Raw genomic sequence first — 61,974 nt, forward strand, 5'->3', positions numbered from 1 at the left:
ACCCACCCATAGCCAAATAAGAGTGAAAGAACTGGCCAATTGGCCGAAAAATACCGCCGAAGCTCGATGCCGCCGCAACCGCGGGGTGTTTCGAAAAACGCCTCCGACGAAGCCTTTTCGATTCCCGTTCGATGTGATTTTTTCACTGTTGTGATCATCATTTCCTTCTCTACAGGTTGACCGAAGCAAAACACCCAACCGCAATGTGAGCCGCCGGAGAGCCCCACCACCTGTGAGTTTCAATTTTTTACGTTTTTTTGGCCCACCGAGGATTTTAAGTGTATTTTCTCACAGGAACCGATGCAAATTTTGCTGAAGTCGGCCGAAAATGGCCAAAAATAGCCAACCCGAGGCGGATCGCCGCCGCAGGCGGCGACACCGTCGCTAGAGCACGTTGGGGCCACCATGCTGAATTTCCAAAATCGGCCGAGTAGGCCCTGGGACTAATTTTTGGGTTTATTTGGGACATTTGTAAGTACCGTAAGCGCGTATCAATTCCCGAAGAAAATTCAGGGAACCCAAGGACCGCCCGTAGGCACAGTAACCATTTAACTTTCGGCGTCGAATCAAGTAAGGACCCATCACCCTATTCCTTATCATAGAATTGAAGTTCAAATAAATAATAATATGCTCTTTTGTACAAATTAAATAGTTATGCATAATTAATTATGGACTGCTAATGGAGCCCGAACCGGACATTATTCTCTGTCGATTCCTGTTTAATTTATTTGACAGTTTAAATCCATTATGGTATCTGTTTTATCTATTTTATAGTTTTAAATGCATATATCACTGTTTACTTGACCACTGTGTGATCTTGAAATTTAACATATGATTGCATTACCGGGTACGTATTCATTGTTTATGTGATTGTGTTTGGTTTGGTAATGGAAACTAATGGAAAACAGAAAATGGGTGTGATCCAATAAACAGATAAGATGACAGTCTCACTAGATATCTTGAGAGATAGTAGACGGACCCGGTTCATAGAGAACCCTACCGTGAACGTTGGCTCATACCGGACGGAGTATTAAAGTTAAATGTCTTGACACTCATACCGAACGGGGTATGGGAACGGCTCTGTAATTAAAATTGTTAAGGAAAATGGTTCACGTGTAGCGGGGACACCCCTATGGATCCCTCTGAATACTAGTAGGCTGGTGAAACGAAAAACAATTATGATTTAGTTATTGTTAATGAATATGAATTTATGATATGTTATATGTTATTAACTGTGCGTAAAATTATGATATGTATGATGTTATTGTCTTTATAGGTTGTTTTCATAAATTCTCTGATGGTAAATAAAAGGATAAATGGTTTTATTGTTAATAAATATATTGGTTAAATATATTGATTCATTAGTGTGATGTTCTTACTGGAGTAGTGTAGTTCATTCCTTATTTAACTATTTCATATTAAGAGGATCTGATTTCCAAGTCCGATCCGCAAGAAGACTGCGAGTAGATGGTAGATACTTTATATTTTCTTTTACTTTTCTCATTTCTCGTGTTTCTTTCAAATAATTTATTTCGTGATGTTTGTTTAGTACTTTTAAGTTATTGTATAAGATATGTAAATCTTAATTTTTTATTTCGCTTCCGCACTTAAATTAGTATATATTTCATTTTGAATTTCTGGAGTCATTATGTACACCAATTTTAACTTAAGTACATAACCCATATACTTAAATTTAGCTTAATTTCCAGGGGCTCATTAATTAGTTTATTGCATACACCATAGAGAAATTATGTTTTTACCTCAAGGTTTTACTCAATTATATGTATATAACACAAAAGAAAAAGAAAAAAAAAACTATATCATAATGAATATTCTAACTATATTAATTGAGGTTCATGGAATTTAATCAGAGAAATTATATTTCTATGGATTCACAAAATGGGATCAAATATACTTCAATCATTTGATTCGTGAGAAACCCATATTGATTATACAGCATAAATTTTGTAATTATATATATATATATATAATGCAATTTTCCTAGGACAGCTACCTACTTTAATTGATAATAAGCAACAAAGGCACATGCTTGCAACAAATTATAATTTAAATAAGTCTTGCTACGATAATAGAGATGGTAAGAGATGCGTAGATCGCTTAGCTCATTTGGGTTATCAAAATATGTTGTGGCATATATCTCTATAAATATGTAAAATAATACAATGTACATATTCATGATTATAACTTTAAAAATATTAAATAAATTAAAGGATTACTAATTACAATATTATCGTGAAAATTTTTACGTACATTGAATATAAGATTAGTACTTATAAAATTTAGATACATATTATATTATATGAATGAATAATTATCACTCGGAGTAAAATAATATTACTCCCAATATATTGACATGATTCAACATGTTATCTATAAATTATAACTTTATTATATAAATAATTTTCAAAGACAACTATACAATACTAAAATTGATAATGAGCATCAAAGAAAGTGCACCACGGTAGTTACAAATCAAAATCTAAAATTAGGAACAAAATTAATGAGTGGTGCTTTCACCTAATTATTCCTAATTAAACCCACTAATTTGATTAAAAATTAAAGCATATAATTTATTATAAGATCAAAAAATCTGTTTAGTTCCCGGTAACAAAAGTTATAAAGTACTTTTTTTAAGGATTTGGAATCTTAATTAAAACTATAGATACATCCTATATACAAACACATATATATATATATATTAATTACTATAACTCTTTAATATTAAATTAAAACTTACCCAAAGAAGTACAATTAGCAAATTAATTGAGGTAATTAATAATTTGGTTGATCAAGAGGAAAATATTCGTGCAATTACAAACATGGTCGACAAAGATCCTTTGATATAATATATGATAATTATTAATCCTCAATTAAATGAAAATTAACTTTTAATCCACCTCAAATATTTTTGGGTTTGAACACCAGCTACCCTTTAAAAGGGGGAATATATACATATATAGTACAATATTCATTTAATTATGTGCTTAATTTTGACACATGATTAAAGATACCCCGTCCCCATGATCGTACATCTTGTATCCATTCACAATTTGATGAAAATTTTATTTTATATTATATTTATATATATATATGTATGAATAATTTGTTAAAATATGATATGAAAGTATATATATGTACGATTTTAGTGACAGCAAATCACTGCATAATAAATACATTAATGTACAATAAGTTAATAAAATTCAAATGTGAATTATGGTACAATATATATAAATTTCTTTTTTTTTATCATTAATAATCAATAAAGTATAATTTCTAATGTATGAAAAATATTCCAGTCATATAAATATATATATATAAACTTTATTGGTAGTTATTTAATTATTTTAAAAATAAAAAATTAAGAAACAATTGTTATTAATTAACATAATTCAGTGAAATTTTATTTTTCATTGTCACGAAACTACATAAAAATAATCATATCTTAAAAAGAAATAATTGTTATTAATTAACCAGAGAGAAACTTATACGTATATTCAAAAATATATAATTAAATTGATGTACCAAGGGATTAATTACCTATTTAATTACGTATTTTAAAATTCGCATATAACCCACGTGCGAAATTCACGTGAGGGATATAACATGCTTCTATACTATATAATTTATTTCCCCAAAAATGTGTATGTGTATATATATATATATATATGATATGAATACAAAGTCACTACCTAACAATATTTTGTAGGTATAGATGCCACCAAAAATCCATATTAATTTATCCTCTAAGCTATTGCTAATAAGAAATAAGTAATATTGAGAAATTTTTTAATCAACGGTGTTTTACATAATAATTATCTTACATTGATTTATATTAAAATTTAAAATTTAAAGTATCTCAAAATTTTGACATGATTTACGAAAATCGTAAATTAATCTATTCCCAAAGTTATTATTAATAAGAAATAAATAATATTGAGAAACTTTAACCAATTGATTTTAGCATAATGATTATCTGTACATCAATTTATATTATAAATAAATTTCTACTTGTAATGGCCTGCGAACTTAAAAGAAAATAAAATTATAAATTGCAAGCAGAAGTGAAATAATAGAGTTATAATTTACATTTTTTACACAATAATTTTAAATACCAAATAGGATTACGAAAATATCAATTCTAAAAAAACAAACGAAAATAAAAAAAATAAACGAAAAGTAGACAACTGGCATCCTATGACAACCTTCACTATCTTTTGAAGGAGTCAGGGTGGCGAACTATTTACAACCCCTTTGTTGATCAAGATCTGAGTCTTTGTACTCTTGATCTGAAATAATTAATGAAGAAGTGAGCTACACAACCCTAGTAAGAATATCACACTACTCACCGATACAGAAAATGACTGTTGGTAAAAATTATAAAAACAACCAATGGAGCTTTTAATTTAAGTAAATTCACTTATCATAAGTAAAACTATTTATTACATACTTACCGTTGCGAGATTTTCAAAACCGACCTATAAAAACAATAGCTTAACAATATCATAATTTTATATTCAAGTAAGTAAGAATAACAATTTTTCCTTTTTATTTGCCTACTGGTATCTATGGCGGTCTATAAGGATGTCCCACTACGCGTAAACTAACATCTAACATTGTCAACTAACTGGTTGTCTCCATACTCCTTCCAGTATGAGTGCCAAAAATATCATTCCTCAATACTCCATCTGCTATGAGGGTGAAATGGGTCATCCTCATAGTTCGTCCAGTATGAACACCAAAAATAGTAATTTTCGATACCATGTCTGGTATGAAGCGATGTTCACAGTAGGATTCCCTATGTACCCACTTCGTCCATCATCTCCCAGGATATTCAGTAAGGCTACTATTCATTCATTCACTTAATCAATCAATTTTCTATTTACATTTAATTTTCAGTTTTACAATTTAACCGTAAATCAACGCAAGACAAACAATATATACATTAAAGAAACACAACTGAATCATTTTACCAATTCCAGTATATTATCATGGATTTAAAGCTATAAAATCAAACAATCGGCTAAACAGGATAATAATAATAAATAACCAAATTTGTCTCCATTAGTAATATGTAATTAATTCTCGAAATTTTTTAAATTATGCAAAATACCGTATTATTGATAATTAAACTTCAATTCTATAACAGAAAATAAGATGAAGGATTCTTACCCGAATCGGTGTTTGAAACACCGAACTTTCAGTTGTACCTACTCGCGGTCCTCGGGTTTTCTGAATTTTCTAGCGGAGATTAAAACATGTTTCACGTACCTAAAAATATCTCAAAAAACCCCAAATCAATGTTAAAAACCCTTTTCAGCCAATTTCAGAATTCCACCACAGCGGCATCACGGTGCTCCGGCGACGGCACCGCCGCCCGTAGCAGCAATTTGTCTTGAAGTGGCCTTTTTTGTCAGTTTTTGGCCGATTTCAGTCGGTTTTGTATCCATCCATGCGAGAAAACATGTTAGGAGACTTCGGTTGGCGTAAAAAAGTCAAAAAATAAAAACTTACCGGCAGCGAAATTTTTCGATGCGGCATAGCCCTGGCTTTACCTGAATTTTCGGCTCATCCACTGTTCCTTTTGCTCTAATTTGACCATGAGGGTATTCAAAATCAAATTTCGAGCGAATATGAAAATTTTTACCTTTTTTGGCGGTCGGAGGTAGCTTCAGCGCGACGGCGGGCGGCGATCAGCTCCCTTCTCCAGCGGAGGGCTAGCGGCTAAGGTTTGGGTTCGGTGTGATGCGAGATATTTATATTCATCTCCCTTAAATCTGGATCGTTAATCGTGTTTGATCTCGACTGTCCGATCGCATTTAAAGAAGAAATGAATCTGAAACATTCATCGTGATTTGATCTCGATCGTACGATCGCGTTTAAAGATAAAACAAATCTGAACCGTTCATCGCATTTAATCGCTACCATCCGATTGTGCTTGAGGGAAGTACGGATCCGGACTGTCCACGCGCACGAGAACGCATTCGGACCGTCCAATCATAGGCATGTGGATTGTCAGCGTGGCCTCCCGTGGGCAGCGAGTCAGCGTGCCTTACCACGCAACGCGCTCCGGTTCGTCGGGGCTGCTGACTGGGCGATCCTACGTGGCGCATTTTTTCTTAATTATATTTTGACCCTTAATTTCTGATTTTTCTTTCAAAAATACCTCTCGAACCCAAATTTTCACTTCTTTTTTCCAAAATTATTTTTAATTTCATCTTCCACCTATTTTTTTCCTAATTTTACATTAAATAAAAATTTATAAATTTATAAATAATATATTTATATATTTTTTTAATTTTAAAATTAATCTCAAACCAAATTTCAGGACCAAATATTACATATTTTTTCCTATGCAAGACTAATATATATTACCTTATATTAAATAAATAAAAAAATTTGTATATAATAATAAAGAACTCTCAAAAGAAAATAGTTTTACATTACCTAAACTCAGTATTAAAAAAACTAACACTTATTGTAATCCACTTGGCAACCTTTTAAAAGGAAATGAAAGCCCTTATAGAGAGTATACATAAGGTAACATCATAATATATCAAAAGCAAAGTACATTAATTCAATATTCGTATAGACATGTTAATAAACTATATTAGTATTAAACCTAAATATCTTTATATGATAGAAAAATTATACATATCACAACAGAAAAATATTATTAATCAACATAACGTTGAAACAAAAAAAACGATAGTGAAAAAAGTTCGAGAAAGAGAATAACTTATAACAGTACGAAAAAAGATGTTATATGCCATAGAAACAAAATCATTTGTACCATCCGAAAAGACAAACAGCCTAAGCCTATCATAACAAAGGAACAGATAATCCACCAATTCTCTCAAGAGATTAAATAAATCACACATATTAGGAATATTAAGTTTATATCAGCATCTATGAAGAGTCTTGCCTTTAAAGACTTACCTAACAAAATTTCTCATACTAAGAGATAGTTTAAGACCTCAAACCCTATCTTCTAAATGAGAGACACTTAAGTTGGGAATAGACATCATAAATTTTCTGAAAATTTTGACAAAAAAGGATCCACATAGTGCTCTTCACCAAATTAACATATTCTTCCTACCTAACTTAAAAACACAACTCCTGATCTCAAATATAAACTCTGACCAAATCTCGAGTTTCCAATCAAAAAGATTTTTCTTTAAAGAAACATTCAAACTCTTTATCTCTTATTATAAAAACCAAACTCCCTAAGCACCCACCTTATTGTTCATGGCCTATAAATTATCCTAACACTAAGCCACCTAGAACTTTTACTAGACAAACAACCTTCTCATTAATACAATATATGTTTTTATTTCTACTGAATTTGTGTCACATCAATCTTATAAGAATCACTTTCATCCTATACATTATACGAACGAGTATCTCATAAGAGAAATACAATAAAGCAAGAAATGACAAAATCCAATCTGATAAATGTTGCCCTCACCTCAATTTTGAAAGAACTTTGCTTTTCACACAATTTATTCTCCCATCCTTCTATGGTGGAGGGCAAGTATGAACCGTTTATAAATTAAAAGTGGTCCTTATGTACTTATATGAACTAATTGATTTCACTTTGATTTAAAAAATGATTTATTATCTATCGATTTTTATAAACATAATTTTGATATAATATTTTAATTTCGGTGAAAAAAAAAACACAATAAATAATTATTTTAATCATATTTATTAATAAGAAAATATAATTCTTACCCGATAACAATTTTTGTAATTTCAATCTAGCTAGCGAGTTTTTCTCGTCAAATTTTTGATAAAATACCATTTAAAATATGGACTATGAACTATTTTATCACAATTTCAAAAGAAATTTAATATTAGGTTGTGTGTGTGTGTACATATATATATATATATATATAGATATTGGGAATATTGCAAAGAGATATTTTTTCTAGAAAAAGACATGAAAATAGAAATCTATTCAAAGTAGTTTGTTGGTATCATCAACTTTATAGAAGTAATGTCTTATCGGTTGGAAAAGGCAAAGGCATCGTAAGGGAGGAAGCATAGGCGGATGGAGAAGATGCAAAACTTATGAATAAAATTGAAAAGAAGCATTAAATACTCAAGGAGACGTCTCGTGGTGAATTGTTTTCAATAAAAAGATAAAAGGGTTGGTTTTATTTTTTGGGTATCATGTGCTTTGGTTGTTCACATTAAGCTTATAAAAGACATATATATATATATATACATACATGTATGTATACATGTATGTATATGGGTAAACTTCTTCCTTCCCAATTTGAATACACTCTCGTTGGTAGACTTTGTACATCACTCATTAAATGCGAGAACGTAGATCTAAAAAATTTAATCATGCTATATATATATATATATATTCATATTCAATTATACCAATTTCGTGTTTGAGTTGAATATATTTTATGCTCATTTAATCCTTAGATCTTAATTATTGATAAATAAAAATTAATCATAGTTTATTTATTATAGGCATATAATTTAATCAAATTCATTCATATATTTGGAACAACGAATTTGTATCTAACTTGCATTAGGTATAGGATTAACTTAGAATTAAAATCTTGTTTTTATTTAAATTTTATCATTCTATTTATATTATATTATATAAAAATATAACTTAATTTAAACTTAACCTAAAAATTTAAGGCCATACAAAATTTAATTTCTCATAGATACGAGAATATAGATCCATCAAAAAAATAGATTTTAATAAAAATATAAATTACAAAATTATGATATTTCAAGCATCCGTGAATATATATATATATATAATTGTTGAATTTTATATAAAAATTATAGTTATATATTACTAAAATTTAAATTTAATTAAGTTATCGACCTTGTGTTGGTGGGGTTATTATTAAGACGATAGAAAAAATTATTTAATTTATTATCTATATGTATATATATATATTATTACGTATATCAATATACTTTTTTTTATATATATTTATCAAATTAAAAAAAGATGGATTAGGCATATTCGTATTTTTTATTTAAACTTAAATTAATAAGATTAAAGCAATAATTAGGACTAGAAATCAAGATTTTCTAACCTTGAAACTCTACGTAGAACAACAATTAGATATGACTAATTAATTATATTAACAATTTGCTGCCTCTTTTTGGCAATAATTCTTTTATTTAAACTTGCTTGGAAAACGAGCCTTTTACTATTTCTTTTCAATTTATGAGTTGTCCAAACTCTTCTTATGCTCATATATTTAATAATAATAATAATAAAGTATATGCAGAGAGTATGACAAATTTGTGAACTAACTATTCTATACACATATAAACACACGTACTCTGTCCTTTTTCTTTACGTTCATCTACACATATATATATATATATATAAATATTTGATTATATATGAATATTTTATAAGTCTTTTAGTTAATACAGTAAACTATTATGGTTATCATAATTTGATGCACAAATATAACTGGTCCTCGAACGAATAGTGACATCCTGTTCTTTGTCTTTTCACGTATATGGTATACATATATATGTATATATATATGTATACACACACACACACACACACACACACACATATATATATATATATATATGCTGGTAGATGCATGATGATCAGACTACACATGGTCTTTAATGACGTGAAAATTAACACTGATCATAAGCTCATGTCCTATCTCCTACCTACAAAATAACAAAAATTCGATCTTCTTCGTGGCCATACAAAATAATGATTTAAGTTAAATTAGTATTTTTCGTATCTAAGCTATATGTATGTATATATAAGTTTGTTAAAGTTTGGGTGATATATATATATATATATATATTTTTTTTTATGATAGTAAAATATTTTTTTAATAATTTTATTCGTCTACGTAAATATATTATCGAATCACGTAAAATTTTATATTGTTTTTTTTTATCTGATTTTATTTTATTTATGATTGTGCATGATTTAAAGATTTACTTTTTAATTAAAATAAAATAATAATGAGATTAAAATAATTATAATTAGTGAGAATATTTTCTTATAATAATTCTAAGGAGAATATCACCGTTTATCACATCAAGAATTAATGCATATTATTTAAAGTTAATTGCTCCATTAAAAAAATAAACAGAACATTTTGATAAAAAAAGACAAACTGCGAATTCAAAAGTCAATCCTCTAATTAAACACATAAAATCTTGTCAATCCAAAAGAAAAATTGAGTGAATTTATAAATTAGCAGAACCCGGATAGTCGGGCATGACCCGACCCGACCCGCACCAGTACCCGATGTAGTAACAGTTCATGTGTTGCCCGTTACCATTAATAGTCAACCCGGATAACCCAAATGAGTCAGAAATCGGACGGTCAGGATACGATCATGCGATAAACGAATGCATTTGATGCGAAACTGTCAAATCTGTGGACCCCGCCGAGATTAAGTAGTACAGCAGTATCCAGCCTGATGGGTATGATTCTTAATTCATTTAATTAATACCTTTGCTTTTTCGTTAGAATGCTGCTACTGTTCTTTTTGATTGTCGGGATATAAACATTAAAAATTAAAGTAATTAATTTAAAAACGTAGAATATATTTTTTTATTTATTTTAAAAAATAAATAAATCGAGGGTGGGGCCAGGGACCGATCATCAGATGGCTGTGATTGATGGGGATTGAGGAACGAGCTGATTCAATTTTTTGTACCCAAAAAATATATTCAAGTGTGTATAGTAAATGTACAGCCGATTCCATAGTCTCCACCATACATTCTTATCAAAACTGTCCACCAATTAATAATCAACACGTGGGGCATATATATATATATATTATATGTATATACACACACGCACATGTACATTCGTGTACGTATATATATATATATATATATATATATGCTTGTGGTCGAGTAAATGACAATCTAGATTTCGTTACGTTGTGTTAATGATGTAGAGTTGTTTGTAGTTATTATTTTGTATTTGTTTATATGTTGTTTTCGTTTAATATTTATTTTAATTATTATTTATTATACTAATTTATTATTTATAATTTCTAAATTAGTTGTTATGTTATAATTAAGTTTTAAAATCTTTTCGCGATAATTTAGTATTTAAACTTACAATATTATTTCAATTCTCCGAAAAAATTTAGAAAGAAAATAACAACTAAAGATTAAAGTTTAAAAATAATAACAACTAAAGATTGACTTTAATAAACATAATAAAAACAATTAATTTGTTTTATTTAAATTACGGAAATAATAAAAACACTCAGGAAAAAAAATGTGATGTTACAATAATAATTTTTTTCAACTACTATTATTAAATAAATTAATATATTTTAAGTTATTTTTTACATTGCTAACGCAGGTTAGAAAATTTTTGTTACTTTTAGGGAAAAAAATTGTAAGAAAAATGACGTATACAAATAAATTTATAAGTTTAGTGACTAAGTTGTGACCTAAAATAGAATTGGGATTATGATGCGTTCAGATGGATTATTCGATCAATCAGTTAATCTAATTTTTATCATAAAGAAATTGTAATTTATGGAATTATTTTAACTTTACTTCTACAATTGCCTAATCAAAAAGTTCTAACCAACTATGAGCCCTATTACCATGGAATCAAGATTTGAGTTTACATGATAGTGATGGCGATTTAATGGGCATGATGTATTTTTCTAGCATTTAGTGTTTAAAGAGGCCAATAAACTGCATTTCTTTTTATAACGTGAAATTTTATGCATGTTAGGTGGATGATCGTTGTATGAAGTATTTTGCAACCAAATCTCTACAGTCATGAATGAGGGTAAAGGTTTGTGGTACTTATTTGATTGAATTATCGTTCGTGTACAAATTATGGACAACATGGAGCATATGTATATTGGAAAATGATATTTATCTTTATTAACAGGAACAAATTGTGATGATTGAGTCTTATCTCTTTAGCAATGACAAGAAGCTTGTATCTTGAACGGTTCCATAGGAGTCGAAATATTACTACTCTTTGTTTTTACCATGTTAACTCCAATTATGGATGCCACCACGATCGAGTGGGTCATTTAACTTCTATTAGTAACCTTGTCTAAGTTGTATCATTTATATTTTTACTATTATGATGTTTAAGTCTATATTGACTATTTGAAAAAGGATTATGCATTCATTTGCTTTCAAAAAGGACCCTTTTATGTTTAAAAAAAAAAACTAATTGTATATATCTTATAATTGAAAGACTAAATAAATCATGTATCTTATTTATTATTAATTTAACTAGCTAGTTATGATAATTTATTCATGTTGTTTAAATCTTGTTAAGATGTAAAAAGATAATTTATTATATTAAAAAAATTTGTTACACAACCAATGTCATACCATTCAATACATACCACTGAAAACATGAAGTGAAGACACATACCCATTCATGCTTAATACTTCTATCACTAAAGTAGAAGCATGTGATGCACTGATGAAGATAATAACACATCTTTAAAGCTATTTATATCCATATAACATCATTATAAGGGGGCATCATAGCAACACTCCATATACTAATCCTAGAAAAACTTTAACCCCTCACCATAGTAACTTGGCTTGGACACACACTTCAACAATCCCAAGCTTGTGAGTTAAGAGCAAGCGTCATAATTATATACTAGGCATGCAACACATTTAAAAGTGTCATAGTAAAAAATTATTTAATTCGTTAAATGTCTTATTCTCATCTAAACCCAAAATATAAGTCATACAACACATCAAAACAAAAATTATCTCCTTATTCCCATGTGCTTTTCCATTGGTTTATCCTATTTGCAATTGAATTTTCTATTTGATCATAATATATCATGTCAAGTAATGCTCTTCCTGTGTCTTCCAACATAGGAGATGTCTTTTAATCCCCATCCATACTTATAAATAAATAAAACATCTAAAATTCCTATGATCCCTACCATGTATAACTCTAGTGAGTCCAATGAATAGAAGAAAGCAAAGCATACACAATTATGAAAGAGAAAGGGACACAATAAAGCTAGCCATCACTGAAAAGATCCTTATAATTTTCACTCCATCTAAGTGTATAGAGAAAGAAATATCACTCGAGCCATATGACACTCTTTTTATAGCATAGAAAAAAGTGGCAAATCGTGCTTAAATGCTGGGGCTTCTAACCGGATTGTCCCTTCTCTACTATCAGTATAATCAAACATTCGTGTTGTAAATCACACTTTAAGGCACTATATTAGGAAGACCAAGGCATCAAACATCACCAAAAAAGAAGAACAATTAACATCATGTTATCCAAATCCTAAGCATGGCTTCTCTTACCTTAATTATAACCCTATTAATAGTCTTTTGTTTTCTTCTCTAAATTTGAGATAGCAAGTCTTCATTCTTACGAGAGAGTTCGTCATCGAAATTTTCTCCTTATTAACTTTTAAAAATAATGTAAAATTTAATAACTTTATTATATTTACAATTAAGTTTTTGAATTATTTTTTGAAGTGTATAAATATAATCTAATCATTTTAAATTTTTTTATTAAAAAATGATAGAGAACTAAACGTTTGAAATAAATAAAAAATATTGAAGACTGAATTGTAATACAAAAGATTTGAGAATAAATTGTAAAAAAAAAAAAACCAACTTTTATTAATTAATTTAATAATTTACCTTAAAAATCATTACTAACTGAGATAACTAACATTCGTTCTTTTTGTTTAGTATTAAAAGTTAGGATCCTTTAAAAAGAATTGTCTAAATATTTTATTAATGGGTTACTCGTATTGATGGTGAGGCTTGAAGAAAGCCTAAAGAGAAATCATCACAAACACCAACATAATGGCTTCCATCTCCAATTAGGCTAAAATTCAATGTGGACACATAAAACTAGGGCATAAAATAAGTTAATTTTAAAAATAAATAAATAAAATCACATACTTAATTGCAATAACTGAAACCTCATGAGTCAAATTTAAAAATAAAAATTAAAAATGTAGGGATTTTTTAAAAAAAAAAATTAACCCTTTTCTACGTATAAAAGAATATATATAATAAACAACATATATATATATATATAATAACGTGCATGTTGAATTTTTTGGGAGTAAAAAAGAGAAACTAGTGCATTTACTTCACCCTAATCATGCATTTAATGCACCATCCAAACACCGCCTATGAATTAGTGCATCCTCTCTGGGTAACTTCTGTGAGAGGCACAGTTAAAAAAATTAATTAATTAATTAACCCTTCCATTCCATCAAGAAAATGACAGAAGCAAAAGGGTTTTGCTTGGAAAGACCAAGAAGTGTCAGCATTAAAAGGCAGAAGAGATTAGTTCCCAATAAAATGAGAGTTATGGATCCCATATATATTATATAAATCTATAATTGAAAATTACACTAATTAAGTAAGATTATCTCTTTGATTTAGCCTAGGGGTTTTGAATATGATCAGAATATTTATTTATATATGATCAGTTTAATTAAAGAATAAAAAAAATGACAAGAGAATCAAAAGATCATCAAGATGATTACATATACATGTGTGTGTATGCATATATGTACAGTGTGTGTGTGTGTGTATATATATATATATAGAGAGAGAGAGAGAGAAAATAGAAGAGGGTCATGTGAAGGAAGACACAATAAAACCCAGGATGGCAGACAAAGTTGTTGAAAGATTAGAAGAGAATATTTGGGAGAATGAAAGGGAATTAGAAGCAAATGTGGGTTTAGTGTTTACGATGTTTACATCCAAATCCAAACAAAAATCACTTTGTGCTTCTCTCTCTCTTCTCTCCCTTAGGTCAATGTGTCCCTTCCTCCCTAAACAATATATACATATAGATTCAGTATATTATAATTTATAAATAATTATAGCATTAATAATCTATGTCCCAATATAATCAAATTACTAAGTAATCTAATTGTATACTTAAGTATATGATGTATCCCCTAAGAATTTGAAATGGGTACCCTACTTAACATATATATTATGTATATCATATAATGTTATATCTCTTTTGTCCTTGACATTCAATTAACAATGTATTATACATAAAAATCAATTACCTCCCTACTTGTTATTATCAATTCATGTGTCGTGAAATATTTAAACAAATAGAATTTTTAAATAAACGGATTAATTTGGTAGAATATAATAGTAAAAATATTATCGAGGAAATTTTTGCGTCAAGAAAGTTTCTTCTCGAAAAATCTTAAAAATCATCTTTTTATATTAATCTAGAGCATTGAAAATTTTATGTTGATAAAATTGTAGATGAAAATTGAACCCACATAATAAAAATAGGAAACATAGAATGTTCATATTTGACACAAATTTTGAAAGTTTCTCAAATTTTTGAAGTACTATCTCTTTATATATAATAAATATAAATTAATTAAATAGATAATATATATATATATGGTGAGAAGAGAGAGGGGGGGGGGGGGGAGAGAGAGAGAGAGAGAGAGAGAAGGAGAGGGGGAAGGGGGGAGCGAAGAGAGTGGGGGAAAAAGAATCAAAGGAAGAGAAAGTCTTTCTCTCTCCAACATATTTTATCCCGTTCTCCCCGGGGAAAGAAAATCAAACTTCCCCAATTTTATTTTTTCTTAAATTTTTTTATAAATTTTTTAATAATTTTTTTTTATTTTTATAATCTTTTTGTTTTGACTATAGAGAGAGAGACCTTGTGCTCTTCTTCCCCTCTAGTACTGTCATTTTCCGATATATACTCTCGAGGAACACCACGCCCAATTCCCCCTTCCTCCTCTCCATATATCTATGCCTTTCTGGATTATCATTACTTCTTTTATCTGATTTTTTTTTTTAAATTTTATTTTCTCTCTCATTTTCCAATATACCAAACACACATACCCTCCTCCTCCTCCTCCTCCTCCTCCTCCTTCTCTCTATATCTCTCTCTTGAGCATATTTGTTTTCTTGAAGAAGATTTGCAGACTAGTACTGTCTCTTTTCTCAGTAATTCCCACTTATCCACTTTGGAGTTCTTTCCTTTCTTGCGCTTTAGTTCTTCAAAAGCTTATGTGGGTGCATACACACACACACACACACACACACACACATATAATCTTGATGTTGTTTCTTTATTTAAGTTTTAATTCTAGCAGGAGTATCAAATCTTTCATACCCACAAAGATAGAGGAGGAAAAGAGATGAAAAGACTTTAATTAGTATCCACTTACACTTTCCTTTTTTCTTCTTTCCTGTTTTCCAGTCTGCAAAAAAAAAGGGGATCATCACTGTTTTTGGTTAAAGGAAGCTCTCTGTGTGTGTTTGGGAAGAAAGAAAATAAACAATATGCCCTTAGAAAGTGTTTTTATTGAACCCAATACATCATCAAACCCTCTTCCTGATCTCTCTCTTCATATCAGTCTCCCAAACACTGCTTCTTCTTCTTCCTCTTCTTCTTCATGTAACGCCGCCATTAATGGAGCTGACACAAGCTTCAATAATTTCTTGGGTCGAAGACGAGAAGATGATAAATCGAGCAGCAGAACCTCCATTAGAACAAGCTCACAAGCTTATACTGAGCTCTCTTTAGCTCACCCGGCTAATTCCATGGACGACCAAGCTGATCTTCACACCCAATCTGTAAGAAATTTCAGAGGTGGAGCTCAAGAATTAGCATTTCCTTCATTACAAAATTACCCTTTTCATAATCATCATCATCTTCACCATTCTAATCATAATAACTCTCACTTGAATCACATCAACCATGGTGTTTCCCTCCTCGAAGTATCCGACGGTCTCCGGCCGATCAAAGGGATTCCGGTCTATCACAACCGTTCATTTCCTTTCATGCCGTTAGAGCAACACACCAGACAAAAAGATCAAACCAAGATGAGTTTCTACCAAATGCCGCCGCCTTATAATCCTTCTTCCTCTCCATCCTCGGTAATTAATTCTATGTCATCGTCTTCTTCTCCTTCTTCGCCTTACTATGGTCTAGATCCCATGTCGATCTTAAGCTCAGCAGGGCCTAATAACCAGTCGGGTTATCGGGTACCAACCTCGAGATTTAATGGAGTTTTTTCCGTGGATTCATCCAAATCCCAACACTTGCACCACCATAACCAGTACGCAGCTGGATCTTCCGATGCTTCTCATGGGATTATCAGATCGAGATTCTTACCTAAGTTGCCTGCAAAAAGAAGCATGAGAGCTCCGAGGATGCGGTGGACCAGCACTCTCCATGCTCGATTTGTTCATGCTGTTGAGCTTCTTGGCGGCCATGAAAGTAATTATAAACCTTCCCCCTCACGCTCTCTCATATGTATTGTTCTGTTGTTATATGATTACTATCTATATAACATCTAATTAATGAATGTATGAGTTTCTAATCAAAATAAAATTACTTAAGTTCTGAGAAAACTCTTCTCCTTCAACCCTCTTGGTTTCTCTTCATTTGTATGTATGCATATGTGTGTGTGTGTGTGTGTGTGTGAGGGAATATTTATATATTGACTAATGAACTATTTTTCCTTTGTTTGGGGACTGGAATTTTTTTCAGGAGCTACACCAAAGTCAGTTCTTGAGCTCATGGATGTTAAAGATCTTACATTAGCCCATGTCAAGAGTCATTTACAGGTAATATATACATACATACATACATACATACACATATATATAGTTATAAGAGAGAAGAAAGTAAAAGAGAAAGAAAAAAACAATCTTCTGTTTTTTTCCTTTTTCTCTTCTACATTCATATCAGTTTACCGGGCACGGTAGCCGAAGAATGCAGTAGTTGAACGAATTAAAAGGAAAAGAAAAGAGAAAGAGAAAGAGAGAGAAAGAGAAGTTAGAGCTCTGAAAACTTGTAAGGCAGCTTCTTGTTTGGAAGAGGAAAGAGAAAGAGACAAAAACAAGTCATCATTTCTCAATAATAAACTCCTCATTACTTACTACCTTATTCAAACATCATCCTCGTGATTAATAATCAATCCAACACAAACCCACTTATAAATACACCTATATATACCTATATATACCTATATTCTCACCTTACATCTTTTAGATTTACCCAGTTCTTCTTTTTTCTTTTATACTGAAATCATATTTTGGTTTTTTTTTTTTTTTTTTTCCTTTGTTTATTGAGAATATGTAGTATTTGATTAATTTTGTATATCAAGATTAAATTTTTTAACCAATCTTAAGACCCATTTTCTTAAAATTTATATATTTTATTAATTAGACATGAATAATAAAGTATTATTCAAGTACATTGAGTATTAATGCTATGCTTTCTCGGGTAAAAAAAACTTCTGTTTTATTTTATTTTCTCCCTTTTGATCTTATTTCTTATGTAATCTCTTTTCTGTTTCTGTTTTTCTTTGATGGGTTTTGAATGGTCTTTCTTTCTTTTGCAAATGCTTGTAGATGTATCGAACTGTGAAGACCACTGACAAGCCTGCAGCTTCTTCAGGTAATTCGTATTGCTTAGTCTCCACCCATTTTATTGTTTTCTCTTTATTCAATTTTTTTCTTTTTCTTCTTTATAATTCAATTTCTTCTTCCTGGGCAGCTTTTGTTTCATTTTCTGTAGCCTCCTCCTTCCTTTTTATCCTCCGGTTTTTACTCTCTATTTCGCATTTTTTCTACCCTTTTTATAAAACCCTATTATGGATAAAAGACAAATCAAATCATATCACACCATCCCATAAACCTACCCCCTACATATACATACATATACACATACATACATGTACATATTCCATCCATGCGTGGTCATCATACACATGCTTCTATACGTATACATGTATACTCGTGTGTGGAAAGTTTAAAGGAGTAGTACTTTGGGGTACCCACTTGCAGGCCAATCAGATGGATCTGGGGAAGAAGACATATCCACAATGGGAAGTGGAAGGCGATCAACAGATCATCAAAGAGGGCAACCAGATGGATCACTGCAACAAGAAATGGACTTCCCTTCTACTGCTACAACTCTCTGGAGCAACTCTTCAAGGTATATGCTTACACTGTGTATATATATACACAACTATATATACATATTCTATAGTAACTCTGTCTGCTTTAAGGCACCGGTTATATCTCCTCATCTTTTGCTGCTATTCATACTATCAATTTGATTATCATTTGATACTATTTTACTACATTTTGACCGTTGATTGTCATGTCAAAAACCAACTATAGCAAATGATCATAGTGACATATTAACACTATGATATACTTTTAGTATGAATTAATATAGCTTATATATTAACAAATTATAGTAGAAGGAATTAATATAGCTTATATACTTTTAGTATGAAGTATAATATTTTTTTCTTCATTCACCCATTAAACTTAATAAATTTATGCATAAGAAAAATCTTCAAACAAATGGGTTTGCTAGGAAAAATATAGATAAGCAAACATGTATAATATATTAAATAATTTCTCATGAACTTAAAGTTTTTGTAGTAGTTAGTTTTAATAAACTATTTATTAGAATATAAAACAATTTATTGAGCCTTTTTTTTATCAATTTAAGATCTTAACAAAATGGGTTCAAGTAATTATCTAATATTATTTAGATAACTATAAAACCATTTAGTGAGATACAGTAGCAATACAAATAAGGAGTCCCATATATATATATATATAGATATATACACACGTATATATAGATTAAGAATAGATATGTGGGTGTGACTTTTTTTTTTTCTTTAATGAAGTCCACGTACAGATACTAGTGTTGAGTAGTGGGAGAAGTGACATGGGAAGGGTTCCTTTTGCTTTTGCATGGTGTACGTTAATAGCTTGGAAATGCAAACCACGTCCGCCATTTATGAAGAACTTAAAAGACTTCTTGTTTGGCAGCTTTTTTTTTCTTTGCTTTTTCCTAATAATTTAATTTTCTCTTTCTTTCTTTTTTAAGTCTTTTTCTGGAAGATTTTCTCGGGAGATTGGGTTAGATTTATAGCTTTGATGGGCATTTAAATTTTCTTCAAAGAAAAAGTTGCATAAAACCTAATCATCAATCTGGCCTCTTAGCTAATTGAATTAGGGTGTTGTGTGTGTGTGTGTGTGCATATATATATAGAAAACTGAAAGTACCCACTGCTACAATACTTTTTTCTTTTTTCTTTAGAATTAATGCTGTGTCTTCGCTGATTAATTACTTCCACATGCATGTATTTATGTATGTATATATAATATTTAACTTTGACCTCCGGTTCTTATTCCTCCACGAGAACGCATTGCATACATATATATATACATATATGGGAAGAACTTAACATCAATTAAGTGCTTCCTTTTCAAAATTCAAAGTAACTTACATATGCATATACATCATGTGTGTGTATATATATATGTACTATATCTTTAGACCAGAAAAAGCTCTGTGTATATACATTTGACTTTGTTCTTTCTTGGGTACCTCCTTCGCTTAAATGTTCTCCATGTTTGCCCCTTCTTGTTTGCAGGAAATTATACTTCCTAATTGATGAAGATGCCTTATATGTTTAAGTGGATATGGGTCAAAATGAATCCTACACATATATATATATATAGAGAGAGAGATATATATATATATATATTCATCTTTAATATCTGTGCTAAAGAAAAACTATTCCTCATTATTATATATGCACCTCATGATACTAGCTAGTTAGAGATTATCATATAATACATATATATATGTGTGAGGAATATACTTATAGAGCTAATTTCCTCTTTTTGTGAATTACGAATTGGATTTAAAATCAATATATAAGACTAATCTTATATAATATGTCATTATATAATCATAATTTATTGTTTTCTTTGGTTAATTAGAATTCATATATGAGAAGATCATCCTAACAACAAAGATATCCATAAAAGCAGCAAATGTATTAGAGTTCTCCATATTATTATTATACTATTATTTTTAATTATACACATAATAGCAGCAGCCAGAGATTGTCTCTCCCACAGGCAGACAAGATTCAGGTCATGATTTGATTGACCTGTGTGTGTATATATATATATACATGTATGTATATGTATATATTGCATTCTTGAAATTTTCATTTCTTTCTTCTGTTAGTTCTCTGAGGAATTAATTTTTAAATCTAGTTTCTTTTTTGTTATCTTTCAAAAAAATCTGATTTTTGTCATTCTTTTAAGGGAAAAAAAAAACAGCTTTAGAAAAGGAAGAAATTTATGTATGTATGTATGTATGTATGTATGTATGTATATGTATATATATATATATATATATATATATACACTTGTATATTAGTATTACAATGCAACATGTATAGCCTCAGTACATCTTCTTTAACCTTTTGCTTTTTCTGAGTCTATATAGGTACTAGCTTGCTAGACACTCATAAATTCTAAAATTAGCCAAACAATTTTTGCCTAATCATGTTTTTTCAAAAAGTAATTGCCTAATTAATGAATTGATCTCAACATTAATGTTTTGTACATTGAATTTCAAATTTAGAATATTATAATGAGCAACAAAGGAATAAAATGAACATGTCAAACTTTCTCTTTTTGTGTGTGTGTGTATATATATATATATATATAAACATTTGTGGAAGATGTAAAACTTTTAGGGTTTTCTTTTTCCTTTTCGTACATTAAATTTCTATATATATGAGAATTTCAACATACTCTAATAATATATGGTCATGTATAGAGATAAATTTATTCATAAGGTGGTATTCTAATATAAATAACACCGTTGAGTTATTTTATATTAGCTTAAGTTTTTAAAATAAATTTTTTGTATTAATTACGTATTAATTATTAAGTTAAACGTATTAGTCAAGTAAAATTTATATAAATAAAAAAAAATTTACCTTGTATTGAAATTAGTTAATAAGTTAAGATTCAAACAAATAATTAATTACAATTCAAAAGAAAAGAAATTAATTAATAAAAGTATAGTAATAACCAAGATTCAAACACTAAGTCTCTTGTTTTAATATCATATTAGATATAAGTAAACTAATATTTTTCAAAAAATTAAAGTGATAAAAGAATATTCAACCTATTATATATACATTAACTCCTACATCATTATCATTTTCACGATTAAACTTTAACAAATATTTAACTTTTTAGCCGATGACTTCTCTTACTATTTACCAATTTAGTTGAGTTTGAATCATCAGTTTTCTATTTCTATACAAATTAATTCGCACCACATTTAGTGAGCATGTGTTTGATTCACACTTCTAGTTCAATGAACTTATATATGAGAAAACGTGTTAAAGTACAAATAATTGATTAGACAATTTTATATCAATTTAACTTTTTGAAATAATAGATTCAATCAATTATTTAAGTATTAGTGTGTATGTGCATTTGTAAATTTTTTATTGTATATATTATCACGTATGATATTTCATATACATGATCATGTGCACAATATCTTATTTACATTATTATTAGAAAATTTAACAATGTGATACTATATATATATATATATATTAATCTATTATGATTAGACTGTTAAATATATAATATATAGCTGTTGTCTAATCTATTTTTTATGAATATACATTTCAGTACTAGAGAGGCCTGGCAACAAACTAACTCAAGCACTGACATCGATGGGATAAGAGCAATTCCATTCCAAGCACAACAAAGATCAAACTACCAAACAGAGGTATATACATATACACAATATACATGAATACAAAATAGTCAATTAGATCATATTTCATTAATTGATTTTGTGCTTCTATCTCCAAGTTAAGTGAATAGAATAGATAAATAGAAAAGTATATCAATGACTTATTTTTTTCTCTAAGGAAAAGTAAACTAAAGATTTTATTTTTAATTTTAGTAAAAAGTATTATTGATTCCGTAAGATACTTATATACCATAATATGAGTGTACATAGTGTATAGACAAAATTATGCAACCAGTAGATGTCACACTATTAGTTTAACACAGACACATGCATAAATATCTATATCAACCACTCAATTGTACATTAAACTAAAATTATTTTATAAGAAAATATCTTGATGACAGAATAATTTATTTAGACTTAATCTAAATTTAACCACATTATCAACCTCTCGAGCCTGTTACCTGTGAAATTTGTATAATGGTTTAATTTCTAAGATAGGTTATCTAGTTTTATTTGAGATATTATGACTTGCCAGGACCATGATAACCTCATGTATAGTCACTAATTTTATTTTGTTCTAAGTCCCGAATGGCAATGTTTCCATGAGATTAAAAGTTTTGGCATGCTCTACATTCTCAAGTTAGTTTTATCCTCAGTCATCAACTTAGCCCTGCATATGTCAGTCGACATATTTGACTTATTCTTGTTGGATAAATACATTTAGTCTCTATAATATTATAGTTAAATTATTTAAAAACAAAAGTCTAAGTGTTGTTAGATAGTAAAGCTCATTCCCACGGCCTTCTGTCAAGTCTCACTTTTATGAGCTTGAACAAAGGTGGTGGGTTTGATCTCAAATATAAGAAATAGTGTAAAAGAATGGTTGGCTTGGTATGATTGCACGTAAGAGGTTGAAGAACCATTTGGTGAATATGTAAGTAGGGAAATACGAAGGGAATGAGGTAAATGACTCAATTTTTTTTAAAAAAATTAGAGATAATTTTATTAAGGAAGTGATAGAAGATCATTATTACACATAGATTACGTAATCATAATATAAAAAGAACGAAACCATCAATTTTAGAAAATAGAGAAAACAATCGCATAATAGATAATTATTAGAGCTAAAGTTTTCTAAAGATCATTAAAGATCTTATATAAGCAATTTCATCTCCGCACTTTTTTTACTACAGAATATATTTATGTTTTTGTTAAATTATGATTGCATGTGTTAGTGAAGTTAAGAACTTAAAAAATTAAACTTGATGTCTTGTTAAGAACATCTCAAAATTATAGAGAATTTTTTAAGTCGATGACATATACGAGAACATATTAGGATAGGAAGGACAAAACACCTCAAACTAAGAAGTATAATCTTGAGTTATCAAATAATAAAAAGAGGAATCATTTTAGATATTACGAGATAGTGTCATCAATAAAATCATGAACACTTCTTTAAGATATATACATATAGCTGTGATGAAATATATTAAAAATAGCTTATAAATTATGGATGTGATGTAAATTTTAATGATTTTAATCATGGTGATATTTTTGTAATTATTCTATATATTAATTTTATATGTATTTTGGGAATGTAAAAAATCCTAAGAGACTCCTTATATATAAATTTACTAACCTACGAGTTATATACTCTCTTTTGATCATAATGAGATATTTTTTTTTTACTGATCTTGTTCATAAATGTTGGTACATTATCGAAACACTTAATAAAATCTTGTGTTATTATTTTTCTGTTTTTACTTTATTTGTGATTGTACATGTTTTAGAAATCGTTTTCCCAACATAAATAAATTTTTTAAAGAAACAACAAATAATATGGAAATATGTATTTTCCTTAATATGTACACCAACTCAAGTTAGAGCATAAAAATTAAGTAAAGACAGGTTATGTGAGCCATGACAGTAGAAACTAATTAGTAAAATGAGACATGCAGGCATATATGTATGTATGTACATATAGATACATGGGTGTGTGTGTGGGTAGTTCTATGTATAATGACACGTCGACTTTCAATATGCATGCATAATATACAGTTTTTATTATTGAAACTGATGGAATTCCACAGAGTTTTGACATTAATTATTTCAGACATCAAAGGAATGCGATTCAAGCCATCAGATGATGATGAAGAGCTACATGGGGACGACTACTAATTTGGATTGCAAGAACCCCAGTTTGGAATTCACGTTAGGCAGACCAGATTGGCATGTCAAAGAACATAACTAAAAATTGATTTATATCACATATCATTTATGTCTTGTTCTTCTTCTTTTTGACATTAATGTATTGTTCGAGTATATTTCGATCTCTTCGTGAATCTTGAGAAGAGATGGATGATATATATATAGAGAAGTGCTACTGAGGGAAGAAGAAAGTATATACATATTGCTTCTACACTTCCCTGCAAAACCCTCCTTTTTTTCTTTTTTTTTTTTTTTTTACACCTTTTGAGATGAATGCAACACAGGTATACATATATATCTATTTATATTATTGATGAGTTATTTAAAATTGCATATGTATAAAATTAGGTATAGCATGGAGTAGAAAAACTGCCATAGTACCAATAATTATATGAACAAGAGAAGCCAAATAGACAAAAATTAGCTATAATACCAATAAGCCATTTGAAATCTATTGAAGTCAAAACCATATCTATTTACATCAACCATTTAAATTCTTCATACTTGATCATACAATACTTTCACAAATGACTTGAAGTTTTAGCAACTTAAAAAAACCCAATAAAAAACAAAATATCATGCATTGCACAGATCAAATGCATTAATCTTCCTACAAGACTTTTGAACAAAGTTATAATTTACCAGTCAGATCTTTTATCAAATCGGAGAGGAAGCATTACAACTGTGGGAATCTCGTTTCAATTTAGGCCTATGTGAGCTTTTATGGTGCGTCTAACCTGTATTTACCCACCTGTAGCTTACCATTTATTCCAAACTAACATGAAAACTAGGGAACACCATTAAGGCAGAGAGACTACATATCGAGCCAAACAATGCGATACAAAGACCGTTTAAGTATGTTTTCAGACCTGCAATATTAAGGCAACTTCTATGCTTCCAAACTATATCCCAGGTGTCATATCTAACAACAAATATTTGGAGGAGTTATCTTGCAACCCAAGGTCCTGATAAGCAAACATGTACAACAAAACCTACAAATTTCACAAAGATGGACTTTTAATTTATAGTGCCATCTCAATCAACTGCAACCTTCTCTGGTTGGTGGCGGTGAGCATGCCAGGCAGAAGAGTAAGCTGAAAGTGCTGATCCAGTAATGGAAAACGAGTTCTTAGCAAGGCCTGCACTTTTCTTTGTGGCCAGCCATATGATCCAAAAGAATCCGACCCAACCTGATGATTCAAAGGAAACTCTCAATTCGCAGGCAGTAATATTGGGAAAAAACTAAAATAGGTTTGAACAAGTTTAAAATTCAGTACTGCAATTCATTATAACTAGCCATTAGTTAGATATAGAAGCATTTGTTGAGTATTTATGATAGTATGAGCCATCATCTGCAGACAGTTACTGACTACATGGTGACTAATAAAAATTATTTGGAAACAATGATAAAATGAATGGAAAAGGAAGAGTGGCCAGACTTCTGTCTCTGCATGTGAAGAAGCACCATCTGTCTTCCTATTTCTAACGAATAATTAACAGAGAACAAGAGACTCAGTTTGAGCACTTTTTAAAAAAAAAATAATAAAAAGTATAAAACCATTAAGCACCAAGGAGGTTCAACCCATTTACAAAAAAATTACATGCTCCTTAGGCAATTAATCATATAACCAAAATCTTCCACCCGGTACATGTCATGACCCAACATTAATGCACCAAACAAATGAAACATCTATCTCTAATTCTAAACATGTCATTTTCGACCCTATCAAAAGCCCTCTTATTCGTTTCTATCCAAATAATTCAAAAAAAGTCAACAAAATTATACCAAAGAATTTGCCCTTCCTTCCCAATCCCTTCCACACCCCAATTTCCCCTCTGACCTCCCCAGCCTTCACCCATTGAACCCCCAATAGCCCATAGATCATAAACCAAATATGTTGGATATCTGGGCAATGCAGTAGTAGGTGACTACACATCTCAGCTTGGCTTTTACACATGTAACAACAGTAAACCATAACCTGACCTCTTTTCCTCAGGCTATCAATAGTTAAAATGGCATTTCTGCTGGCTTCCCATGCGAAGAAAGCAATCTTAGGTGGAGTATGACTCAGTTTGAGCATTCTTATTCAACCAGCAAGGATATTTTCGTAAAATCAAAAGGTACAATTAATTTCAACCCAAATTAATTCATTATAGTTCATAATCTGCCAAGCTTAAACAAATTTCATAAAAGCCATGTAGATCTAACATCACCTTAAAGTAAAAACTCAGCATTAAGGAATTTGTACAAGCTCCCTGACTTAAAAGCCAAAGGTTTAAGACAAAAGAAAGAACAATCTAAAAATCCTGACAATTGAATTAAATATAAATTTCAAATTTCAATACCTAATATCATAGACATTTCTGAAATTCGAAAACAGCAAGTGATAAGGAGAAGCCCGACAGTAAAACCAACATTATGAAAGAGAGGCAAGAAGAATTCAAGGAGATCTACCTGTCGTTATAAGAACAGCAATAATTGCCGAAATTGTTGCAGTAGAAATAACAAACACAGCAACTGATAATGCTACAATGTAGATAGCAGTCACACAAGCGAAGAAAAAGGCCAAGAAACCCCCTGCTGCAGCTAAAGACATTAGCAGGGAGATAACAATGGCATTGATGGTAGCAGCTAGAAAGAAAAGGAAAAATACAAGCAATCCTGTCATAGCAAGAAGAGCAATAGTCCCAACCTGCACAGAAAATTTTAGATATAATGAGAATTTTGCATGGCATAATGCCCAGCTACCCTCCTAATCACCCAGCAATCACTCTAATCACCAGATTATCAAAAAGAAAATGAAGTAAAACAATCTTATACAAAGAAACGAATAATCAGCTTGGACAAAAAAGAAAGAGATCAGTAAGGCCACTGAGTTCTAGATTTGCTCAACAGCATTCTGGTATTAGTCCTTTATAATATTTGGGACTTGAAACGTCTTTAGGTATCCGTATTCAGGGTTGACATTAAATCCAAAAATATGTAACCAGTAATTTCTTTATACTCAAAAAACTAACCCCACAACAATTTACATAACTAATCAATTCTAAAACAATCAAGCAGGCTAACCTCATTAATATTTGACTAGAAAATTCTTTTAGCACATCATCAACTCGAGTCACAGACTACAACAAATTTCTATACATCACCTATGCAGCATCATTTTCAAAACCATGTCTGTTTCTTCTGCTTTTGGTGCTTTGAGATGGGCAGTCAGTTAAAATTCTACTCCCTCTATCCCACAAATTTTTGCCATCTTTCTGAAAATGGATATCAAAATGTTATTTTGTGGAGAAAAACAATTATCAGAGACGAAAGCACAATATCGGAAGAGTAGCTATCCTCTCTAAAGAAAGAGAACAAGAAAAAGAAAATAAAAGAAAAGGATAACAATTGAATACAATTGATAAGATGATGGTGAGCCAATCTATGACAAGTAGATAATAAATAATCTTAAAAAACCTGTGTGCCTTTACCCAATGCAGCACCAAAAGAGACACCTTATCTCAAAGAAGAGAAAAACATATACAGGATCTTTAAAATTCCTGAAGTTTCTCTCCTACCAGATCACCCACACCCTCGCAAAAATAGCCCCATGAAGTAAAATCTGAACTGCCTTCTCCAACCAATCTTATGGAAATAAGAGAACAGAAACCCCTCAAGATGAAAAAGAGTAACCCGCAAAATACCAAAAAATTATCAAATACAAGGGACTAAATTCTCCAAGCAATATCACAGTGCAGGAAAAGATGAATATGAGATTCAGCTCTAAAGCACATCACAGGCATCCCCGAGGAAGAAGCATGATTCAGTCTTTGAGCTGAGATAAAATCATTAATATTCAACCTATGCATAATTATAGTTTGTATAAAGGACCTAAACCTTGCAAGGGACAAGAAACCTCCCAAACCCACTTATCAAAAGAATCATGGCAAATAGAGGGATTATGAGTTGAGACATCGAAAAGAACTTGCAGGTAACATACTAGAAGAGTCTAAAAACCAAACTCTACGATCAAGACCCTGCGGAAAGACAAACAAATTGAGAAGCACTTTTAACAAAGTCGTATCAAGAGCTTCACGATGTCAGGACCCACGTGAGATGTAAGGCCTGAGTGTCAATAGAGAAGTTGTTGGGTTGTTTCTTTACTATTGTCTATTTTTTGTCCTTTCTGTATTTCCTTCCCACTTTCTTGGGCAGAATAACATAAAAGGTAGAGTTGGGAATTGATTTATGTCAAAAAAATGTTTATGAGATTTAAAACTTCTCTCTGCAGCAAGTCATCTTTTCTCTTCATCTTTCTTACTCTTTCTTCCCTCTAAAATACTAATTCTGCTCTCATCTTCTACATTCTTTTTTGTTTCTTCTGCAATTCTTCTTCTTCCTTTATATCTTCGTAAATCAGGACAGGTTCTTGATAAATTGGTACCAGAGCCGAACCTCCACTATTATAATTTCTTCTTCTGTGCCTTCCTTCTCTTTGCTCTTCTTTCCTCTCCATTTTCTCCCCCCTTTGTTTCTGTTCTAATAGTCTTCAAACAGAGGAAAAAAAAAAAAGTACAATCATGAACGTAAAACCAAACTCCCAAAATGATTAGCAGATAAAGTTTTGATTAGAGCAGGAAGAGAACCCACGCCAGGGAGCACCTAATCACAGAGTTGAAGAGGAAGCTGCAAATGAGCTTCATGATTCCCGAAGCTCGACAGAGCTTCGATTGAAGCAGGAAGCAGCTCTAAGAGTGAATGTCTGCAAGACAAAATTGAGGAGATGAAGATGATGTTGCGGTCGAGCTGACATTTTTCCTCACCATCTGCAAATGAGCTTCGTTGGTCGTGAGTTCCTTGAGAACATCCTCCAACATAAGCTTGTCTTCAACTTTGCTCGGAAAAATTTCACCCACAGAGAGTTCTGATCTCTCTTCTTTTAGGGAGAACCATGATACACAGCAACTAATCTCTTCTTCTCAAGGACGTAAAATGTTATGCCGCGAAGCTTCCTCTCCTAACTCACCTGCTTCGCCAAAAAGGATGAGTCAGTCGACTTGTTTTAAGAAAGTTTGTTCAGACTCTGTTTCTCTAACATTAGATTCTCCCTTATCTTCCACAACAAGCGTGACTTCCTCACGCTCACTGTTGTTCAGGAAAGAGGCAGAAGCAGATCAGTTGTTGTCATTCCCGAAGATATAGTAGAGATTATAGAATTTTTTATGATTGCAAAGCTAGATGAATTTGTAGAGGAGCCAAAGCATGTTAAAAACATTGGAAATGAAGGTGGCTCGATGAATGAGGATGGGATGCTTGTTAAAATTCCTCATCCACAATATTTGTCCAGGAATGTGTCATTTTTAGGTAATTAATCATCGCATTGAACAGACCAAAGTATGGCATCACTATAGGACCTAATGAAGTTGTTAACAACAAGGAGGTTTGAAGCTTCAATTAGAATCCAAACTCTAGTCGTAGATGGTGATTGTCCTTTTAAAATTCAGCTAGGATTGCACTTCAACAACAATAGGATCCGGTTGAAGGATGTTTGGTTATACGTTAATATCACATCCATAAATCAATATTGTTCTAATTTGATAAGCAGAGCCAAAAGAAATCGGCAGATGATAATGATGGTTGATTGATTGGCATCTCTTGTGTGGATTGCTTAATATTTCTTCATGGCTCTTTAGCTTCAGGTTAATATGCATCCTTACAAGGATTATTTTCATGGAAGTGGTAGTCTCAGGACCCAAGTGACACATAAGGGCTGAGGTGTCAATAGAAAAGCTGTTGGGGTTGTTTCTTTAGTCTTTTCTATTTTTTGTGTTTTCTGTTATTACTTTCCCGCTTTCTCGGACAGAATAATATAAAAGAGTAGAGTTGGGAATTAATTTATATCGAGAAAATATGAATGAGATTTAAAACTTCTCTCCGCAGCAATTCTTCTTTTCTCTTCATCTTTCTTGCTCTTTCTTCTCTTTAAATACTAAAGCTGCTCTCATCTTCTTCCACATTCTTTTCTGTTTCTTCTGCAATTCTTCTTCTTCCTTTATTTCTACAAAAATCAGGTCAGGTTTCTGACATGCATTATCAAGATACCTGACAATTAACATATTCCACAAATGGTTGCCCTCAGAGAAGTCAGAAAATTATGATATAGGGTTATTGCTATTCAGGGATAAATAATAGAACCCTAGCAGAAGATAGCCAGTGAAAGATTATCAAGCCAAGGGTTTTCCCAGATAAGGAGAGAACCATCACCCACCCTCAAGCTAAGCAAATGAAGAGAAGACGCATGAAGGCTTGGGAAAAGCTTTCCATGGCTCATGTATGAAGTAGAAGAGCTGAAATTGGAGTCCTGCCCATTTTGATATAGATCAAACTTGTTTTAATCATCCTATGACAACAAAAATTATGTTCTAAGTAAAATCATCAAAATCATTTAGCCAATAAAAACAGGTTTTTACATGAAAGTCTCCCAAAATCGGGAACCCCATTAACCTTAGACAAACAGCAACCTGCCACCTCACGAGATGGTCCCTTATAGAATCACTCAAACCAGACAAAAAGGAATTCCTCATCAACCTCTCAATGCTCTTAGCAACACAACTAGGCGCTTTTGTCAAAGAGAGAAAGAGGGAAACACCAGAAAGGCGCACTTGAATTAGAGTGACTTTACCAAGTACCACCAAGGGAAGAACTGTTCTGAACGATCCCCATGCGAGTAGTCTTGGGTTATGGGAATTATTTGATTTTGATAAACCAAGCAATTGGAAGAAAAGACCATTTTTCCAAAACTCGAGGCATTTAGAGATTTTATGCACCGCTAAATCTCGAAAGGAAGGCATCTCCAGATTAACCCCCAAAAGGACCCTCAAATAGGTGATAGACCACTCTGAAACCTCACACCTTACTGACTCTGCAAGCCTTCAAACCACCCAATCCTTCATCTTGATACCAACTAGTGCTCTCCTTAAGAATAATGCATAGACACAATATACTCTGAAACTCGTGCAAAATAGTCATAAAATTCCAGAAGAGAAGACAACATTGAGAAAGAAAAAAGATCATATCATCAACAAACTGGTGAGAAACAACTATTCTATCATGCGCCATATAAATAACCTTAATTAAATCCCACTTTATGTTATGAGAAACATCCAACTGAGCACATCACCCACAATGGTGAAAGAAAAGGGGAGAGAGAATTCCCCCTATTTCAAAGTCTTTGCCCTGAAACCACGAATTAGGCTTCCTATTAACCATAACAGCAAAGGACATGGAAGAAAGACACCCAGAAATGTAACTCATTCTCCTCGCACCAAAACCCTTCTTGTCTATAACTTCATTAAAAAAGCCCCAATTCCTAGATTCATAAGTTTTTCAAAGTTCTGCTTAAAAACCAAACCCTCAGTGTTCAAGCTCTGGCACTCCTTCACCACCTCAACGATAAAGGAAACACCCAGGATCTACTTACCCAAATAAATGCACTTTAGTGGCCCAAGATAGTCCCACCCACGACCTCATGCAATCTCAAAGAGAACATTTCTACAATCATCTTATACACACTTTTGACCAAGATAATAAAGCAATAACCGAAAACCATAACAAAGTGATCTTTGTTTTGAACTAGAGTGATAAAAGTAGAATTCATATTAATACCAACACTACCTTTTAAAAAAAACTACTCAAATGTCTTAAAGACATATCCTTTAATCGCTTCCCAACAATTCTAAAAGAAAACCATCATAAAATCATCTGGCCCAAGACCTTTATCTACATCCATGAAAATCTCTTATTCTTAGCCTCATTAGAAAGTCTCTCCAACCAGCTAGCCCTCTCCTCATCAATCAGACACCAAGCAAGGCCCAAGATGGAAGGACAATAAACAATGTCATCCTCAAATTTCTTACAAAAATTTGTTATCTTATGACCATGAAAACCTCTTGATCCCTCCAAAGACTATCGTCCTCAAGATATAACTCTTTGATAGAGCTCTTCCTTAGAGGTGTGCATTATCGGACAGGTCCTCTGTCCAGGAGGATCTGAATTGAGAAGACTGGTCCATTCCAATCCCGTCCCAGTTTGGACCGTTTAACATGACTTAAAATATATATAATCTACCCAAAAAAACCATTAACTAGTCTAAAACCCCTAATCCTAACTATTCACTCCAGTCCCACCCACCAGTTCCCTCTCCTCTGGCCGCTACAGCATTACTAGCCTTCTTCTCATCTCCTGCTTCCTCTCCCTTGCCAATTGCTCCTGCTAGGTCTCACGTCTACTTCTCATCTCCAGCAGCTACTTCACTTGCCTTCCTCCTCTGTCTCTGCGTTCACATGCCTCTTCGCCTACATCTGCTACTGCGTGTGCCTAACCCAGCATCTCCTCTCTAGTCATCTCACCTTTGCTCAGCTACAGGCGATGCCTCAGTCTCACACACCCAATGCTCTCAGCTCCACATGGGTGATTGATTTTGCAGGGCGATTCCTTTTTATTAGTCCAACTGGTCCAATTGGTCTGGACCAAACTGAACTGACCGATTTTTAAATGGTTAGGTTTGCAGTCCAGATCATATTCCAGCTCTCGTTACAATCAGGTCTGGCCTGATCCGGTTCCAAACAATTGCATACGCCTATTCTTCCTCCTCCTAGGATATTTTGGCAATTGAATTAAAATTATAAAAATTATTATGGGATCTAAATTACTAATATTACAACTCATGGGGTAAAATGTGCTAAAATCATAATATCAAAATAATTTTTTTTATATCAAAACACTAAACACCAAGAGGAGCCAACCTCACGTTAACCCACCCAATGAAAAGTCACATACTAGCATCACCTCCTTGACCCCGTTCCTTCGACCTCCAGCTAATATCCTCTTGTACATCTCAAGTTCATTTTTAAGAGAAGAAAATTGTATTATTTGATCATCAATAGCAGCCTTATCTAAAACCAACTCATCAAGGGAAGAAATCTCAAGGATCTCATTTTCCTAACTCTATTCTCCCCAAAAATCTTCTCATTCCGCACCTTCAATCTGTCCTCAGAAATTGAAATTTTTCTATAAACCTAAACCCCCTTTGTCCATCAGGAGCACAATATTTTCACTAAAGATAGCATGAGTCATATTTCTGAATGGAAAGGTGCAGGACCTTACATCAGATCACTAGACTCTAGGAGAATAGTAAAGTATCAGATACTGGGCAGAGGAGAACCTCTTGCACAAAATCAAGAAAGTTATCTCCCAACAATGTTGAAACAAGAAAACAATCAATATGGGAGGAAGCTAACCTACCCCTGTTCACCAACCAGGTAAACTGAGCATTCAAGAGAGGGATGTTTTCAAATGTTCTTTTTTTTTTCAGATTTGAGATAGAACCAGGACTATAATTTTTTTAAAAGAAGGGTCCTGAGATACGTTCGGAATAAATTAGATCTTCTTCCCAAAAGAATGAGGGGATAAAATACTCAGGATCAAAATTTTTAAAACAAATGAGAATTTTATAGGCATCAATCAAAGCTCACCAAAAACTCATCGCAATCCTTTGAATGCAAACAAAGAAAAAAGAAATAGAATATTTGATTTGATGCAAGCCAAATGATGTACGTTGGATATTCGCACAATTTTACTTGAGTTTTCAGTTACAGTCCACCATGCACGTACAAAACTTTATATCATAGTAATTTTTTTGGGGGAAAAAAAAAAAGAAAAGTAACTTATCACAATACCTTTGGTGATCTTTCAAAGTTCCAGACGAAAATTTAAAACATAGATAAATATAGCTTGTAAATATCTTTCACCTGTCATAATCTAAAATTTTCAAAATGGAAGCCATCAACACCCCAGTATGGTACTATAACCCCACGTTTCTTAAATATACCCGTGCACCATGGATTACTACCCTATTAACAATAATTCAGATGCTCAAATCATCAATTAACTATCCTATTAAGAACAAGGGCAAGTTAACTGTACATATTGGGTATGGAGAAGAAAACCTATGACTGGAAGTCTAGAACTTATCATAGTTTTAGTATTCCATCTTGTATATGCAATCTGCATTTGATATACAAAGACAGTACAGTGTAACATGCACACAAATACTTCCGCCTCTATTCCAATTTCAATGGATCACACGGACTCTTCATGCATGTAGATATAGATATCTAGAACTAGAAGTCTATAAGCATCCAAATACATCCAAATACACCCAAAAAAGCTGTTAAAAGTTAAATGTTGCGTCAACAGGTATAAATCAATATAAATCAAAATGATTAAAGCATAAATCATCGGATGATTTGCCATAAGAGAAAAAGTCAATGACTACTTTAACAAAAATAAAATAAATAAGGGCAATCAGAAATCTACTTTACGACCAAAGTGATATTGAAAAGTGAAAACTTAATAATCCAGTAGGCAATCCTTATGAAAGCTATAAACACATTCACTAACCCAGACTTCATTGAAATGACGGAAGTACGCAATCAGACGATATGTGTGTATAGATTGAAAACCAAATGAAAACTTATTCGCCAAAATAAATGAATACAAAGGAAATGAAAAAACTAAATCGAGATAAACGCATAAAAGTTCCATAAAACATTTACCAAAAAGTACTAAAAACAAAAAAATGGACAATAAGAAGGTCGAGTAGGAAAAAAGAGAAGCGATCACTCACGCAGATTACGAGAATAGCACGGAGGGGACTGCCTCTTCGAGTCCACAGAACAACCTGACGGCCAGTATTTCTCGAAGCTTGCTGAAGATGTGGCCCGTGCTCAGAGAAAGAAGCTCTAATCCGGTGCAAAAGCGAATTTGAAGAAGACGCAGAAGATTGGCGATCAGGGAATAGAATCGCAACTATCATACTGCGTAGAACGGCGTAGAGAGTGTACTCCTCCTGAGAGGACATACTTTTTGTGGAGATGAAATCAGATTCGCCGTTGATTCCTTCCTTTTCATGCGATTCGTCGCCCATTTTCAGACGATGATGCTCTGTTGCAGGGTACAAGACTGTTTGTGTTGAAGATGATAAGCTTTCGGAAATTTTTTCCTTTTTTTTTTTTTTTTTAAGCCGGAAGTAGACTGGGAGTGGTGTGTAGACTAAGATTTTCATTTGGCAGTTGGGATCTGATTTGGAATTTAATTTTTTTTTCTATTTTTTTATTAATTTTTCGAGTTTAGATACAACTTCATTGACAGCTACACGTTCGGCCCGTACACGTGGCGGACTATGTGGTTGGCTTTTTGCCGATGGAATTTTTTTAGTCTCTTTGACCGCGAATGGTGATAATCTTGAAAATCCAATTTGTATTTTTTATTTTCTTATTAAATTATTCTACTTATTATAATTTAATTCCTAATATTTTTATATAATTTATAATTAGATCAGTCCATTTATTTGAGATGCTTAATTTTTTAATAAAAAATTTAAAATTATTAAATCATATTTGTATACTTCAAAATAATTTTTTTAAAAAAAATTGAAATATTATTTACTTATTTTAACATTTTAATTAAAAAATAATAAAAAAAGCATTTAAAACAAACATAAAATACTAAAAACTAAATCATAACTAAAATTGTAATTAGTATTGAATTTTGAGAACTAAAAAAAATTACCCTTAAATCATCAATTAACATGGATACCATAGAGAGTTTATTTTTAGTATTAAACTGAGAAAACAGTTAATACTAATACTAATCACTATTAAATTAAAAAAAATAACACTGTTATAATCTTAATTATTTTTTAAAATGAAAAAAAAAAAAAGAAACTATTTAGTAAAAACAGAAATCAATTTTTAATTAACCAAAGTTTTTTCTATTATATAACATAGAAATCATAATTAAAATACAGTATTTATATATAGCTAAATACCTGGCAACATTGGGTTACTGTGCATCCATATTCCAAGCTGCTTCATGCGTCCAAAGCATCTTGACCAGCCTCACACCATAACCCGCGTACGAGATATTTTTAAAGACAATCAATGTATTAGTAAAGAAATAACTCAATAACAAAAAACAAAGTGTTTGGAATCATCCATTTGTAAGTAAATCAAAACCTAATAACAGAAGAATAAAAAAACAAAGTGTTTGAAGTCAGTGTGTTTGTAACCCAATGTTGAATCCATTCGCATAGTCCACCCTTCTAAAAACCATTTTGTTCCTCCTTCCGGGGGCGTATTAAGTCAAATCAATTCGAGTAAATCATCCTTTATACTAACAGCTACTTTATTTAGAATTTCGAACAGTATTAATACGCTCTGTATCGCACACACAATTCTACAAACATTTATGTTCTCTACAATGGAAGAAAAATCGCTTTCTTAACATCCAATTCCAAATCAAACGCTCACTAAAAAAAACCGACTCCTCAACTTTCTTTGCTTCAACGAGCGCAATTGATATCACTCCACAAACAATTAATTCTCCACGTAAAAGAAAGAGTAAAAAAAGAGCCGTAGGATCCTTCTCTTTTAAGAGTAGAATAAATGGATCCCTTTGTATTTCTGCCACTGATATCCCTTGAAAATTTACATGAAATCATAATCATCAAGTGCATCGTATGTATCGACAACCAAATCATCATCAGGTTTATCAACATGAAGCTGTTTTTTCTTCCCACCTGAACAAAAAGAAAATAATCAAGGTGATGTCAGCATCCGATGCCGAATTATTGGTAAAATCAACAAAAAATAAAAATGGTAACATTATAAATCAAGAGATGAATCAGAATAGGAAAAAGGAAAATGAGGTACAATGATGTTGGTAACTAGTAAGATTTGTCAAATTATTTACAGTTTATAACGTACCTCATATACAAACCTTTTTAACCTCCTTGTAACTTAAAAAGTCATTCTTTATGAAAAACAACTTGTCACAACATACCAGATGGTATTTAAAAAAAAAAACCCAGAAGGAAACGTATTAGACATATATAGATACAAGGATACGAAGATTCTTGTAATCATATTTTAGATTTTTCAAAATGCTACTAATTAAAAACAAAATTGTTGGAGCATCAAAAATTGATTTTAAAAAATCAGATGAAACCAATGACTATTGAAAAATAAAACTAAAATAATAGTCAAAACAGAAAAAGTGATCAATTAGTCGTGATCTCTATGAAGGTTACTAAATCAAACTCCACTGATATATTACTGCATATTGATTTAATTCAGAAAGAACTGGACCTGATTAAACACTCAAATCATACCCGCCCTTTTTATCTGTGATATTCACATGTAATAAACCTTCACAAACTCCCCAGTCAACAACGATGTATCCAACACTCCATTAAACGTTTGTTACACATTAGTTTATGTTCTTCTCCTCTATCCCCAAAGAAATATAGAAAAACAATCATCTGTGAAACACAAGATATAACAAAAAAAAGATGATGGTAAAACTTTACCCGTCTTCCTTTTGCCAGCATTTGCTTCTTTCTCTGCTTTTAGTTTTTCATTAGCTATTGCTGTAATTGAAGAAGCAACCTCTTTCGCATCTGCTGCTTTCAAGGAAGTCATTGACAGCCTCATGACTGCCTTAAGTAAACCAATGTAGTGGTAACTTTTCTGCAACAAAATATCTAGATCAGTTAATCAAAAGGAAAAAAGTAAAAGCATTATCCAGCCAGTTCAGAAACTGTTTTCATTTTGAGCAAAGAAAGAAAAAAGATAATTCAACATACCTCATATGGCCGAAGCTTATGACAAACTAGCTCTGCATATTCTGCAAAGTCACCTTCAGATTTGGGAATGAAATTATCAAGCGTCTTGTGGTCATCTTTCCTAGCAAACAGTTCAGTTGTGGACCTGTAATCTGCTTCTTCTACAAGCCTGCAATGGGGAGCACGTTAAAGTGTGCCTTGCATACAAGAAAGAGTCATAACTTTAAATCCATCCCGCTAATTACAACTGTCCATATAAGTGATCTAATTAATTCCACAATTCACCACATAAAATTGAGTCACTGATGATCATTAATTAAGCACACTTAGGTGACAACTTCCTTATGAGATTTAACATAAAAAAGTTTGTTCAGGAACAAAACTTCTTCAGCCATTAGAAGAAGGATCAAGTAAGAAAAATAAAAATTATTGTAGCACATAATTAGGGCATATCTAAAAGAACAGAAGCACCACAAAAGACCATGAAGCTCAAGAAAACAATCAACTAAACTACACTCAGTATCAGGAATGATTTTGTATGATCCCACCACATTTCCCTCTCATTTCATCAACAAAAAAAGTGGCAGAGACGCAGAGTGTACACAGATACCAAGCCAACAGAAGGAAGTAGTGGTTAGTAGAACATTAGAATTATAGATTCTCCAAAAGAATATTTAGTCAAAATTAGTAGGAAACTGAACACTGAATTTTACCTTTGTTGACGAAGTTTCTCAGCAACAGGATCCAGTGGCTCTTCCTTCACTGCTTCGACAATTTTCCCTTTCTTTTCATTACCTTTTACCACAGGTTTCTTGGGAGCCTTCTCAGAAGGAGATTTCACCACAGGGGCCTAATCCATCATATTCAGAAATAAAAACACAGATCAAACGAACACAAAAACTCAGCAAAATTTACATTAAGAAACTCCCGAAAAAATTTTATCAAAATCATATAATCACATATTTTATTAACAATACAAAGGTATATTTTGGGGGGTGGATAGAGGGTTGTATGACAAACCAAAGTACACATGATATTAACAAAACAGGTAAGAAATAACAAACAAAAGTTGGTGTTAACATACCAGAGCAGTCTCTTCATCATCATCCTCCCATGATTCCTTGACATCATTTTCGTCCACATCTTCATCATCCCATTTACTTTTAGGTTGCTCCTTCAAAAGGAGGGGTGGTATTTGATCATCCTCTGAAACCAGTTGTGTATGTTTCTCAAACAATCAATTATAACTCCAAGGCAAAAAAAGGGACAAAACGAATAAAAAAGCTTCCAACCTACCAAGTCCATTACACATCAAGGAAAAAGACAAATAAGAAAAGAGGGTTATCCGTTTAAAATGAGATATGTAGAAAACAAAAAAAAAATAGTTCACTCGACTGATAGCTTTCTCTAGTAAAGTTGGCCAATAAGTTGGAGAAGATGGTAGCGAAATTATTAGCTTCTAAAGCCGATACCTAGGCTTAAAATGAACTTTTTTCTCTTAGCAACCAGCAAATTTATTTTCTGAACCGATGAAAGGTATGGCAAGGACTGGAAATCTAAGAGGTTTAGCATTTAACTTTATTTGGGACCGTGATAGTAATGGAATTGAAATGGAAATAAGGGGGAATCACTAACTAAGGCTATGCTCCAAAGAGCCTAAACAAAGTCCCCTAATTTTGGGAAGAGAAAAGGAAAATACTAATACTGATAGAATTAAGAAATAATAATATTCATAAAAATAGGTTAACTAAATATTAATAAGAAGAAAATCATTAAAACAATGATATAGACTCATAAATAGTCTAATAAATTTTAAATTTAACAGAATTATGGTGTTTAATTCATTTAGCAACCTAAAGCTTCTGCATCATTCTACCATGACAAGAGAAAACCAACCACGAGTTTCGAAGTGGCAATGATGTAAAGTATTAATCTTCAATCCTCCACATGAAATATAGCAAACTTGGCCACTCAATCATTCTCTTCAACGCCCAAAAGAAATGAAAGACAATATTGCTTTGGAGTGTGGTAGGAAGAGGATGAAATCAACAAGAAATAATACGAGGAAATAGGATTAAAATAAGAAATACTAACACTAATATAACTAAGAAATAATACTGCTAATACAAAAAAGAGAACTAACTACTATAACCATAAAATCTTAAAGTTACTAAGGTTTTGTTTGGATAAATTTCAATGATGGTTAATTAATGTATAATAATGACAGTAACTGAATGACAATAATACAGAATTGTAATGGCAAAATTTTTTTACGTTTGGATGATGGTATATTAATATATGTTAATGGCATATTTTTGTTTAGATGATAAGATAGTATAGTTGTATTTTTATGTAAATTACTAATTTACCTATACATATTATATGTAATAATAAATGGTATAAAAAAAGTATGTAAAGAAAAAAAAAATTATTTATCAATATAATTATATTTGTATTTAAATAAATAATTATTATACATAATCAAATTAAATATTTATATTTAATAAAATAAATAATAATTATTTATATTATTATATTAATTTAATGAGTTTTTAATTGTCAAGACATATATGGAATTAATTAAATTAGATGGGGGTATAATGGGAAGCAAATAGAATGCCCACCAAGTACCACCAATTTGGTGGTTTAAAAATTCACTCCAAAATTTGTCAGTCAAATACCATTTATTACCATTGGAAATTGAAACAAACACAGTTTTTTCATGCTCGTAAAATACCATACATTAAAATTCTATCATTTATCATGATCCAAACAAATGGTAAAACTGAAATAATAGCTCCTAAATAGTATATTAGTTTTATATTCAACAGATTCATGATTTTTAATCTATGAAGAAAATTTAGAATTAACCCATTCTGCATCAAGACAGTAAGAAAAAGAGAGAAAGAATAATGACATTACAGTAAATGCACATCAAGAAAGCTTCTCACTTGACATTCACAATTGACACTAAGAAATTGCCTCTCTAACTAGGAGAACATCCATCCAAAAAACAATTTTAGATCTATTCTCCTCCAAAAAGTACCATTAGTTGAAAACAGTTGCAAAGGGTCGCGCATGTCATAATTTAACTCCATCGACATCAGCGGTCACCCTAAGGCCACGGCATAGCAGGTGTCTCTCAAGACAAATAATACCTAACTGTTTACCTTAGCACACAAGACTTCTGGCATGCTAATCCTATTGTGATCAAACTTTAAAGAGATCAAAAGCAGATAATCAAAGACAAAACTGAAAGCCCCCTTTTAACGAGATCAGCTTAGATTAATGCTTCCAAGGTCTCTATCATTATTACTAAATGAGGTGTAGAGAAAAAGAAGAAGAAAGAAAAAACTAAGAACATTGCCATGTACTTTGAAATTGTCAAAGAAATATTATATAAATATGGAAGGATAAAAAAAGTAACATTCACATAAAAAATAACAAGTATGCTAATAGTAAATAACAGATAAACTGACTCCAAAAAATGATTTTCAAGCATTTAAAACTATATGCCCGGCATAACAAAACTTTATACAAGCAAATAAAAAGCCACCATTTGACACTACAATTTAACAAAAGAAATATAACCAATGTCACAATCCATTAAGCGTGAATTTGCAAGGAGAAATAACATGATTAAAACCAAAAAGCTTTACCCCAGTCCTCCATTTATTTCTGGTCTTTTGGTACAATAGAAACGTTGTATTATCCTAAAATTCAAGTTTAACCTGCATAAGCAGAGAGAAAAGTATTACAACAATATGACAATAGAAACATCCAATAGATATTTTAAAAGTAGTCAAAAAAATAGACTTAGAAAATTGTAATAAATAAGGAAGGATATCCACCTGCTATTAGTGGTAAGGCATTAAAATTTTCTGTTTCAAATGGGGGACTCCTAAGTAAATGTGCTTGGGCCCACATATATACTGTGTTATGCATTTGTGTGTAGGTGTGTGAGACAAAGAGAGAAAGGAGGAGGGAGAAAAAGATATATATGGTTCTCAATTTTGTATCAATTATATTAATACATATAGTACTACATCAAATCCTAGAATAAAATCCAAGAGAACTAAATTCTTAAAGCACTGCTTGGAAATAAATTTAAAATATGAATGGTAACACAGCTAATTTAGAAGTCCTTGCTATCTCAAGATATATATACACACACACTATATGTATATTGGAAGAAAAGTTTAGGGTCCTAAAATGCGAAACTATTGGAAGAAAAGTAATTTTAAAAAAATTAATTATATGAAGAAGGAAAATGATAAGAAGATTTTCTTTCAAATCAAATATGTAGTCTGCTAATTTTCTCATTCACCTTCAGTTCAGCAGGAAAATACTAACTTACAGTTTTACCCATACCTTAATACTTATTCCTTGAAAGTTCAGACCTCTAAGAAGAATAGGCCTGTGACACTTGTATCAATCCTGATTGAAATTTCAAGATTTTTTTTTTAAATAAAAATGTATAGTATGTATCAACAAGGCACCAAAAAAGAGGTATAACCCATGTACAAAAGATTTAAATCATGTTAACATATCAATGACATACCTAAAATTCACATCACTAATAACGTAATGTCCAAACAAAATAGAACTAAAATATTGAATCCACTTATTTTTTAATCTATTGATACTGTTCTCTCCACTATCAAAAGCCCTACCATTTCTTTCCTTCCAAATGACCCATAAAACAGTCAAAGTTAGCAATCTATTTTTTACATATATCCCATCCCAAGCCCATATTTCTCCACCAGCAGACCCAGCAACAACCCAATCACTCTCCATAAGGCCATAGATCAAACACCATAAGCTGTAAACAAACAGACACCATAATAAGAGATGGTTACACGTTTCCTCAGCTTGCAGGCAACAGTAGCAACCGTTAACCATCACTCTTCCTCTAATTCACCGCAAGATATGAACCAAACATTCGACTTGCAAAACTGCTTAAGTTGCATATAGTTTTTTTAAGACTTCCATCCATTCAAGAAAAGAGACTATCTCCTATTCAATTTATCTCTCGCACCTCCATCATCTCCAAAACCCTACCTAAAGCTTATCATTTCAATCAATCTACTCAACAAATATATTACAGAAAATACGAACATAAACTCAAACTCACTCAATTAACATGAAATCCAGACTAAATCGCTTATTACTCCCATAAAATTCTAGCTATATATCCTACCCCACTTTAGGATGTTGACAGATTTTACTCAACACCAAGAGGAGTCAAGATCTGATAATTGTGTTCTTTGAAATGTTCTACTGTCACTCGAAGAGACAGATATAAACATGTCTAAATTTATAATTAGAGGTATAGCTAATAAAGATGAGCACCTGACAGTAAACTCCAGGACAGCCGCGGATCTTTCTTCCTACGAGTAGCTTCCTACGAGGGGAGCAATACGCAAATTAGTTTCCTCTCGTATTTCATAGCAGACTTCATAAATCCGTGAAACAAACGGGAATTTTTTATAAACCTAGAAAGTTTTATTTACCTATAAACCTCGCAAGATTCGATGTCAGCACCAGAACGCCTGAATCCGATAGAGGATTCCAGAGGGAGAGAAAGAAATGAAAGGAGTTATGAGGAATTAGGGTTTGGACAAAAACAGCTAAATAACACTAATATATTTCGATAGGAAAATAAAATACGAAAATACAAATTTGCCCCTGAATCAAACGTCCAAAATCCACGCCGTTAAAGAAGATAAATCTTTTTTCCCGCCTTCTCCCCTTTTCCTGAATCCTGATCAGTCTCTCTCTCCTTATGCACCAAAACCCTAAATCCAGTTTTTGCCAAAATTAAAAACCAATCGAAACTGCGAAAAAGATAGCAGATGGTGGAAATGAGTTCGGTGGCCTGAAACTAGGCACGAAAAGAGTGAACGAAGAAAGAACACGAACGCCCCGAAAAGAGTGTGAAAGCACGAAGTTGGTCAATCCGCGTTCGGCAATTGCGAGAAAGACAACAGAAGGCAGCTCGGAGTCCGCTATGAATTTTTTCTGAATAGAGACGTGCTTCTTGTAAGGAGGATTCTGTTAGCTGCAAAAAGGGGAAAAGAGAAAGTGAAAGAGGAAAGACTGGAAGAGGAAGAGAGGGATGGGTTTTAAAGGAAGAAGAGAATTCAAGAATCATGAAGAGAGAGGGAGAGAGAGAGAGAGTAGCGAGTTCTATAAGGGTAAAATTGTCTTTTCGGTATTCCTTTTAGTGCCCCCGAATTTCAATAATAATTTGTTTTTTTGCTTATTTTAAAACATACATATGTTTGTGCGTATACTTATGGATTTATTCATAAAAGTCCATATCTTATGTACACGTAATAATTAAGTAAAAAACATAAAAATAATTTTTCATTTAAATTTTTTAATTTTCATTCATTGTTTTTACTATGATTTTTATTATTATTTATTAATCTATATAATTTTTTTAACAAAATTTTAAAATAAAAATAAAAATAATATTTCAACACTAAAATGGGTACTACGTTTTTCACTCCTCAATTTCTATTGATGTCTTCTGCATTTTTCTTTGGACAAACAAATCCAAATCATAATTCAACCCCTTTTAGCTCTTTCTTTTGCTGCTTGTAGAAGACAAGAGACCTTTTTTTTACCAATTGTCTGGTTATTAGAGTTCAAGACATTTGATTACAAATACATGAAGAAATTATACTATATCGGAATAATGCATTTCTCTTATCTCTTTCCGATAAATTAAAGATTCGAATATCATGATACATGCAACCCGTTCTTTTCAACGTATAACGAACACAACCGTTCTTTTCAATTGAGTTCCAAAAAAAAAATGCAGAAAACTATCTATCTACAAGAAGTTGATTACTGCTATTCTTTAATAGCTCTCTCTTTTCCTCAAACACTTGAGCAGTAAATTCAAGAAATACATAAATAAGAACAGAGTTTGACTACTTACAACAGCATCAATCAAAAGAAGAGAAACATAATCAGACTACAAAATTGGCAAAAAGTATACAGATGGAGTACTGAAGCGAATGGACCGAACTATAATGGGAGGAAAGTCGGTTTAACTGATATAAATGTAAAACTAGTGCAGCAGAGATGAGAATAAGCAGATTGCAGAATATATTCAACCTCTCAAACCAAATTGGCTATAAATAAAAACAAGACACTGCTAATCTTCAACCAGAATGAAATTCGCCCTAACGAATTCAGTCTCATGAACTCGGTTCACAGATACTGTCCGAGAGGTTCACTGGCATAAACTTTTCTACAAAAAGAAAAAAAGATTAAGAAAAGTCAGCTTGAACCCCGTTAACAGCTAACTTAACCCAAATCAAACCTTAAAAAATGATTAAAACAGGAGGGAGCTCGGAGGCAGGCAGCAGGCAGGCAGGAACATAAATTCTAAAGAATAACAAATGAACTTTAAGTCAAAGCAATATAAAAAAAAAAACAGGGTTACAAAAAAGGTATCAGTTAGTAATTTGGAACATCAAAATCTCCACTCTCAAATACTTAATATCCTCATGATGATCATATTCTTGATGTCCACAAAGTCCAAGTTACACTAACAAGGACTCACAACACTGCATCATTTCCTAATACCATTTATAACTCCCCAGCACAAATACCACTGAATCTGAACTTTTCAAGTTCAATTGCTTAACTCTTAAAAACTCAAGCGTGAGTTTTTGATAGTAATTTAAGGCCTTAAATGAAATTCATAATCATGTCTTTCCGAGAGGTTAGAGTATCACATGCCTTTCTGACGAGAAGTTAGGTATCATCCAAAGATTTCCCAATTGACTTGCAAATAAAAGGGAATAACCTGACTGAACAGTTTGCAAACTCAAAGTACCGTTGAATTTCAACCTATAACCGAAAAACAGGAAGCCATATCTTATAAAACTTAAGGGAAAAATAAACAATACAACACCTAAGGCCAATGCATGTGATCCATCAACTAACTCTCTCAAAAACACCCAATAACCAGAAACCAAAATCAAATAAAGTCACTGCGCCAATCAAAATTCCAGATTCACCAAACCTCCAACTTTGCTTGCTCAATCCAATTATCAAGAAAGAAACAAGAAAACGGTGGGACAACCTTACACTAAAAGCTGGAAACTCACTTTTGTGCTCCCTCCTGCCTAGGAACTCAATCTTCAAGCTCAGTAACGGGGCACCCATACCAGCTCGGAACAGCAGAATGGTATAGCCATATCTTCCTTGACTCAGCGCCCAAGCACTTATTGTCCAGGTTGGCCTTGCTGCCTTCCTTCCAGGGTAACTCATCTATCTCCTTAGACACCCCGGATTCTATGCAACCCTCCATTTGCAGCTGCAAAATCATACTCCATGACTTTCTTCAATCCCTTCTAGGCAGGATTGTTGCAAACTCTGTACTGCAGCATGAACTGAGAAAGGCAATTGCGGAGGCAAAAAAGAGGGTGAAAGTGAAAAGGGGCCTGAGGCAGGTTATTTTCATTGTCATCGTCTCCAGAAATGGGTTGAAGGAGGAACTAAGGGAAATAAACGTGGGAACAGTGAAGGAAATGGGAAACAGAACTGGGAGAGGATGGATAGAGACTGAAAGTGAGGGAACTTAACCTTGTAATGTAATTGGATAACAGAGGCTTTAGAAATTATAACAATAAACATTTTATTACATTGTATTTTAATACACAAACAACTGATCAATAAATTGATTAAAAAAAATATTGCTATTACGGACTTTTTACCAGTAACCAAGCATGCACTTTTGTTCGGGAAGTGATTTATTGCTTGTATCCCTTCGCCATTTTCACACTTTCTCCAAAATTTCAATGATCTGTAACATTCTTTTACAAATTCAAAAGCTGTAACACCTAAATTCCCTTCACCAGGGGAAATTACGAAGCCATGAATATGAAATTTTTAGTTGCTAAGACCAGTGCCCATTAACCACACAAATCTAGCAGAGACCATAAATTAGTACCTCAAATTAAAATGCGGAAACATGATAGAGCCAAAGTCCAGGCTGCAATTGAGTGCAGGATAACATAATAACAGGAAACGAGATGAAGAAAGACACCCAAAAAAAAGAGCATGAGTTTAAAACAGGAAAAGAACGGGCACCAAAGCTAACCACAATACAGAACCAGCAGAGACCATAAATTACTCGATTAAATTCAATGCTGAAAAGTGCAAGTTGCAATAGAGGGACAAGGCAAACATGATAGCACAAAAGGATAGTAGAATATGAAACCCAAAAAGAGCACGGCCTTAAACCCAGAAACTCTACAGAGAATCAACTTTATCAGAAAGCTTGACGCAACAAAAGATTGTTAATGTCCTAAACAGCTATGGCTAAGCTCTTGCAGAGAGGATTAACCTGGAAATAATTCAACACAGAAAAATTCCTCTTGCTCATTCTACTTATAAGATGAATACAAGGCTATTCTAATTATATTCCATCTGCTCATCAACAACCACATATTAATTAACAAGCCCTAGCAACTCAAATTTCTCCTAAATTGACGAGATAATCCCAAAAAGAAGTACCTCGTGGGAAAGCCAAAGGAGATATATATACATCACAACGCAAATCCTTTGAGGAAATCAGGATCGCGCTTCGCTTTCTCTTGGAACTTCTTGAACCAGCGGTCCAAGATATCCATGGGCACAACCAGTCTGCTCCCGTCAATGCCGCAAAACGATTGCATGAAATTGAAGAGGTTCTCACCGACCTTCAAAGCCAGCCGCTCAATCTTCTTCTCCGCCGCGACGTCTAATGATGGAAGCGCCGCCGTGTTCTCCACCGACACCCCAATCTTCGCGGACAGAGGGGCAGAATCCGACGAAGTCAGCAACATCTGCCCCACCGGCTCCGGCCACTGCAGAGACAGAACCGCCGACGGCCGCGCAAGGGTGATCGCCCCGCAAAATACGAACTGCGACCCCGGGGACTGCACGTATACCGCCAGAGCCTTGTCCGGGGGTAAAGTAAATCCGTCCAGGAGAAATATACACATTTCCCGTACCTGATCGTACGCCTCACCTGCGTACATTAGACACAGCATCCAATCAGAATCAAACAATTGGTAAAGTGCGCCCCTGGGAGTGCGTACAATAAGAAGACAGTACTATAACAGAAGGTGAAGGGAAAAATTTTGCGTGCTTACCTACAAAAGTGTTCATGTCCAGAACCCAGTGGCAGGTATCGATTTGGGAGAAGGTGGAGATATTTATCGGGAAGCTCCGATTGGGGAACACGACGCCGAACATTTCTCTCTTTCTGGTTTCGGGTATTGGGTTTCGGGTTTCGGGTTTCGTAGGTTTTGAGAAGCAGAGCGGGATTTGTGTCTTAAAGCGTGCGAGCAGGGAATCCAAATCCGGTGGCGACTGGTGGGAAGAAGCTTCCAGTAGCGTCTAGAAAAGTAGAGAAACTCGCCATGTCTGCTGAAGCAGAATTCAGAAGTGCATTTCCAAGCTGCCGAAAAGTTATCATTTTGTTTTATTTTTCTAATTGATAAATTTCACAGTTTTTTAAAATATTTATTTTAGTTTTTAATGTAATCTAGAGTCGGTAATAATAAAATAATTTAAAATTTATATTCTTATCCAGCAATCTAAATTAAAAATTACATTGCAAGAATGTTTCATCCAATTATCCCACTTTTTTTAGGCATATTTAATATTCAAAAATAAACTTATAACAAAAAAAATAAATAATCTTAAGTTTCTATAAAAATAATTAAATAAATTTTCTAATAATTCTTTCAGTATTTATGAACACGATTCTAAATATTATGATCTATATAATGAATAGAATAAAGTAATGCGTTCAGTAAATAAGTACTATAAATAATAGTATAACTCAGTTAAATTTGTAAAGAACATAAAACAATCGATAGATAATATTTTTTCTCTTATTTTAAAATATGTAGTAATTCTAAAAATCTAACTCGTAAACTTACTAAGTCATCTAATTCATAGATCTACTTACAACTTGTTCAAAAACACTATTATTGAATACAAAAAATACATATTTAACCTTAATTAATCTCTTCACTATTCATCTATTACTTGTATGGTAATTTACAATTCACCTAATTATCTCACTAATTTCACACATATGCATCTGTAATTTCTGATAATCACATACGCATATAAGATATTCATATTACATCACAGTCACATTTATATTATCACAAATTTTCTTATCTTTTCATAATGTAACGTGTATTTATTTATTTATTTTTCATTTTAGTTAATAATTTTATCTTATTAAATAATTTCATCTATTTACATATTTTATTTAGAATTAAACCAAACTAGATATGAAAAAAAAATCACGTAATGAATCAAATAAAATAAACACAAAAGCATACCTGAATTCATAATAGAATGAATCTTCGCATAGTACTGTAACACCCAAATTTTATTGTTTTTATTTTTTTTAATTTTTTTAATTTATATTAGAATTTTAATTTAATTTTTCAATATTTAATTTATAAGGTTTTGATTTAATTTAATTTAATTTAATAAAAATAAAAATAATAATAATGATAAAATAGGGTAAAATTATTTTTGGGATTTAATTGAAATTGATTTTGAGAAAAATGGGTGAAATTTTGGATTTTTTGAAAAGAAAATTGGAAACTGGGGGTCAAAACGCAATTTATGAAAGTTGTGTCACGTCAGCAGCCCAGTCAGCAGCTCCGGCCAACCAGAACACGCCGCGTGGCAAAGAAGCTGACGCGGGAGACCACGCGGGACGGAGCCACGTGAGTGATCCACGTGCACGCGATCGAACGGTCCAGATCTCACACGTGCGGACGACTCATATTTATTCCCATTTTAATCGCGACCAGACGATCCAGATTAAATCGTGATGGACGGCTGAGATTAAAAGGGAAATGTTATAAATAACCTCGTCTACACCCGACCCCAAACCCTAGCCGCCAGTACCCTCGCTGGAGAAGAAGAACCAGTCGCCGGAGGAGCCGGCCGCCGCCACCTACCATTGCACCGGAGGGCTTTCCGACCGCCAAACAAAGTAAATTTTCTCCCCTTGGCTCGTTTTTCGATACTGAATCCGCCTATGGCCACATCAGAGCTAAACCACCGGCTAATCGACCGAAAAATACCGCCGAAGTCCAGCAGTGCTACCGCGGCTTCCCTCAATTTTTACCTCCGATGAGGCCATTTCCGGTTCCCGTTCGATGCAATTTTTATACCACTGTGATCACCGTCCTTTTCTCTACAGGTTGACTGGAGCAAAACATCAAATCGCGACTCGCGCCGGAGAAGCCGCCGCACCCGAGAGCTCCGCGCCGGTAAGTCTCAGTTTTTCGTGATTTTTTGACCCACCGAGGGCCCTATGGTTGTTTTATCGCAGGAACCAATGCAAGTTTGGTCGAATTCGGCTGAAAACGATCGAAAACAGCCAACCCGAAGTGGATCGCCGCCGTGGGTGGCGGTGCCGTCGCCGGAGCACGGCGGAGCCACCGTGCCGGAATTCCAATATTGGCCAAAAGGGGCCCTAGGTCTGATTTTGGATTTTTTTTTTTGACACGTGCAGGTACCGGTAGTACGTTTCAGTTTTCTGGAAAAAATTCAGGAAATTTAGGGACAACCCGTAGACGCATTGTAGAGCCGATTTCAGACCCCAAAATAAGTAAGGATTTCTCACCATATTTTCTATCACGGTATTAAAGCTCAATAAATAATAAAATGGTATTTCATGAATTAATACATATGTATAATTAATTAAGATTACTAATGGAGCCCGAATCTGATGTATTTTTCGGTCAGTTGTTGTTTGATCTATTTTTTAGCTTTAAATGCAGTATGGTATTTGATGTATTTATTTTATGATTTCATATGCATGAATCATTGTTTCATTTATTATAGTTTGAATTATGGTGAACTCGATGTTGTGTTGTTTGTTTGGTGTTCATTATTGGTTTACGTGTTTATGTTCGATTTTATAATTGAGACCAAGAAAAATAGAAAAAGATTATGTGAATTGATAAATGGATAATGTGGACAGCCTGACTAGATATCTTAGGAGATGGTGGACGGACCGGGTCCGTAGGGAACCCTACCGGGAACGTGGTCTCTCATATCGGACAGGGTATGGAGACCTTATGTATTTTGGCACCCATACCGGACAAGGTATGGGGACTGCCCGTTTCACCCTCATACCGGACGGGGTATTGAGGTTTATGGTTCTGGCGCCCATACCGGACGGGGTATTGTGGACAACTCGTTTCACCCTCATACCGGACGGGGTATTGAGGTTCATAGTTTTTAGGCGCCCATACCGGACGGGGTATGGGGACGACCATAGAATTAAGTTATTAATGTTAACGGTTCACGTGTAGCGGGGACCCCCTATGGATTTCCATTGATACTAGTAAGCTGGTAAAAAAAGAAATTTGTTGTCTGATTATTGAAGTACAAAAGTATAACATGTGTTATGTTACAAAGCGTATATGATTTTATGATGGTTATAATGTTATTGTTTCCATGTGTTATTTTCACGAATCTCACCGAAGTAAGTGAACAGTAAAGGTTTTTATCATTAATAAATGAGTTTGTTATAAATTATGCTCTATCAGTCGTTTTTGTTTTCTACTAACCTTTACTTATGTGGCAGTGAGATAGTGTGATGTCTTTACTGGGCTAGTGTAGCTCATTCCTTACTTAACAATTTCAGATTAGGAAGACGTGGTTCCCGAGTCCGTTCCGCAGGAATACGGCGAGTTAAACACCTAAAGATTTTATAGTTATATTTATAGTTTTTATTTCAAGTATTTCTTTTAATTAGCTTATTCTTTCATACGTTGAATACGTTTATGGTTATTGTGTAAGGGATGTTAATCATAATTTTTATTTCGCTTCCACACTTAGAACTTTTAATACATACATCTTTATTTAAATTTCCGGAACCGTTACAAGTACGGTATCTTCTATATCAACACGCGGCATCTTAACCTATTTTTGTTGATGGAATAACAATAAAATAAAACTTTTCATACAATTTAGGAACCATAACTGCCTTTTTATATTGTCAATTTTTGTCATTTTTCATTTTGTTTATCATAAAATGAGAAATTATAAATATGTTATCTGTACATATTATAAGCTGCTTATTAAGTTTGATGCTTAAGGCTCATAATCATTTAACCATAATTGATCATTTTTAAATGAACTCAATAAATTGTTAGCTTGTTACATACTCCAATACCCATGTTAAGCTCGTATGTTTAAAAAAAATCTAACATTTTAAAGTTTCAACACACAATGTTATTTCAGTTGTCATTATTGAGGCATAACAAATCCTCTCTACCATGTGGATACCCAAATAGATAACAGATCCTCATTCTCCAAAAGTGTTATGAGTACTAGATAACATATAACGTGTAACAAATAACAGATAACAGATAACAGATTCTCAACTACGACATCTGGTATGAAACTTCCCAATCACGTTTGACTGAGATCATATCCACGGACAGAGTTCACCCAGATCACACGCTAAATTGGCCCCGCACACACACGCATATCCCTATTTGATACCGATTAAATAGTTTATTATTATTTTAATAATCACTTATATATTTAGTCACTATAGAATTTTTTACTTTAAAGTTAAGTACCTCTAAGATTAGTTTGAATGTTTAATTATTATACTTCATAATTACCCAATAATTTAATTTGACATAAATTCTCAATTTTCCTAATTTTTCAATTAAAGTAAACATTTTCACAATATTCAATACACATATCTATAACAAAACATAACTAAAATGAAAAATAATCAGATAACATAATTTAATTATCAAAATATAAATTTCGTTGGAACCTAAACACAATTATTAAAAATCGCCGATTGGATACCATTAATTAATTGTTTAAATATATCAAATTATATTTGTAAGCACAAACACACTTACTTGATCTTCATTTGCAGATCTATTTCGCATAAGGGTCCTGAATGTCAACTTCAATTGTGTGTAAATACTAAAAATTCACATCATCGCATGCAAACACACTATCACCGGAGCTTACATGCGCCGCCATCAGAACACCATTTACCGCTGTGAATCGACCAAAACACATTGCAAAATGCACCGCACACTCAAATTCAGCGCAGATCTGGTGAAATCGTACCATAAAAAAAGTTGGAATCGTAAGTGTGTTAAGCTGCCACCATGGGTCTTTGTCTTCTTTGGTCCCACCACCACTCATTACACCACCAGTTTCCTCCCTTCCGATTATTTCTTCGCGCATATTGGGAACGGATCTGGGTGCTTTGTTGCCGCTCTTATCTTATCCTCCTCCTCCTCCTTTTTTTTTGTGTTGTCTCTCTCTTTCTGATTCCTTCTTATTATAATTTGTACGTTGGAGAATAGAGAGTCTTGAACACTTCTTCTTCCTTATTTGGTGTGCAGATCTCCTCTCCTTGTTCGGATTCCAGAAGCATATCTGCCTCTTCCTCTTCTTATTGTAGAAGCGTGTTCGCCTTTTTTTATATATTTATTATTATTTTTTTTTTTTTTTTGACACCTGCTCCATCTTGAACTAGGGCGTTACAATTAAAATAATAGTCTAATTACTTAAATACCAATTAGTATTTTTTTTAATATTTTAATCCAAAATTTAAACTAAAATCTCTTATAATTATTCATATTTATTTTGTTTTTTAATTTATTTGCTGATGCAAAATAAGAAAATGTTCAAACTTCAAAATTAAAGTGAATACTTTAAATATTTTGTCTAATTAATGTAACAGTCCGACATTTAAAATGAAATAAATTATAAATTGAATGCGGAAGCGAAATAAGAAAGTTATTGTTTACATTCCTTACACATTAATTTATGATATCCAATAAGGGTACGAGAATGATCATTCTAGAAGAACAAAAGAAAAATCAAGAAATAAATGAAAAGTAACCAATTAGATATCATATAACGACTTTCACTAGCTTTTAAATGAAGTTCGGGTGGTAAACTATTCACAACTCCCTTATTGATCGAGATCTGAATATTAGTTATCTTGATCTGAAATGGTTAACGAAATGGTGAGCTACATTCACAGTAAGAATATCACACTACTCACTGATACATAAATGAAGGTTAGTAAAAATCATAAAAATAATTAATAGAATTATTAATTTAAGTAAATTCATTTATCATAAGTAAAATTATTTATTGCATACTTACCATATGCGAGATTTCAAAAAACTGATCTATAGAGATAATAGCTCAACAACATCATAATCTCATATTTAAGTAAGTAAAAATAACAACTTTTTCTTTTTATTGATATACTAGTATCAATTGGGGTCCATAAGGATATCTCACTACGCATGAACCAATATTTAACCTTATCAACTAACCGGTCGTCCCCATATCTCGTCCGGTATGAGCGCAAAAAATATCATCCCTCAATACTCCATCCAGTATGAAGGTGAAACGAATTGTTCTCATACTCCGTCCGATATGAGTGTCAAAAATACCAATTTTCGATACTTTGTTTGTTATGAGGCGACGTTCACGGTAGGGTTCCCTATGTACCCGGTCCGTCCACCATCTTTTGTGATATATAGTACGGCTACCATTCATTCTTTCACTTAACCAATCAATTTTCTGTTTACATTTAATTTTCAGTTTCACAATTTAACTGTAAATTAAAGCAAGACAAATAATACATGCATCAAGGAAACACAACTGAATTATTTTACAAATTTTAATATATTATCATGCATTTAAATCTGTAAAATCAAACAATCGATTAAATAGGGCAACAATAATAAATAAACGATTATGGCTTCATTAATTACCTGTAATTAATTTTCAAAAATTTTTAAATTACGCAAAATACCGTATTATTGATAATTAAACTTCAATTTCATAACAGGGAATAAGGTGAGGAATTCTTACCCAAATCGGTGTTTGAAATACTGAACTTTCTATTGTGTCTACCTGCGGTCCCAGAGTTTCCTGAATTTTTATGCATAGGTAAAAACACGCTTCACGTATCTAAAAATACCTCAAAAAACTCAAAATTGATGTTAAAAATATTTTTCGACTAATTTCAGAATTCCAGCACGCTGTTTTCGATCAGTTTTGACCGGTTTTGGTCGGTTTTATACATATTCATGCGAGAAAACACGTTAAGGGGCATCGGTTGGCCGGAAAAAGTCAAAAAATAAACTTTCCGGTGGCAGGATTTTTCAATGCGGCAGCTCTGCCGGCTCACATTCACAGTTGGACATTTTTCTTCAGTCAACCTGTAGAAAACAAAATGGTGAACATAATGGTGAAAAAATCGCATGAAACGGGAAACAAAAAGGGGCTCATCGGATGCGATTTTTTATTTTTCACGCAGCAGTACTGTTAGGCTTTACTCGTGGTTTCCAGCTTATCCGCAGTTCCTTTTGCTCCGATTTGACCATGGGGGTGTTCAAAATCAAATTGCAAGTGAACAAGAGAGTTTTTACATTTTTTGATGGTCGGAGGTGACTCCGACACGACGGTGGGTGACAATCAGCTCCCTTTTCCGGCGACTGGTTCTTCTTCTCTGGTGGGGGGACTGACGGCTAGGGTTAGGGTTCAGTGTGAAGTGAGATATTTATTTTCGTCTCCCTTAAATCTAGACCGTTCATCGCGTTTGATCTCAATCGTCCGATCGCATTTAAAGAGGGAATGAATCTGGATCATTTATCGCGATTTAATTTGAACTGTAGGATCGCATTTAAAGAGGAAACGAATCTAGGTCATTCATCACGTTTAATCGCTATTGTCTGATCGCGCTTGAAGAGGGAACGGATCCGAACCGTTCACGCGTACGGGAACGCATCCGAGCCATCTGATTGCGGGCGCGCGAATTATCAGCGTGGCCTCCCGCGTCATCGAATCAGCGTGCTTTACCACGCAGCGCGTTCTGATTTGTCGGGATTGCTGACTGGGCGGTCCTACGTGGCGTAATTTTCTTTAATTACGTTGTAACTTCCAATTTTTAATTTTTCTTTTAAAAATACATTCGAACCCAATTTATTCATTTTTTTTAAAATTATTTTCAATTTCATCGTCAACTTATTTTTTTTTAATTTTACATTAAATAAAAATTTATAAATTTAAAAATTATATTTTTATTTTTAAAAATTAATTTCAAATTAAATTTTGGATTTAGATATTACAAAATAGAAGTTAATTTGTTTATTTAATATTAATTAAGAAAATAAATTGATTATATCGTACGGGTGATATGAATTAATTAAAATGAATAGATGATTGTAATTAAAAATATTAAAATCTTTATTGAATTTTAATTAATTAGTTAATTAATTGAAACTACGTATACCTAAAATTTTAAATTAATACAATATATATTTTTTTATTTAAGGGTAAAAATGCCCATTTACTCAATTAAATTTTAAAGGAAATTAATTATTTTTGTAACATTAGTTACATAATTGTAATTAATGAGGCAATGAATTAAACTCGTTTAACATTGAATACAATCATACGACCATAATTAAAATTTTACTCCAACATATATATAAAGTTTTTATATCACCATTTACAAATTTCATACCATATTTTTAAATAAAAAATTACATTAATTTTTTAACTTACTGTAATTCTTTCAATTAAAAAAAAAATTAACCATTAAAAAATATTTATTTATTTTAAAAAAATTATAATAAATTCGTTAATAAATAATTCAACTTTATTATTTATAAACCCCTAATACATTAGTAATTAAGATGTTGGTTAAATTAAACATATTAATTAATTAGTTCTTAAATGTCACTAAACAAACACAAAATTTTAGACCGTAATTAAATGAAAAAAAAAAGAAGCTCTCTCCTTTATCCGGACAGTTTCTATATACAAACAGACACATGCATATATATATATATATATATATATATATTTCTTGAATATTAAAAGGCCCAAAAACAAAAGAAATAATATTTTGAATATTAATTTTTCTGAATCATGAGTTTGGTCGTTTTGATCGTCTCCGTCTTCGTTGTTTCTGTCAATACCCTAATCGGTGAAGCTGGTGATGCTCCATTTTATCAGAACTACAAGATCTTATACGGAGAAAACAGAGTCCAGCTTCTTGACCAACAAAGAGAGATTCAACTCTCCATGGATAATTACTCTGGTAATATAAATACATACATACATACATACATATACATGTAAATACACTGACATATATGTATTTTGTAATATACTGATGTGTGTGTATATAATATTTTATATATAAATTGAAGGTTCTGGGTTTGAATCTATACAAAATTACAAGTCTGGAGTGTTCGAAATAACGATGAAGATACCAGGAAACGATTCCACTGGAGTCGTCACAACTTTCTACGTAACATCCTTACCATCTTTAATTTCTTCTTTTAAATATATATATATATATATTTTATAAATTTTATGATTATATAATATTTTATATTTTTATTTTACTTTACATACAAAAATATTATGTTATTTTATTTAATTATCAAAATATTTCTTAGGTTAATATTCTATTAAATAAATTATTAAATTCGTCTTATAAATATATTATTTATTATAATTTGATTCGTAACGTTTTTTATTTATTTCAAACGTTGGGTTTATTTATATTATTTAATTTAAAAAATAACTTATTTTATTAATTAATTAATCAAAAAATCAATCTTTTAATATATTTTTTAAAACATTTTAGCTTTTTTTGTTATAAAATATAAGAAAATTAGACTCCTTAATTTCTTTGATTGGTCAATTATACAGTAAGTATGTTAAATTATTATTATTATATGATTGACTGATTATACATGTTTATATTTAAACAGTGATTAATAGAATAAGGTAAAGTAATAATCACATTTTATATCAAATAAATTAACAATATAAATATATAGCTATACCTAATTTTCAAAAATTGCCCACATATTATATATATTATATATATATAGGATTGATAAAATATAATTAATTTAACATAATAAAATTATCTTTGGTGGCTGCAGTTGAGTTCAGACCCAAAAGGTGGTGGCAGCCATGACGAATTGGATTTTGAGTTTCTTGGGAGGAAGACGAAGCCTTATGTGCTACAAACAAACATATTTGCAAATGATGGAGGAGGTCGAGAACAAAGGATTCTTCTCTGGTTCGATCCCACTGCAAATTTCCACTCTTACAAATTTCTTTGGAACCAACACCAAATTGTGTAAGCATACATGTCTATTCTCCCTTGATGCTTTACTACTATCCCACGTACATGCATAATACATACATACATATATATATACACACATATATAACATTAAGACATAAGTAAACTATAGTTGAAACTTTGCATCGAATAAAAAATAACCCATCTAGGGATGTTAAATAAGTCGCAAAATCTAAAATCTAAAATTTTGCCCGAATAACATTTATTTTGCTCCGACTAGATTAAAGCGAAGGAGTTGTACGATTTAGTTAGTCCGACTCAATTAGTGATAAATATATTTGTTTGTAAAAAAAATATTTAAAAAATAAAAAGATTAATTAATCTATCCTACCCAAATTAAAATAAAATCATCTGTATAAGTCAAATTATATTTTTCATACTTTTTTGTATAAAATATACATTATAATTAATGTATATATATTATCATTTCTAATTTATTTTGAATCATTTCAAAATATTTAACCGAATAAAATTAGATAACCCATTATTTTAATATCATCCTAAGTATATAGTCCGTAACTTAGTTATATGCTAATATTTGTATTATTATATATGAGATTATAAGTTTAAGTCAAACTATATTTTTTATATTTTCTGTATCATAATTAATATATATATGTATAACTCTTTATACCAAAAAAAAAATATAGAAGGATGCATATATATATATTATCAAATCTTAATGATCATGAGATTGGTGAAAGTATATTTATGTATAAGAGATATATATATATATATATACATATACAAAAACTGCAGGTTCTTTGTAGATAATATCCCCATAAGAATATTCAAGAACATGAGAAAGATAGGAGTGAATTACCCAAGAGAAGCAATGAAGGTAAGAGGTACAGTATGGACAGCAGACTGGGTGTCTAATGGAAAGCCAGTGAATTGGACAAATCAACCCTTCAAAGCTCATTACAGAGGATTCGGAATCCAAAATCAAGCCTGCCCTGATCATAAAAACCATGACTGCCATTCTCAAAATTACTGGTGGAATAAAGAGAACTACTGGGATTTGACCTATGATCATAAGATTGCTTATAGAAATGTTAGAAATAAGTACATGGTTTATGATTATTGCACTACTCATCACTCCTCTATAACTTATTTAGAATGCCCATTCAACCAATAGACCTTACACACACACACACACACACATACATATACATATATATATATATGTAGAGGTGGCTAAATAGGCTAGATATCGAATTTGGATTCTTTTTTTTTTTTTTTTTTATGACAGACACGACGATCAAATTTTGATTCTCGAATTTTTCGAATAAAACATTAATATTAATCCGCTCCTGAGTTCGGATTGTAATTTTGATTCAATTCAAGAAAAAACCTATTTATTTATGGTTTTAAGACCAATAATTTTAGTGGTCTGACTCACTTCTTTCAAATTATTTCTCATTATTAAGAAAAGGTAACGAAGATAAACTACGAACTTGTTTTATAGCAATAGTAATTAATCGATGTTGTTTTAAGGTTAATCTATTCACCCGCATAGATAATATTTTTCCTTATTCACTAATAAATCGACTAATTAAACTCATGTTTCTATAATCAATTCGATCCCCCGATTGAATCGGGGGCAAATGCCTACGAAAAGATCGTTTGGATTTAGTAAATAAGTTAATCATTCTTTAAATAATAAGTGTATTAGTTGATTTCAATGCAAATTTCTTCAAACACAAGAAAGGATCTTCCTATCATACTTCTGCTTTTCCTTCACAAAGCTTGCATCAACTCAAACTTTAATTAGTTAAAAAGGCATTGCGGTGAATAACAATGCGAGATTATGACTTTCTTTCTTTTTTTTTTAGTTAATGTTATTTTCATGAACTAAATAATATTATATACGTGTATATATATAGATATAATTGAAATATTGTATATGTATCATGAGTTAATAATAATTCACTAGTAATATTTGATTCAATTATAAATGTATAATGAATTAGTAATCAATTGATTTATAATATTTAATTTAATTTTTAAATATATTATGAATATGTAGTGACTGACCTATAATTATTGATTCAGTAAAATTAATAACTTAAATTTATTAACGTGTTAGTGAAATTAATATGTTATCGCATTATAGTTTCCTAATTAGTATTTTAATTCATTATATATATATATATGGGACATGTAATCTAATTGGTCTTGTACTTGGAACCGTGAAAGGTCTCTAAATTAAGCTTCAGCCTGAAGCGTCGTCGTTTAGTTGGTTGATTTCCTATTCATGACCTAACTAACAATATGACGTTCCTCTTAACACATGCTTGTTATAAAGTCAAACAAACTAAGATAAGGATGTTTGATTTTCGTTAATTTTTGACAAAATTATATTTATTTATATATATATATATTTTTTAATTAACTTATAAAATCTATATAAATAATTTGTTAAAATAACATTTAAAAATTGAAAATTTGATAAAATTACTAAAAACACTTGGAAAAATAAAACATATAATTTGAATTTGAATAAAATTAAAATCTTTTTATTCACTTATTTTTAAGAATTTATAACCTTCATTAACTTATAAATACTATTTACTCGTAAGCTTCTTAATATACATAATTGGGTTTGATTAGTCAATAATTGTGATAATTAATAATTAATTAATCAAATACGAAGTGAAAATTGTAAGCATGCTTACTATTTTGGTTAGATAACGGATTCAACAAGAAATACTTTGAAAGTGGATGGTCAACAACTCTTTGGTCACCTTTTTTTATCCTACAAACAAGGCTTGGTAATTTGTATATTATATTTAGAATTTGACTTTTTTTTATTCATTTTACTATATATAATATACGGGTTTCGGGTTATTTTATTTCGTATTTGTAAATAAAATTTTTATAATTTTATTAATTAAATAATATTATATATCAATAATATCATGAATACCATAACATATTAGTTTTTTAATGATAACATGTAAAATTTAAAATCTCTTAACGATGACATAGACGCACAATTCATTATTTGAATTAATATTCTTATAGAAAGAGACAAAAAATCAATAATTCATATTGTTGTTCTTATAATTTAACTATGTTTTTAAATTATAGTACATTATATGAGACTCTAATCTAATATGATCATAATTTATAGAACAGACGCTAAGTTTGATATAAATTATAATTGTATAGTATACGAGTAAAAATATAATAAGAATTTAAATACTGAGAGCAATCTAATTCAAAACATTTTAGAAAATAATTATATATTTAACTTT

At 31.7% G+C, this 61,974-nt stretch overlaps 5 protein-coding genes across 12 annotated transcripts; 2 read left to right on the plus strand and 3 right to left on the minus strand.

The window, feature by feature from the left end:
• Positions 1 to 15,481: 15,481 nt before the first annotated feature.
• Positions 15,482 to 25,024, plus strand: KAN (Homeodomain-like superfamily protein). Of its 4 annotated transcripts, none has more exons than XM_088213247.1 (6): positions 15,486 to 17,263; positions 17,537 to 17,613; positions 18,403 to 18,448; positions 18,838 to 18,988; positions 22,534 to 22,633; positions 24,694 to 25,024. In XM_088213247.1, exons 1-6 carry the CDS (start codon positions 16,324 to 16,326, stop codon positions 24,748 to 24,750), a joined length of 1,371 nt encoding a protein of 456 aa, XP_088069373.1. In that variant the 5' UTR covers positions 15,486 to 16,323; the 3' UTR covers positions 24,751 to 25,024. The 4 variants fall into 4 exon arrangements, with proteins under 4 accessions (XP_088069377.1, XP_088069376.1, XP_088069373.1 ...); XM_088213243.1 differs by having other exon boundaries at positions 15,490 to 17,263; positions 24,717 to 25,024; XM_088213251.1 differs by lacking the exon at positions 18,403 to 18,448 and having other exon boundaries at positions 15,482 to 17,263; positions 24,694 to 24,927.
• Positions 25,025 to 25,373: 349 nt separating this feature from the next.
• Positions 25,374 to 35,928, minus strand: LOC110807296 (voltage-dependent L-type calcium channel subunit). Its single transcript, XM_022032384.2, has 3 exons — positions 35,485 to 35,928; positions 27,267 to 27,504; positions 25,374 to 26,001 (listed from the first exon to the last, which is right to left on the minus strand). Exons 1-3 carry the CDS (start codon positions 35,920 to 35,922, stop codon positions 25,847 to 25,849), a joined length of 831 nt encoding a protein of 276 aa, XP_021888076.2. The 5' UTR covers positions 35,923 to 35,928; the 3' UTR covers positions 25,374 to 25,846.
• A 1,097-nt stretch (positions 35,929 to 37,025) lies between these two features.
• Positions 37,026 to 43,885, minus strand: LOC110807266 (uncharacterized). The gene is made up of 7 exons (XM_088213263.1): positions 43,834 to 43,885; positions 42,141 to 42,212; positions 39,566 to 39,687; positions 39,195 to 39,331; positions 38,503 to 38,650; positions 38,227 to 38,386; positions 37,026 to 37,437 (listed from the first exon to the last, which is right to left on the minus strand). The coding sequence occupies exons 2-7, from the start codon at positions 42,151 to 42,153 to the stop codon at positions 37,346 to 37,348; spliced, it is 672 nt and encodes a 223-aa protein (XP_088069389.1). The 5' UTR covers positions 42,154 to 42,212; positions 43,834 to 43,885; the 3' UTR covers positions 37,026 to 37,345.
• Positions 42,166 to 48,968, minus strand: LOC110807292 (hikeshi-like protein). Of its 5 annotated transcripts, XR_015816958.1 has the most exons (4): positions 48,642 to 48,968; positions 48,022 to 48,517; positions 46,611 to 47,308; positions 45,378 to 45,745 (listed from the first exon to the last, which is right to left on the minus strand). XR_015816958.1 is itself a non-coding variant. In XM_088213289.1 (3 exons), the coding sequence occupies exons 1-2, from the start codon at positions 48,742 to 48,744 to the stop codon at positions 48,054 to 48,056; spliced, it is 567 nt and encodes a 188-aa protein (XP_088069415.1). In that variant the 5' UTR covers positions 48,745 to 48,968; the 3' UTR covers positions 42,166 to 42,212; positions 48,022 to 48,053. The 5 variants fall into 5 exon arrangements, 4 of the variants coding, with proteins under 4 accessions (XP_088069415.1, XP_021888067.1, XP_021888068.1 ...); XM_088213289.1 differs by lacking the exons at positions 45,378 to 45,745; positions 46,611 to 47,308 and adding an exon at positions 42,166 to 42,212; XM_022032375.2 differs by lacking the exon at positions 46,611 to 47,308 and having other exon boundaries at positions 48,642 to 48,967.
• An 8,509-nt stretch (positions 48,969 to 57,477) lies between these two features.
• Positions 57,478 to 59,852, plus strand: LOC148269071 (xyloglucan endotransglucosylase/hydrolase protein 2-like). Its single transcript, XM_088210558.1, has 4 exons — positions 57,478 to 57,649; positions 57,762 to 57,862; positions 58,509 to 58,708; positions 59,474 to 59,852. The coding sequence occupies exons 1-4, from the start codon at positions 57,478 to 57,480 to the stop codon at positions 59,850 to 59,852; spliced, it is 852 nt and encodes a 283-aa protein (XP_088066684.1).
• The last annotated feature ends 2,122 nt before the right edge of the window (positions 59,853 to 61,974 follow it).

This window comes from Carica papaya, chromosome 1 (genome assembly GCF_054855325.1).
Source record: "Carica papaya isolate Zhongbai chromosome 1, ASM5485532v1, whole genome shotgun sequence".
In the NCBI taxonomy this organism is placed as follows: domain Eukaryota; kingdom Viridiplantae; phylum Streptophyta; class Magnoliopsida; order Brassicales; family Caricaceae; genus Carica; species Carica papaya.

Coding starts and splice junctions, on each gene's coding strand:
- KAN (XM_088213243.1), top strand. CDS start 16,324: ATGCCCTTAGAAAGTGTTTTTATTGAACCCAATACATCATCAAACCCT. Junction 18,449..18,837: donor CAAGCCTGCAGCTTCTTCAG/GTAATTCGTATT, acceptor ACCCACTTGCAG/GCCAATCAGATGGATCTGGG. Junction 18,989..22,533: donor CTCTGGAGCAACTCTTCAAG/GTATATGCTTAC, acceptor TATACATTTCAG/TACTAGAGAGGCCTGGCAAC.
- LOC148269071 (XM_088210558.1), top strand. CDS start 57,478: ATGAGTTTGGTCGTTTTGATCGTCTCCGTCTTCGTTGTTTCTGTCAAT. Junction 57,650..57,761: donor CTCCATGGATAATTACTCTG/GTAATATAAATA, acceptor TATAAATTGAAG/GTTCTGGGTTTGAATCTATA. Junction 57,863..58,508: donor GAGTCGTCACAACTTTCTAC/GTAACATCCTTA, acceptor TGGTGGCTGCAG/TTGAGTTCAGACCCAAAAGG.
- LOC110807266 (XM_088213263.1), bottom strand. Junction 39,332..39,565: donor ATGATGAAGAGACTGCTCTG/GTATGTTAACAC, acceptor ATGATGGATTAG/GCCCCTGTGGTGAAATCTCC. Junction 37,438..38,226: donor TGCTGGCAAAAGGAAGACGG/GTAAAGTTTTAC, acceptor CTTTTTGTTCAG/GTGGGAAGAAAAAACAGCTT.
- LOC110807296 (XM_022032384.2), bottom strand. CDS start 35,922: ATGAAAATCTTAGTCTACACACCACTCCCAGTCTACTTCCGGCTTAAA. Junction 27,505..35,484: donor GTGCTATTCTCGTAATCTGC/GTGAGTGATCGC, acceptor TTTTCTGTGCAG/GTTGGGACTATTGCTCTTCT. Junction 26,002..27,266: donor TGCTGTTCTTATAACGACAG/GTAGATCTCCTT, acceptor TTGAATCATCAG/GTTGGGTCGGATTCTTTTGG.
- LOC110807292 (XM_088213289.1), bottom strand. CDS start 48,744: ATGTTCGGCGTCGTGTTCCCCAATCGGAGCTTCCCGATAAATATCTCC. Junction 48,518..48,641: donor GGACATGAACACTTTTGTAG/GTAAGCACGCAA, acceptor TAATGTACGCAG/GTGAGGCGTACGATCAGGTA.